General features: G+C 37.3%; 3 protein-coding genes across 8 annotated transcripts; all 3 read left to right on the top strand.

Annotated features, from left to right (window-relative positions):
• Window positions 1–1,417: 1,417 nt before the first annotated feature.
• On the top strand, window positions 1,418–17,356 carry LOC127430979 (repulsive guidance molecule B-like). Of its 2 annotated transcripts, none has more exons than XM_051681137.1 (3): window positions 1,418–1,879; window positions 8,900–9,429; window positions 13,724–17,356. In XM_051681137.1, exons 1-3 carry the CDS (start codon window positions 1,774–1,776, stop codon window positions 14,396–14,398), a joined length of 1,311 nt encoding a protein of 436 aa, XP_051537097.1. In that variant the 5' UTR covers window positions 1,418–1,773; the 3' UTR covers window positions 14,399–17,356. The 2 variants fall into 2 exon arrangements, with proteins under 2 accessions (XP_051537097.1, XP_051537106.1); XM_051681146.1 differs by lacking the exon at window positions 1,418–1,879 and adding an exon at window positions 5,371–5,454.
• Window positions 17,357–24,641: 7,285 nt separating this feature from the next.
• On the top strand, window positions 24,642–33,705 carry LOC127430934 (endoplasmic reticulum aminopeptidase 2-like). 2 transcript variants are annotated; one of them, XM_051681070.1, is made up of 19 exons: window positions 24,642–24,762; window positions 25,220–25,814; window positions 26,111–26,249; window positions 26,360–26,494; window positions 26,648–26,768; window positions 26,876–27,030; window positions 27,471–27,584; window positions 28,970–29,101; window positions 29,215–29,346; window positions 29,440–29,508; window positions 29,688–29,863; window positions 30,000–30,079; window positions 30,764–30,947; window positions 31,129–31,285; window positions 31,497–31,681; window positions 32,559–32,720; window positions 32,831–32,971; window positions 33,122–33,203; window positions 33,291–33,705. In XM_051681070.1, the coding sequence occupies exons 2-19, from the start codon at window positions 25,321–25,323 to the stop codon at window positions 33,441–33,443; spliced, it is 2,811 nt and encodes a 936-aa protein (XP_051537030.1). In that variant the 5' UTR covers window positions 24,642–24,762; window positions 25,220–25,320; the 3' UTR covers window positions 33,444–33,705. The 2 variants fall into 2 exon arrangements, with proteins under 2 accessions (XP_051537030.1, XP_051537034.1); XM_051681074.1 differs by lacking the exons at window positions 24,642–24,762; window positions 25,220–25,814 and adding an exon at window positions 25,869–26,015.
• Window positions 33,706–36,046: 2,341 nt separating this feature from the next.
• Window positions 36,047–60,042, top strand: LOC127430871 (leucyl-cystinyl aminopeptidase-like). 4 transcript variants are annotated; one of them, XM_051681023.1, is made up of 18 exons: window positions 36,047–36,230; window positions 43,948–44,761; window positions 44,911–45,049; window positions 46,122–46,253; window positions 46,343–46,463; window positions 46,623–46,774; window positions 49,712–49,825; window positions 49,933–50,064; window positions 50,189–50,320; window positions 50,497–50,615; window positions 51,006–51,094; window positions 52,601–52,784; window positions 53,785–53,941; window positions 54,079–54,263; window positions 54,896–55,057; window positions 55,157–55,297; window positions 57,155–57,236; window positions 57,317–60,042. In XM_051681023.1, the coding sequence occupies exons 1-18, from the start codon at window positions 36,212–36,214 to the stop codon at window positions 57,446–57,448; spliced, it is 3,006 nt and encodes a 1,001-aa protein (XP_051536983.1). In that variant the 5' UTR covers window positions 36,047–36,211; the 3' UTR covers window positions 57,449–60,042. The 4 variants fall into 4 exon arrangements, with proteins under 4 accessions (XP_051536983.1, XP_051536982.1, XP_051536976.1 ...); XM_051681022.1 differs by having other exon boundaries at window positions 51,003–51,094; XM_051681016.1 differs by having other exon boundaries at window positions 50,467–50,615.
• Window positions 60,043–72,089: the final 12,047 nt, after the last annotated feature.

Raw genomic sequence — 72,089 nt, 5'->3', positions numbered from 1 at the left:
TTGATATATTTTCTCCCGAAACACTAAACCACCACAGTACTTTCCTTAACATCTCTTTATCACTATACACTGCAAAATATTCCTGATCCATGAGATCACTGCATACAATGTCTAAAGTTTGATTTTGAGGTAATTTGATCTAATATTTTAATGTTGAAAATGTATGTTGCTAATGAGAATTCCTAAAATTATCACATTTATTTTTAGACAAAATGCTTATTTTCATTGTTAGTTTTGTTCAAAGTGATTAAGTCAATAGTTGGTTTTAATAACTGTCAGATAAGTGAAAGGATGGTAGGGTAAAAAGCCCCCCTGTTGCAGGGGCTAAAGGCCATTATAAAACACATTGTTTTTCTTAAGTGAGGCGAATAGATTTGTTATGAAAAATGTTCAAAGTGGGCTCACATTGACTGATCCAATCACAATGGAGATTAATTAGTTTATAAAATACTTGAGATGTTATGAAATGCCAAATGTGATTGAAATGAATAGAAACTGGATAACCCTTTTCTGAAGTGGTTGTTTTGAATAAGTAGTATCTTAATTTGTTACTGAAAAAGCATCTTGCTGTCTCAGTTAGATGTTGTCAAAAATGGAAAAACTTTGCTTTATAACTATTGTACCTATACTTACACAATATCACTTTAACCCCCCTGTGGGCCTGTTATACCATATGTGGGAGCCTTTTACCCTAAGTGTGGGGTAAAAGGCTCCTTTGCCACCTTTAAAAAACAAATAAATCAAAGGAATCTTACGTTATTATTTCTTTCCACACAAATTATTTCTAATAATTATTTCTTCATCAAAATTCAATAAAAATAAATTATTATTTTTTAAATCTTCATACACTTTGAACAGAAAAAAAGCACATTTTCCTTAAGCCCATTGTACCCTACATTTATCATTATTTTAATTATAATATACTAAATTCTTACTTGGGGAGCGTCTCAATTAAAATCGATACATGAGGTTAGTTGCAATTAATTCAAATAATTAATCTGCAAATCATGTAGGCTATTAATACATTTTATTACACATTTTAATCGACTGTGCATTAATTCAAGCTTTATTTGTATTATTTTTTTAAGCAGATATTTGCAAATAAAGAATATAGGCTATTCCTTGAATCGTGACAATTAATACATTACTGATGAATGCATGTACTGGAGTTATAATGATAACAGTTTGTCCCGACAGTCAACTCACGTTATTTTCTCATCTTTAAAAATCATGGAAACATAAATCACTCCAGGACCACTGCATGCATATTTTCTCTCTGAAAGTGAGAATGCAAGAGTCCTTTGCTGTCAATCTGCTGCTGGGATGTATGGTTAGGGGCGGGGCTTATTTGTCAGCGTGGGCGGGGTTTCCGCTAAACTCTGGGTTAGGTTGATTCACTATCGATCATTGGGAAAAGACGGGGCTACTAGATTTCCTTGTGGCGGAGAAATCTGATGTGTAGGCAACATGAATCGGGCGATCGCGGAGCGCAGATTCATTTTAGCGCGTTAACACATTTTTTTCGGACTAATTGTATTTGCCATGTGCAATAGGGAAACAAATTAGATAGTTTTTCTCCCGTGCTACAAGGCAAAAAAAATTTGGATCGGACTTGCCAAAATCGCTACTTTGTTTCTCTTTTGCGTTATAGGTGCGGGCGGTGTGTGTTACCTAAAAGTAGTCACGTCTTTAGAAAAGATCGACAGTGAAGTCGGGAGAAGCGAGGCCCGATCTCTTAACCCGTGGAGTACTCTTGAGTCTCTGGATGGATGGATGGGTATGGGGAGAGCAGGATCTTACTACCCCGGGGCTGAGCGCCTCATCTCTCCGGCACTGTATCTACTAGTGCTGTGTACAATCTCCTCTCTCACTCACACAGGTAATCATGTTTTTACCACTTATTTGACTTTTGTATGTTTTTTTGTACTTAAACGGAGAGAAGAACACTTTTAAGAGTATCTTTTTGCCTTCAGATGTCGTTTAATTCTTTCCTGTATAAATAATAAACAAGATTCACGTATGTTATTATGTTAGTATAGGTAAATATTCGTTTATGTCCTTTCGTAAAAGTGTTTTTGTCATAGTATCGCCGAGGCAGTGTCATTCATCCCGTGTCTTATCCTTGCACACTAGTAGTAGCCTATATTTCCAATAAACGTAGGCTATAGTTAATTTTTAAAGCTTAACGTGTTAGTTGGTTAAAAATAAGGCTCAGAGTGATGTATCCATTATACATCTCGGCCAGCAGGAACCAATCTTTCTTTCAAATCTTCAAAATATGTACTCCCTCTTTACTGATGATGTTGTTGCTTCAGTGTTATTTGTTCTTTGCGTCTGTTTTTGTCATAATGGGGGGGGGATCATGATGATAATTGGTTGAACCATCATTTAGATCTTTTGCACTTGGTCTGTGTTATTAAAATTGCCGGATTAATTTATTCTCTAGTATTGATAAAGTTCTTTTAAAATAATCCACATATTGCTCAATTAGAGCAAACAAAATACCAGATAATTGCCAAATAAAAGACTTGCTTTCCAAGAGAAATTTCAGTGTGGTTGGTGCTTTGACCACTGTAGACAGGTCTATGGTTTCGTTGAATTCGGGCTGGCTTCTGAGTAGGAGACTGGTGCCCTGTTTTTACTTGGCACCTTGTCAAGCGCTCCACTTTGGGTGTCCTGGCCATAGACTGTGTTAATGCCATTGTGAATTAAGAGGACAAGGAATGCTGCTGGGTGTCCATTGAGCACTCACACCTTCATAATTAATTGAACATGGACCCTGAGCAGTCAGGCGTTACACACTTTTCTTATTATTAAACAATTCTTCAATGAGGCAAAACATTTAAACGACTCGAACAATGTAAAAAAAAAAAAGTGTTGAACACTGTTTTTGGAGGAATTTGGAATAAACAAAAGGACAAAGCTACACACAATTTTATTTTAAAGTATAAAATGGCCTCACTGTGACCAATCCAAGTGTCGCTTTCCCTTTCAAGCTTTTAAATGTATAAGGTTAGTGCTCGTTTTTTCTATTAGCTGCAATATACAGCCCGTAATATGTTGTGCAGAGCCTTTATTAAGTAATCTTTCATTTATTAATGGAATAATGTTGAAGTAGCGAGGTCAAGATGTCTTTGTATCATGAAAACACACATAAAACTATGTAATTGTTTTTTTAATCAATATCACATCATGGTATTATGGTGGCTGTCCTTTGATTTCAGCATTTGGCTGTATCTTCGCTCAATTGGTTTAGTCTCAAATATACAAAATCTACCCCTTGTTTATTTATTTATTTAGTATAATTATTATTTCCTTTCTGTCTATTGTCATGTCTAGTGCTTTATTGTTTCGTATTGGAAGCTTTTACAGGCTAACCTGTAAAAGGTGCCTTTTTAGACTTGTTTACACAGTTACACGCGGTTACTGTGATAAATCTTACTATAATACTTAACTTTCAGAAATAACCACACAATGTTAGGTATTTGTAAATAAACAGTTAAATGCTGATGAACTGTCTAACATACCGATCATATTAAACGAGATTCCAAAGTTCAGTGCACTACAGTATAGGGTCAGAATTTAGGGCTGGAGATGTCATTTAGACACTGAGTCTTGTAAACCCCCCCCTGTTTTCTCCAGATGTTAATGTTGACTTCTGGTGAAGGTGTGGGCCTGTTGACCTCTCTGCCCTGACCAAATTCCAAATCTTAAAATTTCACTCCGCACACACTCTTTGGGCCCCTCTACAGCTGAGAATGGCTACTCAAACGGCCGGCCACCCTGAGAAAGTATTTCCAGTGACTTAATAGCAACAAGGGTGTGCACTGTGCTCCAAACGAGTCGCTTCACCCCAACAGTAGGAACATAGAAATTAACTGAGCCTGTGAAGCAAACATTGTGTTTTTTTCCTCTGTTTTACTGTGAGTTCAGTTTTATGATCTCAACAGCAATAGTATGCATGCCAAAAGCTGTTATTTTTTTATTATATATATATATATATATATATATATATATATATATATATATATATATATATATATATATACTATGAATAAAAATATAAGTTTTTGGATTTTGAAGCTTTTTAGGGTTTGTTTTGCTGCCTCAAACCCCTTTAAAAGGATCCACATTCTTTAAATTCAAAAGATCATGAATGCAGACTTCTGCTGTTTGTATAGTCAGGCACATCAGTTTGTCCTCAAAACCAATAAATGAGACATTTCAGGGTTTAGCAATGTTATTTGTCAGGGTACTGGGACATTCTAACAGAAAGTGTGATAGTTTGCCAGTAGCTTCTGCCTCTGCCAGTAGCTTAGGATCTGCTGCCCCCAACTGGGGGTCCCCTAAGACATTCCTTGCAAGTGTTTTGCACAAAGACTGCAGTCAGAAGGGTATATGGAAAAGCAATCATCTCTTTCTTCTTTATCGGCTCTTGAGGGTTTCTGCTGTTGATATCAGAGTTACGACTGTGAATTCAATTGCACTGGGTCACTCACAGCAGGTTTTAAAGAGGATTGTCAGGTGATGAGCAAATTGTGTTTCAGCAAGCAACCAGCAAAAACAACATGTGTCCAAGATTGCTGTGAATGGATTATGGTAGTGTGGCAAATTTGTCCCTTTTGTATATACACTGAAAGTTCATGGATGTGCAGTGCATTTTTCTGCCAATTTACAGTCAGATTACACCCAACCCCTCATTGCAACAACCATGTCAATAGCAAATAAAAAACAGACAACCTTGTCCAACACATCATGCCAGGCTGGTGAGAAAAACAATGGAGGTGCATGAATTTTATAGATGGTGAGGTTCCATATGGTCAGTGTGCCTTCATGAAAAGCCTCTATGTTTCTTTGTGATATGTGGGACATACCTACTTAATATGTTTACATTTGCAGAATGCCCTTTGTCATTTTATACCCTTGCCCATTTATCCTATGCAGGTCAATATTGTTCTGAGGAGTTGTTTTCAAAGTCTTTTGAAAATTGTTAACTAATGGTTAACAAAATGCATATAATATAAATGCAATAAAATGCTTTTTAGGTCAGATCCATTTTAAACTGTGCATTAGAAAGAAAAAGAGCATATAGTTATAAGAATATAAGAATTAAATTAGAATACTAAGAATGAGAAAATAGTAAGAAAGAACATTATGGACTGGGCCAGATGTTAATCCGTTTATTTAATTCAAAAGGTTCGATTTTTTTTAATATGGGGAATAAGTGTAAAATATAGGTGTAATGGGCTTTATGATCTTAATAATTACGCCATGTTATGCCAATTACAGACATGAAAATACACCGATCAGCAACAACATTAAAACCACCTGCCTAATATCGTGTAGGACCCCCTCGTGCCGCCAAAACAGCTCTGACCCATCGAGGCATGGACTCCACAGGACCTCTGAAGGTGTCCTGTGGTATCTGGCACCAAGACGTTAGCAGCAGATCCTGTAAGTCCTCTAAGTTGTGAGGTGGTCCCTTCATGGACCGGACTTGTTGGTCCAGCACATCCCATAGGTCAGGGGTGTCAAACTCAGTTCCTGGAGGGCCACAGCCCTGCAGAGTTTAGTTCCAGCCCGGCTCCAAAATGCCTCCTTTAATCTTCAAGCACTCCTGAAGACCTTGATTAGCTGCTTCAGGTGTGTTTAATTAGGGTTGGAGCTAAATTCTGCTGGACTGTGGCTCTCCAGGAACCGAAATTTGACACCCCTGCCATAGATGCTCAATCGGATTGAGATCTGGGGAATTTGGAGGCCAAGTCAACACCTTGAACGCTTTGTCATGTTTCTCAAACTATTCCTGAACAATTTTTGCAGTGTGGCAGGGCACATTATCCTGCTGAAAGAGGCCACTCCCATCAGGCAATACCATTGTCATGAAGGGGTGTACGTGATCTGCAACAATCTTTAGGTAGGTGGTACGTGTCAAAGTAACATCCACATGAATGCCAGGACCCAAAGACAGACGGACAGATAGATAGATAGATAGATAGATAGATATTTGGTATATAATGCAAGTGAGCATTCAACCTTCAATATTACTTAATTCATTAAGCATCTACTCAGACTATAAATGGGAATGTGCTGGAGAGAAGGCTTTGTCTTACATGCCTTGCCAAGTATTTGAGTTTTTTTGTTCTGGTACAGATGTCACTGGAGCTTTGCCTGATAAAACACAGCGGGAGGTGAATAGGAGTGGGGGACTGCCTCTTTCCTCTCCTCTCTAGCCAATGTCTTTATATTACAACATCAACATGGCTTCAGTCAGGCTACCATATTGTCTTACAGCATGTTACTGAAACACAATCTAGCCCGTGCTTGGTCATGCCTCCTCCTCCTCTTCCAGTGGCCACTGCAGTGCAACGGTGATGGGCCGATCCACTACAGCACTCTGTGCAGCAGCGTGTCATCTGATAATAAAATCAGATGCATTTGAATCCGCTGCGGTCAGAGTTATTAGCGTGGCAGGCAGAAATGGGTGGCCCTGACTGTGTAAGATAGAGTCATCACAAGCGTGTTAATGGAGAGGCTACAGCTGATATCAGATTAGGAGGGCCTCTCTCTGAGCTAATGCAATTGGACCACACTCAAAAGTGAGGCATTAAGACTCTAAGTGATGCAGTGTGGATGCTGTTGTCCTTTTATGAGACATTTGTTTTGGTTTGTGCTATGTCATTGGTGGATAATTGAAGGCGGTGCATGGCATGTGAGTATCATGTAAAGACTTTGGCATACAGTGGGGTCCATAAATCTGAGTCCACATTGAAAATCTGGGAAATAACGTTTTTTAAAATTTTGTAAAATTTCAAAACAAGAAACGCCATGATGCGAAATGAATACGAAATATGTTAGATTCTGTTTCTAGGTCACTAATGAAATAAGCAAACTTGTGACATGTGAACAAATGAACTCCTTTGTACACAAGGTCAGATTACCTTGCTTCCATTGAAACACACAAGATCTTTTGCACCATTCTCATAAGGTTTGGCACAAATTTTTGGAGTCCATGCAAGCTCGAGTGCATGCTGTCATTAAAGCCAAAGGGGGACACTCCAAATACTGAGAAATCAACTTTTCACTCAAATTGTTACAATGAAAACATTTTTTGTAAAGAAAAAAATGTGTTAAATTAGAGAAATACTAAATAGAAGCATTTTCACTTGTAGTTTCAGACTTTTGGTTCCTACTGTTTTTTCTAGCAACCAAGAAAACAAGTGTGTATAAAACCATAAATGTATAATAGATAGAATCCAAGTGATTCAAGGAAAACTCTTTAAAATGTTAACCTTTGACTACACCTTAATGACGCCTTGGTACTTTTAGAATGTTATGCACCTTGCATGCCACGACCTCTTTATACTTACAAACACATGTTCTAGTTTTGTACGGATTGCACTGGTGCCAGAAAAGCCTCCTGTGTTTTTCTCATTTGAAGTGCCATTTTATTTGATTTTATTGTGGCCATAAGCATTCTCCTTTGTAGATAACTGGAGGTTTTATGCGCTTGTTGAGCCGACTGTTAATGTTTCTAGACCATAATGCAAAACACACATGGAGTCTCACCTTGAGCAAAACTACAGTTACTAACCTTATTAGGGTTTAGGAGTTAAAATTGGATGATAGTGACATTAATATATGCTAGAAGCATGTATTTGCAAACAGGTTTTCTTAACACTCCTCCCATCTTCCATTGGTCAAGAAAACTGATAGTCCCGCCCTAAACTCATGGCATTGGCTGAGCCAATGTTGCTGTGTTTGGCTGGTTGGGATGCTCAAACAAACAGAGCAATGTTTTGAAAGTGCCACAGAGTCACAGTGTTTACACTTTTTGGGGAAATCAACCTACGAATGGCTTACTTGTTGTTTCTGCGTATAAAGCTGCAATAGGAGAAAGTATTTTAACATCTTAAAAACTACTGTACACACATCATGATCTTTAAGGAGGGATTGGTACATTTAACTAATTAAGTAAATATTCTCTTGGTTTACTGTAAAAAATATGCTTGGTTTTAGTTATCATCTACAATTTACAAAATAAGCCACCACAAAAATCAAATATGGTACAATTTGAGTTTATTCATGCTTAAAGGGATAGTTCACCCAGAAATGAAAATTCTCATCATTTACTCACCCTTATGCCATTCCAGATGTGTGACTTTCTTTCTTCTGCTGAACACAAATAAAGATTTTTAGAAGACTCTGTAGGTCCATACAATGCAAGTGAATGGGTGCGAAAATTTTGAAGCTACAAAAAGCACATAAAGGCAGCATAAAAGTAATTCATAACTAAGGAACTCCATTGGTTTAATCTATATCTTCAGAAGTGATGTGGCTGAGAAAGTAATCAATATTTATGTCCTTTTTTATGATCAATACCCACTTTGACTTTCACTTTCATATTCGTCTTCTTGTGTTTTTGGCAATTCACATTCTTTTTGTATATCGCCATCTACTGGGCTGGGATGAGAATTTTGTAGTAAAAAAGGTCTTAAATATTTATCTGTTTCTCACCCACACCTATCATTTTTAGCTTTTGAAGATATGGATTTAACCACTGGAGTTGAATGGATTACTTTTATGCTGCCTTAGTGTGATTTTTGGAGGTTCAAAATTTTGGTCACCATTCACTTGCATTGTGAGGACTTACAGAGCTGAAATATTTTTCTAAAAATCTTCGTTTGTGTTTAGCTGAAGAAAGAAAGTCATACACATCTGGGATGGCATAAGGTTGAATAAAATATGAGGTAATTAAATTTTTGGGTGAATTATCCCTTTTACTCTGCCTTTTTTTCTTTTATATAACTTTTATGAAGATGCACTGAACTCTGTGAGACATTAAATGAAATAGTTTTATGAAATGAAGATCGTTAAAAACTTCCTCTGTGTTTTTCCTTAGGTGAGAGCCAGGTGCAAACTCCACAGTGCCGGATCCAGAAATGCACCAGTGACTTCGTCTCACTCACTTCTCATCTTAACCCCTCACTGGATGGCTTTGATACTGAATTCTGCAAGGCGCTGCGAGCCTACTCCGCCTGCACCCAGCGTACCTCCAAGAGCTGCAGGGGCAATCTGGTCTTCCACTCTGCTATGCTGGGCATCAGTGATCTCATGAGCCAGAGGAACTGCTCTAAGGATGGGCCCACCTCATCCACCTATCCCGTCATCCCCATTGAACCGTGCAACTACCACAACCGCCACCACCACCAAGCAGCGCGGCCTGGGATGGGGACTGGGGTTCCAGAACACCCACGACCAACCTACTTGTTCTGTGGTCTGTTCGGAGACCCCCATCTAAGGACTTTCAAGGACCATTTTCAGACCTGTAAGGTTGAAGGGGCGTGGCCTCTCATTGATAACAATTACCTGTCAGTACAGGTCACAAATATTCCAGTGGTGCATGGATCCAGCGCCACAGCCACTAATAAGGTGAGTGATTATTTGTTTTGTTTTTATCATTTTGCTTTGAAATGAGTACTGGGTCCCGCTTTATATTAGGTGTCTTTACTGCTATGTAATTTAAAATTAAAATGTATTACATCGTAAGTATTGTGTACATATGTGGTGTTACACTGTACATTTAACGTATGGACATGTAATCTGTAATTACATCTGTATTACATGTGTAATTACATTGTTGTACTACTATTGAAAATATTCTCTTGTAAGTACACATATTAATTTTCAGTGAAAATAGTAACATACGATTATAATAGTATGTAAAATAATAGCATGTATTTTATATAGTATATTATATATGCTATAATAAATATAACATTTTAATAGTGTAATAGTAACAATATTATATTAAGAACACTATAATACATTATAGTGCACAGTAAAGTGTGATTTAGAGGGTAATTTGGTTCTAGACATAGTCCATAAAGGTGTCTTTTAATATTAAAAGTTAAGTGTGTAAATTCTGTGCCACTAACGTCACCAAACGGAATTGCAAAAATAAACATTGTTTGATCTGCCATTGGTTGATCAAACAGATAGTCACGCCCCAAACTCATACTATTGGTTGAGCCAATTTTACTGTGTCTGGCTGGTTGGGATGTTCACACAAATAGAGCATGTTTTTATAATGCCATAGTGTTTACACTTTTTGGGGAAATCTTAAATACAACTTATAGGTGTCTCTGCATAATAAGCTGGGATAGGAGAAATAATTTTAACGTTGAAAAATTATTTGAATAACCACAATTTACATTTCAGTTGCACATTTAAAGTTTTGCCTTTTTAATTTACAGCAGTCCACAATTAGTTTTATCTAAGTGCTCTTAGTGGCCAATGTGATATGACTATATTCATGACTGTATTTGAGTCATTATCAGAATGAGGTGCCGACAGCAGATAAGACCAATAAAGACCAATAACTTTCAACTTTGATCAAGTATTCACAGGTGCAAGTGAAACAAAGCAAACCGCTTCGGTCTTATGACTAACACTTGTGACCAACATGTCTGTGAAATTCTAATATCATTAATGACTGGATATAGCCTGCGCTGTGGCGTGATCCATAATAAGGTGGCTTTGAAAGAAGCCTCTGTCCTCATTTTTCCAAGTGTGGGGCTGCAAGACCTCACTCATAGTCAAATACACACACACACACATACTCACTCACTTTCTTACACAGAGCCATTTCCAACATGCTGGTGCAGAAATCTGACTGCCAGCAGCATGTTTACAAATCTTTTTTATGTGAAATAGCTAAGCTCAAATAGATCAGTGGAAGGTTTTAGATTTTACAGCCATAGAAGTACACACATCAGATAGATCTTTTTGTTTTTGTCAACATTTTAGCTCATCATAAGACAGACGTGGGATCTAATCCTATATTTGGTCGCTGATACTAATTAGCTCTCATTTGACCCCCTGACCTTGAAGGTGGGACCCATTATTAAACATTTGCAAGTAATTATTAGCCTACACTGCTGAACTGAGGCCTTTTCAGCTGCCTCACCTTATGACCAGCTGGTCATCATTTTTCATCCTTGTCCTGTGTACAAAGCTGCTATTCATCCGCCGCTAATGTAACGCCACACTTCTTTTTAGCCCATGCTTCTGCTTCCCACAAGTCTTAGAGTTTCACAGCATAGAGACTGTATGCTTGGTGCATTTTATGGTTAACCCTAGCAAAAAGGGTTTGTGGATCTGTAGATATGTGTAATACTTCTTGTTTACTGTAATTCTGACTTTCAGTTTCTTCTGGCTTTGACTAGAGGCATAAAACCACTTCTGTTCTTTAAAGGTGATGTGTGTAATACTTTTTTCGATGTTAAGATACTTTCTCATATCCATGCTAAATATGCAGAGACAACTATATGTAAGCCATGTAGTGTAATTTCATTAAAAAATGTGTAAACACTGTGGCTCTGTGGTGCTTTCAAAACATTGCTCTGTTTGTTTGAGCATCCCGACCAGCCTAACATAGCAAAGTTGGCTCAATCAGGGGCATGAGTTTGGGGCAAGACTCTCTGTTTGTCCAACTAATGCAGATGGGGGAAGTGTTCAGGAAACAGTTTTCATTTTTTTAATACCATTTTTTGATGCTAGTGGTGCAGAAATGACACTTTGCATTTAATGCTATTTTAGTATGACCCAAGTAAATGTGTTTCATTTTGAACATGGAATGTAGTTCTACTTAACATGAAAATCTTTGAGGTAGCATTAAACTAAATGTGAATTACTTTGACATGAATTAAGGACTGTTTGTAGTCGAGTACTCTAACCCACAAAATGAGAACTCAGTTACTCGTAAATTAATGCACGTTAATCTTATATTTTATTTTATTCATAAACGTTACCAAGAATGATTTCAAAATAAGATAACTTTAACAAACTATGCTTTTCTTTTGGGAAAAAATTAAATGAACAATATGCATTAAAAAAAAAAATAGGAGGGGGCCTGGTTAGCTCAGTGAGTATTGACAAGTCTACCACCCCTGGAGTCGCAAGTTCGAATCCAGGGTGTGCTAAGTGACTCCAGCCAGGTCTCCTAAGCAACCAAATTGGCCCGGTTGCTTTGGGAGGGTAGAGTCACATGGGGTAACCTCCTCGTGGTCACAATTAGTGGTTCTCGTTCTCAATGGGGCGCGTGGTAAGTTGTGCATAGATCGTGGAGAGTAGCATGAGCTTCCACATGCACAACGAGCCACGTGATAAGATGCGCGGATTGACGGTCTCAGAAGCGGAGGCAACTGGGACTTGTCCTCCACCACCCGGATTGAGGTGAGTAACCGTGCCACCACGAGGACCTACTAAGTAGTGGGAATTGGGCATTCCAAATTGGGAGAAAAGGGGATAAAAAAAAATTAAAATAAAATAGGAAAGCAAAAAACATTTAAAAATAACCATTAAAAAAACAATTGCACTCACCCAGAGCTTACATTGAAACCAACACTGACAGCATTAGGGTAATGCACATATATAAACTCTGAGTCTACATAAAGGCTATCACATTTTTATCATTTCACATGTTATTATTCAGAAAAAAACAAGTGGTGAAAGTTTGCTTTTATTAAATGCACTCTGGCGGTCAGGGCTGTTTCTGAGCATATGGGGGCCCTAAGTAAAATTCTACTTTCGAGGCCCCCATCCCCTGAATCCAGGCCCAGCCATGTACTGTATTGTCTGTCTGAGCTTCTCCTCCTCTTCCTCTTCCTCTTCCTTTTTCCCACTCCTGACTTGTTGGTGCACTTCAAGATGATGAAAACCCCTTTGAGCGTGCGCGTGCCTGTCACATCTAGCTACAACTCTCGCCTTGCCATTACATTTTCCCTTCCCTCTCGGTTCCACAAGGGGGCTCCCTGTAACTGTTTAATTGAGCCATCATAGCTGCCTGAGCCTTACTCGCAGCTTTTAGTATATTTTAAAAGAAAAAAGGGGGCCCTAAGGGGCCACTTACAGTGCATTCAGAAAGTATTCTTTCTTTTTAAGTATTTTTTCACATTTTATGTTGCAGCCTTATGCTAAAATGTTTAAAAGTATTGTATTCTTTTCATATCAATTTACACTCCATACCCCATAATGACAAAGCAAAAAAAGTATGGAATTTGTTTTGTATGTTAACTTAGTAGGCATAAACATTTGGCAAAAAAAAGTTAACCTGGAATGTGTTATATTCCCAGTGCACATTATGCAATGTAGAGATCAGGCAATTATGTAAATATTAAAAAATGACATTTTACCTGAAATATTCCTAAATGTAACGATATTGAATCGAACCAAATTTGGAATAGAATTGAATTTAATAAAATTTGGAAATCCGTGCCAATATCCAACCCTACAAATATTAATTGATGTTTTAATTTAATTGGTAACAGGCTACAATATCTAATTTTTCAAACTGAATTAATTGATTAAATTGAAGTATTTGATATAAAAGGATGACACAGAGTCATTTTATAAGGTAAAAGCAAATTGCTGGTATAAAGTTGAAAAATGTCTCTGAAAATCAAGTCCAGTGTGCAAATATTGCCCCTTATTAAAAAAGTTAATTTCTGACACTGGTAGTAACCCATAAATAACTTTATTTTGTGTATAGAGTTGCAGCTGTTACGCATCAGAAATTGTCAGTTTTAAGGTACAACGCTGCTTACGCACTAGTTGTACGTGTGGTGTAAAACAGGCTTTAGAAATATTGAGATTGAATGCTTCAAAGGATTCCCTTAAATTGTCAGTATCGAAGTGTAACTCTTCTCTCTGTGCTTCTGTTAAGATCACAATCATCTTCAAACCATACCAAGAATGCACAGACCAGAAGGTCTACCAGGCCGTTACAGATGACCTGCCAGCTGCCTTCGTGGACGGCACCATCAGCGGGGGCGATAGCGAGACCCGTAGCATCTGGATCCTGGAGAAGTTACCTGACCGGCACATAGAGATCCACGCCGCGTACATCGGAGTCACCATCATCGTACGTCAGCAGGGTCGTTACCTGACGCTAGCTGTGCGCATGCCAGAGGAGCTTGCCATGGCCTTTGACGAGACGCAGGACCTGCAGTTGTGCATGAATGGTTGCCCCACGTCAGAGCGCATTGACCAAGATGGACACCTTCAGCTGCCCGTGCTGGGCCTCCAGCAGGCCGACTTTCAGCCGCAGGCCAGGGTCGAAGCCCAGAGAGTGGTCTTCACCCTTGAAAGCGCCTCCAGGAAGTGCAGGGAACAGCTGGAGGTTAAAGACATCTATTTCCATTCATGTGTGTTTGACCTGCTCACCACAGGAGATGCAAACTTCACCACTGCCGCCTACAATGCCCTCAAAGATATGGAGACTCTGCACCCCAAGAGGGAGCGCTGGCATATTTTTCCTAACTCAGCTGCTGGGCTGAGGCCATTTCCATTGCTCCTACATGCACTGCTAATGGGCTTTCTCATCACTGTGCTTTTATAATGCGTGCAGTGTTTTGGTGACTGTGTTAAAAAAAACAAAAAACAAAAAAAAAAACTTAAGGGGCTAAAGATGAGACTGTACAAAATTGTAAGGGTACCCCCTGTATATACTGTCTGTTAGAATACAAACCTTCATTAGACTGTACATTTTGTGTCAATTAATGTTTTCAAGAGAGCTGAAGATTGTACATTTTTTTGAGTGGATTTTGTCATGTTTTTATCCTCAGGAGAGGAAGTCTTAATGGAAGCACTTTATTTTTATTATTATGTTTTTTTGCAACTAGAAAACTTGTGTTCCATGGAACCAGTGCTCAATGATCTTTGTTAGTGAACTTTCTTGGTACACTCTGCGCTTTTTCTTAATACATTTCAGTAGGTCTCTGTACAAATGGTACTTACCTCACCAATTGACTCTGTAGAACTGTGTTGATCGTTTTTTATGATGTGGCTGGCGTAGTGATTGTGTGATAAATGTTTAAAGAAGGATCCTGTATATTAGACATTCACTTTTATCTATTTGTGCATTCTTATTTTTAGTTCTAGTACTCTGTGCTGTTGAGTAACGAATTCAGGCAAACACAACAGATGTAGGTTTAAATGCACTTTTTGAATTTTACTGTCATTAACCTTTGGAATTGTTCTGTTGGAACATGCCATTGCCAAGTCCAGCCCTACATTTTATAAATGACAATCAGAATTTCTTTTGTTTGGTACAAAATCTACCTAATGAATCATCAATCCTTTTTAGAGACACCAAAATATTTATGATTTATATTAAAAGTTTCTTCCTTTTCCGATTAATTTCATAGTAAGTGGCTCTAACCGAATGAACTGGAAAATGGATATTGCTTAAGTGCTAAAGTGGGCATGTTTCATTTTCCTAGTGACTCCTGAATCCTTTAGAATGTCTCCTTGCAAGATTACATGTATTAGCTTTGTCCCTTTGCCAAACAAAATGACTATCTGTTAAAAGTGTTAAATCTGATGTATGTAATTTCTGCGACACTAGCGGCACCAAACGTTGTTGGGGTGGGTCTAAGTGGGTCGCTCAAAACAAACACAGGAATTTTTATAGTGCCACAGAGACACAGTAGTTACATTTTCAAGAAAATTAACTTATGAATGGCTTACTTGGAGTTGTCTCTGCATATTTAGATGGGATAGAAGTATTTTAACACTGAAAAAGTTACATACTTCAGCTTTAAGTTCCCTCGCGTCCTTATTTTATCCTTGACCAAAGACATGATAGAGCATAGCTGGCTGAAACGCAACACACATATCAAATATCTCTTTCGCCAGATGTAGGTTTCCCCTATAGAATTTGTTTTGCCAAAAAAGATTGTCATGAGTTACTCTTATTGTGAACACACAACTATCAAACACTGAATGGCATTGTCATAGGTTTAGCAAGCCAGTGCCATAATTCAGCTCACCTGACTGGTTTTAGCCTATTTGTGATGAACAAAGCAGAAATGATAAATGTTAAAGGAATATTCCAGGTTAATTACAAGTTAAGCTCAATGAACAGCATTTGTGGCATAATATTGATTACCACAAAAAATAATTTTGACTTGCCCCTCCTTTTCTTTAAAAAAAGCAAAAATATGGGTTACAGTGAGGCACTTAGAGGGGCCAATCTGTAAATGTTAAATACTATTTCAAAAGTATAGACACAAGACATAAACATTATGTGTGTTAACATGATTTTAGTGTGAGAAAATCGCTTACTAACCTTTTCTGTGTAACATTATAACTAAATTAACAACTTTGTTGCCATGACAAATGTAATGTCAGCAAACCCTGAAATGACTGTAAAAACGTTGATTTAAACAACTTTACAGCTCAAATAATACAAGAGTTTAACAGAAGTAATAAAATTATAAGCTTCACATTTCTGCCTTTAAACCCTCAAAAAATTTGCCCCATTCACTTCCATTGTAAGTGCCTCACTTCAACCTCGATTTTTGCTTTTTAAAGAAAGGGACAGACGAGTCGAAATTATTTTTTGTGGTGATCAACATTCTGCCACAAATGCTGTCGATTGAGCTTAACTTGTATTGAACCTGGGAATATTCTTTAAAATAAATATTTCTCTCAGTATTTGTTATTTGGCCCTTCAAAGAACATTCTTTATGTTATTTTGTCACACAGAAGTGCAACTTGAGCCACAGTTCCTATGCTGAAATGATGCTGAATACACATCACCTGTGATGAAGGAACTGCAGAAACTCCTTATGTCTCCATTTGCTTTGAGCGTGGCATTTGGTCTGATGTACATTAATAACCTTGACATCATTAATTTGGTGAAATAGAATAATATTCTTTTTGGGCCATTACAATAACTGCCTTACAGTCCAACTACTTTGGAAACTCATGCCAACACTCCTAATACACATTTTCGATACCAAGACATGCTACTGTAGAGCCGTCATTGTTTATTTGTTTATTTGCAACTACTGCCAGTGCTGAAGAGCTGCTACAATACTGTGACAAGTGTAATAGATTGTATTTGGAACACTGGGAGTTTCACAGGCAGTGATTGGCCAGATCCTTGACAGGATTATTTGATTGGCCGAATGGCCTGAATCCATGTGGGATTTTTATTGTAGATTCCAGAACAAGGCATCAGAGTGCAATTAACTGCAAAGGAAAGCCTTCATCCTGTGTTTTTGCTTTTCACATTTGATCTTGTGATCTCTTAATTTTGTTGTGAACATTGTTTTTTGTGAAGAGTGTCTGCTCAATGTTTATACTTAAATTATTTATGAAATATAGTGTCTTGTTAGAGAAGTTAAGCTCCATACTCATGCTGTTGAAAAAAGTTTGAGATGTGATATTATTGCCACCTAGTGGGTCACCATTGTTATATCAGTGTTTTAGTATTGTATGGATGCTGTTTAAATAAAAAAAAAACAACGAAGAAAAAAAAAATGATTTGTTATTTAAAACAATAAATCAAAAATACACAAATGCCTATGGCTTTAATTTGTTTTTACAGCTTTCCATTGTGCTGTAATCATTAATTGCCATGTCATAATAGCATTGTTTGTGATGTGATTACAAACAATTTAGAATAATTTATGCTCCAGAATGATTGTACCTCTCCGGAACCACCGTACCCAAAGTCACGGGGACCGCCTCTCTCCACGTTTTCAGGTAGTTGAGGTGGTAAATCTGACGTGCTCCTCTAACCGTTCGTTTCACCTCATAACCGATTTCCCCAACTCGCTGTGTGACATGAAAGGGTCCTTGCTTTATCTTTATCTCCCGGTGTAAATTCCCGTAGTCGAGTACCCCTATTATTCAGCCAGGTTTGACGTTCTTGAGCCTGGAGCATATTCTCCTGTGTTAAATGCCCCAGTGTGTGGAGTTTTACTCTCAGGTCAAGAACGTATTGAATTGAGTTTTTGCTGTTTGAAGGTCCCTCCTCACATTTTTCATATAGGACGTCGAGCACGCCGCATTGGCGATGCCCGTACAATAATTAGAATGGGGAGTACCCCATGGAGGCTTGCGGGACCTCCAGTACTGCATATAATAGGGGCTCGAGCCACTTGTCCAAATTTCGTGTGTCTTTGTGCACGAATTTACAAATCATATTCTTTAGGGTCTGATTAAATCGTTCGACCAAGCCGTCCGTTTGGGGGTGGTAAACGCTGGTCCAAATCGATTTAATCCCCAATAACTCGTACAGGTCGCATAGTGTACATGACATAAACATAGTTCCCTGATCAGTGAGGATTTCTTTCGGAATACCCACTCGGGAGATAATTCTAAAGAGTGCCTCCACAACATTTCGTGCTACAAAGTTGCACAGAGGCACTGCTTCCGGATATCGTGTTGCATATTTCACCAGAACCAACACAAAGCGATGCCCATGTGGTGTCCGTTCTAATGGCCTGACGAGGTCCATACCAATTCTTTCGGAACTCGATCAATGGTAGGGGGCGCAATGGCGCTACTGGGGTGGCCGGCGGACATTCACGGCATGTCGCACACCATCTGCAAACATCCCCAGGAATGCCCGGCCAATAGAAATGGGCCATTAGACTGTTCAGTGTCATTTCCTGTACTAAATGACCCACCATCGGATCATAATGAGCCGTCTGGAATAACATTTCCCAACGGCTCCGCAGTATTAACAGTTGGGTTGTATCCTCTGTCTGAGTGTCCTGTATCACTCGATACAACCGATCCTTGATAATTGAAAAATACGGATATACGAGTGCAATGCCTGGCTGGAGGTGTTGACCATTAATCACTTTCATTGGTCAATGGCGTGCCTAAGGGTCTCGTCTCGTGTCTGCTCCAGAGGGAAATCTCCTGCAGGGAATCCTCTAAGTCCTTAAGTCTGGACATGGAGCTGACGTAGATGGCCCTGGCACTGTCACTGCGAATCACACAACACACACCGATATACTTTGATGTAGGACCCATCCACACATATTCCCCTAAATAAAGTTGTAAATTCTGGCCAATTCGTACCCAAAATTAGTGGATGGGAATGGCGGGGACTAACCGCAGCCTCAACACTATACTTTTGTCCCTGAAATTGAATAAAGACCATCACTATAGGGTAATTTTGAATATCCCCATGCACACACCTTACCTTCACCAGCCGGCCTGTATCCAAAGCCTCAGATTGAACCAAGCTTTGGTTGTAATTTTTGGTTACAACCTGAATCCACCAAGGCTTGGTATGTACCCCCCTTAATACTCGTTGAAAGGTCCATGGGACCGGGGAATGGGTTTTGGGGTCAGAATTCCCAGTTTCCGGGGAATAGGAACAGGACGGGGGAAAGGAGAGGGGGAGGGAGGAGAGAGAGAGGGAGAGAGAGATGAAGAAGAGGGCTCGCTGGCCCCCGAATATGCTGTCATATGGTCCTCAGCCAGCCGGACCAACCCATCCAGTGACGCTGGTCATGGCACTGGACCCACTCCGCTGTCCCTTTTGGTAGCCGGGAGATGAACTGTTCCAGTAGCAACAGATCGAGTATCTCCTCGGTGACGCAATCTTCAGCCAGCGGCCACCTTGGGCAGGTGTCACGGAGCTGTCAAGCGAATGCGAACGGGCGGCCGAGCATCAGCGAACGGAAGTGTTAGCGTTGTTGCTCTGGGCTTCGGCCGACCCGTTGCAGGATGGCTTTCTTCAGATCTTTGTACACCATGAGGTTGGACGCAGATAGTTGGTGGGACGCAAGTTGGGCTTACCCGGACAACAGCGGCACAAGGCGAGCCACCCACTGAGTGCTGGGCCAGTTTCATGCTCCCACCATCCACTCAAAGAGCTCAAGGAATGCCCCCAGGTCATCTTGAGGTCCCATCTTTGTCAGCTTGATGTGCGTTAAGGCTGTAGGTGGGTCCAGAGTTGTGGCTGAAGACCCCCCCTGGTGTACCAAACTCCGTAGCACCTGCTGGTCCTCTGCTTAAGCCTGGAAGAGCACCTGGAAATGCTGCTCCTGTTCCATATGCAGCTCAAGCAGAGACTGATGTTGGGCTTGTTGGATGCTGGCGAGGGTCTTGAATACTTCAGCCAGCAGCAAGGACTCCATGAAGGTGTTTTCTTCCTCCTAATTCCTGGGTTTCGGCACCACAGTGACAGATCTCTTGCTCTCTTGTGAAGGAGGAAGCGGGAGCCCGATAAACAATCCATGCAGTCTTTTATTTAACAATACTTTTCAGTACAAACACATAAGGTTTGCTTTTCAGCGTAATATTAACGCACACACTGGAACACAGCTGCATGCATCTCTCTCTCTCTCTCTCCTCCAGTCTGGATTGCCCCTTTTATCCCTCTCCAGCTCTCATTGCAACACAGAACAGCTGTTAGAGATAATTTCCCACAGGTGTCAATCCTTACCGTTCTTCCTCTCCTGGCCTCACTGTCTACAGACATCACTCAGCCACACCCCCATCACCACAGTGCGTTATGCACAATGTTCTCATTTGCATGCAACACAGCAAGTTTAATCAGATGTTGCTCACATTCAGACAGATGTTGCTCCACCATTACATTAGAGAAAGGTGACTTTACAAAAGCCATTTAAAAGCTTTTTTTAAACTGGCATACAAAAGCACACTGTAGTGTAGTTAATTTGTTGTTTTCTGTATATGATGTGGTTTTAAGCAGATATCACATTGATCTTCCCACATATTGTAGCACCTTTGTCTTATCCAGCTCTGAAGAGCGCTCATCGAGATGCTAACATGCCAGGTTCTCATTTATCTTAACTGGTTTGGAGACACCCTGTATAGTGTCTGGCTGTCTTGTTTTTCTCAACTCAAGTCCATTGTTCATTTTTGACACTAAAATTTAGTAGAAGAGAAGTGGGTGTCAATTTAGTAGTGACTGTTTACAATAATATATTGATCACATAATATAAATAATTTCATAACTGTTTAGGCCTTCCATATGCAAAATGTATTGTCATCAAAACATTAAAAATTTTGATTTTCAGAAGGAGAATTCTGAGAGCTTGGACAAAAAGGAGTTTTTGGTTTGCACTGACTTCTGTAACAGTACAAGAATGTAAGTACAAAACAAGCACATAATGGAATTTCTTTCAGATAAAAGGTTGCCTATTACCTTCCAATAAAGTGCTTTGATGGTCCAAACACATCAAAAGGTTCTTCGTCATCAAATATTTCTAGGTCGTACATTTCTGAGATGAACACAGGAAGTAACAAAATGACTAATGCATATTACAAATAAAGATTGAAATGTCCCAATATAGCAATGACTGAAAGGATCCAGCATTGTGTCTGTGCATGAGTTGATCAGAACCTCTGTGACTCATAAAACAAGTGTAGGATGTCCATTTACTTGAGGCCACAGATATAACTGACAATGCACTCTGAATGCCATTGTCTCCATGGATTAAGTTATAACTGCTGGACTAAACCCTCTGGTGCCACTCAAAATCCAGGCAACTTCCATCTCTCCTTGATGAATGTCATGAACCAAACACACCAGGATTGTCAAAACACAGTGGTCAGTGTTTAAATGAAATGGATGAGATAAAGTGGCATAAGGGGCAGCATCTGTTCCCATTTCTGAGATGAGAATAAGCATCTGCATAGTGGTTAAAAAAGTACATTTATTGCTATCTGCATAAATACAATAGATACAGTACTTTAATTATAAAATGTTACAAAGTTGCTGTACTTGAGCTGTGTGAATGCAAACAATTTTAGGGAATAATCGTGCTAGTTTCCCTATAAACTTCACAACTTACTTGTTAAAAGCAGGGAGGTGAGGAGGGTGGGAAGCATGTTGATGTGCTGTTTAGCTCTGTGAATTCAGCAAGCAGTGAAAAGGATTATCAATTTTCAGTCATGTGATTTCACACCTGCAAAGGAATCTTTCCATCCTTGTGTTACTCTCAAGGGAGCTGTGCCAAAATATGGCTGTGTTTTTAAACATGAACAGAAAGACACGTGCTGCTGCTATACACACTTACATACTTATTTTGAAAATTAATTGAGGGAAAAATAACCCACTTGCAATTTGAAATTTAAAAAGGGTTTGCTAATTCAGCTGTCTCTTCCTTTGTTCCACTATTATTTAAATGTATTTAAATAAATCTTATATATATATATACTATATATATATATATATATATATATATATATATATATATATATATAATTGTGCTCAAAAGTTTGCATACCCTGGCAGAAATTGTGAAATTTTGGCATTGATTTTGAAAATATGACTGATCATGGTCTTTTATTTAAGGATAGTGATCATATGAAGCCATTTATTATCACATAGTTGTCTGGCTCCTTTTTAAATCATAATGATAACAGAAATCACCCAAATGGCCCTGATCAAAAGTTTACATACCCTTGAATGTTTGGCCTTGTTACAGACACACAAGGTGACACACACAGGTTTAAATGGCAATTAAAGTTTAATTTCCCACACCTGTGACTTTTTAAATTGCAATTAGTGTCTGTGTATAAATAGTCAATGAGTTTGTTAGCTCTCACGTGGATGCACTGAGCAGGCTAGATACTGAGCCATGGGGAGCAGAAAAGAACTGTCAAAAGACCTGCATATCAAGGTAATGGAACTTTATAAAGATGGAAAAGGATATAAAAAGATATCCAAAGCATTGAAAATGCCAGTCAGTACTGTTCAATCACTTATTAAGAAGTGGAAAATTCGGGGATCTCTTGATACCAAGCCAAGGTCAGGTAGACCAAGAAAGATTTCAGCCACAACTGCCAGAAGAATTGTTCGGGATACAAAAAAACCCCCACAGGTAACCTCAGGAGAAATACAGGCCACTCTGGAAAAAGACGGTGTGGTTGTTTCAAGGAGCACAATATGATGATACTTGAACAAAAATGAGCTGCATGGTCGAGTTGCCAGAAAGAAGCCTTTACTGCACCAATGCCACAAAAAAGCCCGGTTACAATATGCCAGACAACACCTTGACACACCTCACAGCTTCTGGCACACTGTAATTTGGAGTGACGAGCTTTATGGTCACAACCATAAGCGCTATGTTTGGAGAGGGGTCAATAAGGCCTATATTGAAAAGAATACCATCCCCAATGTGAAGCATGGTGGTGGCTCACTGATGTTTTGGGGGTTTGTGAGCTCTAAAGGCATTGGGAATCATGTGAAAATTAATGGCAAGATGAATGCAGCATGTTATCAGAAAATACTGGCAGACAGTTTGCATTCTTCTGCACGAAAGCTGCGCATGGGACGCTCTTGGACTTTCCAGCACGACAATGAGCACAAGGCCAAGTTGACCCTCCAGTGGTTACAGCAGAAAAAGGTGAAGGTTCTGGAGTGGCCATCACAGTCTCCTGACCTTAATATCATCGAGCCACTCTGGGGAGATCTCAAACGTGCGGTTCATGCAAGACGACCAAAGATTTTGCATGACCTGGAGGAATTTTACCAAGACGAATGGGCAGCTATACCACCTGCAAGAATTTGGGGCCTCATAGACAACTATTACAAAAGACTGCACGCTGTCATTGATGCTAAAGGGGGCAATACACAGTATTAAGAACAAAGGGTAGGCAGACTTTTGAACAGGGGTCATTTCATTTTTTTATTTGTTGCCATGTTTTTTTTTATTTTATGATTGTGCCATTCTGTTATAACCTACAGTTGAATATGAATCCCATAATAAATAAAAGAAATGTGTTTTGCCTGCTCACTCATGTTTCTTTAAAATTGTACATATATTACCAATTCTCCAAGGGTATGCAAACTGTTGAGCACAACTGTATGTATATATATATATATATATATAATAGGCACAGGATGCGCATAAATGAAATAAGATACACATACAAAATGTTTTTGTTTTTTTGTTTTTTGGTGTTATATGTTGTAAATAACACCAACACCAACAATAATATTCTTCTGTGTTGCTGAAAATTCCAGCACTACAGCTTTGTGAGTCTGCCATCAGGCACGCACGCCGGTATAAGCACACGCAGCAGTGACTCTTTAATTACACCCTCCACATTAGACACCACCAGAGCAAGCATTTAAGCATGCTTATGAGGTTTACTTGTAAGAATATGATGTCTCATTGTAAAGTATGTTTCAAAAGTTTCACACTTCAATTTTGCAATATATGTAGGAAATCATGACCACTTACATTCAAATGAAGACTAAAATGAAGTCACATCAGTAACCTTATAACAGCTGTTTTATTCTACATGGAGAGGGTCCGCACATGGGGGCTGCCATGTTAGAATCACATGACCAGCTGAATACTACTCACTTAATCTCAGTAATCGCCCTGTTATTTGACACTTTCACTCATTGATTAAAGAAATCATGGCTGACTGTGAATATTAAATTTCTACAATGGCATCTGAAATTGAAAACTTGATTTTAAATGATGCTGCATCCAAGCCGCTAGATGTCAGTGTTAGTCCAAGATGACACAAAGACAAAAGTTACTGAGTGCATCTTTAATGAGAAAGCATGTACCAAAAAACTCAAAATAATCCACAGATTTAGAGCAACATTTAATTTTTCTGCCAAGATTATTTCCCACAAGTCACTTTTATTCATGTCCCATCATATAACAGAACCACAGTTCAGAATCAGATGTCAGAATCACAAAAAAATTCAGCATCTTGTTTTTTCACAGCACTTGGGCTTGTCATGTTTACTACCCTGACATGACCTGGCTGTACTTGCTTTTGAATGTAGGACATTCCTTTGTTGTGTAACTTGAGCTCCACTCACTGCGCTGTCATTTGAATACTGATATACAGCCAGGTAGCACATGCCCAGAACTTGCTGCAAACCAGGAAATTGTGGGCAGGACAAATGAAAGAGAAAATGAAAGCAGCAGCTACAATTATACAGCTGAAATACAGGTAAATACACATTTTCTGTAACAGTTAAATTGAGTGTGTTCTGAATGCATGTTTTTGATTATTTGGCTTGATGCTTGTCCTACTGTACAAAGACCACATTACAGTGCCACAGATGCATGCAAGAATAAGGGTAGTGAGCTCGTACTGTGTCAGTAGATCTCCATGTATTATCGTGAATAGGGTGCTTTATCACACTACAGAATGTGAAAGTGAAGTATGATGTGCACTGCTATTTTTCCATGTTATTTTAAGCACACTTGTTTGTGTGTGCATTTGAGTGCTTTGTCAGTAACATAAGCTCAGTGTGCAATGGAAAGTAATTGTTCCAGTTGATTAATGCAAGCAATGTATATCACCTATGCTAATTTATTAGCATTATGTGCTGTAAAAACACAAAGAACTCCACTTGTTTACACAGGCACCTCATGTGAGCCTAAACTTTCCTTTCTGTCCACAGGGTACAGTGAATGCTTTTATGTCAAATCATTTCACAATGCAAAAGTACCACCATCAAAATCGACAACACCAGACACGATAGCTGCAAGTTATTTTTTCAATATGCATCTTTTGGTTTTCATCTCGCTCTCTCTGAAGTTACTGTTTTGTATTCAGTTTTCTGAAAGCAGTAATTCTGCTAACGATAACCTGGCAACAAATGGTCTTCCTTTTCCATGGAGTAAAGTCCGCTTGCCAAACTACATAGTGCCTGTCCATTACCATTTACTTATTCATCCCAATCTTACCACCTTGAGGTTCAATGCTTCTGTTAAGATTGAGATCGATGTAAAAAACAACACAAATTGGGTGGTCCTGCACAGCAAGAACCTTAAGATCTTCACAGCCACTGTTTTGAATGAAGAGGAGGCTCATCTGTCAGATAAGGTGCTCCCTGTGCTGGAATACCCTCCACATGAACAGATCGCCATCTTCTCCCCGAAGATTCTGACCTCTGGCGAGAAATACTTCCTTTATTTGGAATTTGGTGCACCATTAAGTGATGGGTTCTATGGATTTTATAAGAGTACCTATAGGACAAAAGAAGGAGAGATGAGGTATAACTAAATTTCTGAAATCTATTAAAGAGAGAGTTAACCCAAAAATAAAAATTCTGGCATCATTTACACAACCTCAAGTTGTTCCACACTTGTATGACTTTCTTCCGTGGAACACAAAAGAAGATGTAACCCTCAGTCACCAAACACTTTCATTGACTGATGAGATTGAAAGTCACATGGGTTTGGAACAAAATGAGGGTGAGTAAATGAGGACTGATTTTAACACTTTAACATATTGCAGATCATTGCTAAATAATAAAACTTAGTTCTATACATCATGTTCTTCCTTAAAGGGTCCTGGCATCCACCCACTTTGAGCCTACATCTGCCCGAATGGCATTCCCATGTTTTGATGAGCCCATTTTCAAAGCCAATTACACGGTCAAAATAAGGAGAGGACCGTCACACATTGCTTTGTCAAACATGCCATTGGTAAGCACATCACACATGCATTTATTTCATCAATGCACAGACCCATTTTAGAAAAGAAAAGCTACTACAATTTGAAAACTCCAAAGAATTATCTTTATTTATTTTTACAGGAACAAACAGTGAAAATTGATAATGGTCTGTTTGAAGATCATTTTGAAGTTAGTGTGCGAATGAGTTCATACCTGCTGGCCTTCGTTGTCTGTGACTTCAAATCTGTTAGTGGAATAACTGCAACCGGAATCAATGTAAGGAACTTAGAGATGATTAGATGTAAGAGTTTAAAGACGTTTAAACAAAGTGTTGCAGAAATTGTTTTCTTCTATTTTCTATAAAGTTTTCATCCTAGATTCTCAGATGAGATATACATCCTGAATTAATTGTTTTGTTTTCTCCCAAAGGTTTCTATTTATGCAGTCCCTCAGAAATGGCATCAGATGTACTATGCTCTTGAGGCTGCTTTGAAGCTTTTGGAGTTTTATGAAAAATATTTCAATGTACTTTATCCACTTCCAAAACTGGGTGAGTTCATTTGGCCTTCTTATCTTTTAATGTGATAAGGAATCATTTATTGGAACTTTTCTTTAGTGGATTATTTACATTGTTGTTTATTTCATTATCTGTGCCAGATCTGATAGCTATTCCAGATTTCCAGTCAGGTGCTATGGAGAATTGGGGTTTGACTACTTACAGGGAGACCTCTCTACTGTACGACCCTTACATCTCATCAGCCTCTGATAAGCTCTGGGTTACCATGGTGATAGGACACGAGCTAGCCCATCAGGTTAGTAAGCTTGGAGGCTGAATTCAGGAACATTACATAGTGAAAAATCTTAAACTGGTTGCTGTTTTGGAACATGGTTTCTTGTTTCTAACTGGTCCAAGCTGGTCATTCACAGATTGACCAGCCACTGTGTTCCAAACACCAGCTTGACCACAAACTGGTAGCTGGTTTGTTGCTGCTCCAAGATTGTCTACCAGCTAATGACCAGATTGGACAGCTATAAACCAGGTGTCATGTTCGAAAACACAGCTGCCAGCTTAACCTTGATTTTCCAGCAGTGTTGTTCAAAAATACAGTATTAGGTTATATCTACAAATAAAAACTCATAAAATAAATACATCATTAGCCTCATCTGTTATGTTCTTTATTTATTACTCTGAACCAAAATTAAATATGCAATGAAAGTGTCTTTGCTATTGTTTTATTTTAATTTTTTTCAGTGGTTTGGAAACCTGGTGACCATGGAGTGGTGGAATGACATATGGCTGAATGAAGGCTTTGCACGATACATGGAATTTGTCTCAGTTCAGGCAGTATACCCTGAGCTTAAAGTTGTATGTCCAAGCTTTAGACATCTCTACTTCCACAGTTACAAACACAATGTAAGGGGCCGTTCAGACTGAACATGTTTTTGTATTTAAAAAAATAATAATACGCAGCGCAACAAATGGAACATAATGTGTCTCGAGACACATTTTTAACCACTGAGACTCGGCATCCACATGCGTGGACATTACATTTTGGCTTCGCTATTTATAATTTCATTTAAACCGACTGATCTCAGTTCAGGAGACTCAAGGCTGTCATTAGGGAGTCAACAACATGGCGCCAATCTCTGAGTTTGGCGCCAATCTCTGAGTTTGTCTTTGGGAGAAACGGCAACAAAACTACATCTGGTAAGAAACCTCATTAATTTTTTACATTAAAGCCTGTTTGAGTCAAAAGAGAAGAGTTTCTGGTTTCATTCGTTATGCCATTTTTTACATTTAATTGATTTATTGTGAAGTGGCACACTGTTAAACACAATGACCACGTATGTGGACTAAAGTCTCATTTTCCTTAAAATATCCTATATTTACAGTGCATTATCACATTGAGAATCAATGGATGCATCCAAAAGTCGGAAAACTTTGCTTTTAGAGGCTGTATATGGAGTTAGGATGAAAATAAGGTGCATTTCAAACTGTTCTGAGACCAGTGCAGATAGACAGCACACTGGAAGTCATTCCCTAATTAGGGAGCAAGGGACCATCCTATAGCTTTCCTATGCAGCCAAGTGCATTCACTTCTAACATCCAGTCAAAAGTTCAGTTTCAGGCTGCAGATGATGTTTGGACCTCTCAACAACATGGAACAATGGTTATCAGTACATAGATTCAGAATTTTTCACACAAAATTCTATTTGAACATGGTTGACAGTGATTTGATGATGCTGGCCATTACTTTGAATCAGAATTATTTATGCTAATTTCTGATGCAATGAATAACTAAAACTCCTGGAAACAATACATTTTGTGAAGAAGAAAAAAATCTGACTTTCTAAAACTTGATATTATTTAGAATTTTACAACTTAGTCCCACTTTGCACAAATGTGGACATTCATTTTTAGGAAAAGTATTTGGTCTAAAAAAGGTTTTTTTCATGTTTATTAGGGGCTACTAGTTACAAATAAAAAAGGAGAATGGAAAATGCACACAGTAGTCACGATTGGGTGTCAGAGAAAATATAGCTGGATGAGGCGCAATGGTCAAAGACATCCGTCTAGAGAAGAATAACTGAAAACAGCATAGACGGATGCACAACTTAACCCTAACCCATGCACAGATGTGTTCGATGTGAACGGCCCCTTACTGATACATTCTACAGAATTCAAACCTATGTTTCTGTAGATAAAACTTGTTTTCAATAGGGACTCACACACTTTTTAATGCATGATAGGAGGATAAATTCCTGGACACCTGCTTTGTAGCTATTGGACGGGATTCTCTAAATTCTTCCAGGCCAATTTCCAGTTTAGCCGAGAATCCCACCCAGATTAAAGAAATGTTTGATTCTGTGTCCTATGACAAGGTGAGAAAACACTCTTCAATAGGATGGAAAAGTGATAATTATTGGCACTTTCAGTATAATACCAGCTCTGGATTATTTTATTTGTTCATCTACTTTGTTACTGAATGTTGTAGGGAGCATGTATTCTCCACATGCTGAGGCATTTCCTGACAGACGAAGGCTTTCAGAGTGGCATAATTCGGTACCTCAGGCGGTTCAGATACAGCAATGCCAAAAATGAAGATCTGTGGGACAGTCTTATAAAAGTACATCACTACTTCATCCACTGCCTTTCTCTGTCATACATTCATAATTCAGCATCATGGCAAAAACTCATGCTCTCTTTACTCTCTGTACAGACATGTTCTGAGGAGGATTTTACAGCAGGGGAACATTGTTACAGCAGTGCCCAAGCCACCAAAAATGCGGTAAATATGTCACTTACATCATAAATCAAATGCATGATCAGAGCTATTTAAAAATTTCAGCACTCCACAAATACAGAATGCAGAAAATGAATGCCATTCTTCACAATGTCTTGTTCCGAGCTGTGACTCTGAGACTGAGTTCACATTTTGAATCATTTTTGGCATTCTTTTATGTCTAGTACCGTTTTGCTGGGGAACATATAGACCTGAAGAAAATGATGTACACATGGACACTACAAAAGGGCATACCACTGGTCATAGTAAAGCGGCAAGGAAGAAAACTTTATATTGGACAAGAACGCTTCTTAAAAATAGTCCAGCCAGATGATCCCTCATGGCATTCACTGCAGGATGGGTAAAAACAACTCTAAAGCATCCAATTAATTTCTTGATGTCTTTTGGTTTTGTCATGGAAAGACCATCACATTTAAGAGCAATAAAACATCCTCTCATACATCTCTTCATAACATTGTAAAAATTATTCTCAATAGCTACCTGTGGCACATCCCTTTGACATATAAAACAAGTCACTCAAATCATGAGATGAAGCACATCTTGGATAAAAAAGCAGGTATGATTGGAGCAAAACCCTTCACATGTGTACAATGGCCCCAAAAAGTGTTTGGACACTTAATCCACACTTAAAAATGGCATTGCATTAGAAAGAAAAATGTCAAAGAAAGTGTCATCTGCAAGCAAATGATCCTAGAACTTTTCTCTGAACTAACTTTTTCAAATGAATTTAAACCAAGGTCATTTTTGTGGATGTAAGAAGTCACTTCCCTTTAAGGTGACAAAGGTGTAGTATCAGGGCCAGTACTAGGATGTAATCTTTGGTGGGGATCTACTTTGATCTTTTCACCGTTAGTCATGGCGGGGGCATTAGATGTTTCTGGAGGGGCATGAGGCAAACCTCCCCCCAGACCTGGCCATGTGTAGTAGAATAAAAACAGGTAGAGATCATTGCATTAACAAAATACACTTACCTTTGAGAACCCGAAAGAGTGAAAATTTATTTTGTCTTCATTTTGAACAGCACATCAATTGTTTCATAATTTCAAACCTAATAAACTTCTCTTTGTTAAATGCTGTGTTAGAAAATGTTCTTGTGGTATCTTTCTTTAAAATAAATGTTGTTATCTAATGTTATGACATTTTTAACTGTGGCTTAAGTGTCCAAATACTTTTTGGAGCCACTTCTTATATTGTACGCTTGTACATACATTTTATAAATACACCGACCTCTACAACCCAGATGTGTTGACCCTGGATGAAGATGTAGACTGGGTGAAACTCAACACTGACATGAATGGATACTACCTTGTCCATTATGATGAGGATGGCTGGAACGCCCTGACGGAGCTCCTGAGAGTAAACCACACTGCTCTGTGCTTTAAGGACAGGGCCAGTCTCATTCACAACGCCTTTCAGCTAGTCACGTAAGTTACTGTGCACTGTGCGGTCCACTGGTCTCATCAAACCGACTGAGATTATAAAGCACTCAGCACTCTCACTGTACAAAACAGGAAATTCTATAATTAATTGCAAAAGGAGCATAATTGCATTATCTTATGACCTCATTTTGTAATGTTATTTTCTTTATTTTGTATTTATCTCCAGTGCAGGGCGACTGTCACTAGACAGAGCTCTAGATCTGATCAGTTACCTGAAGTCAGAGAACCACAATGTACCTTTGCTGCAAGGGCTTGGCTATCTACAGTCGTTTTACAAGCTGATAGAGAAGAGGAACATAGCTGATATTACTCAAAATCTCAAGGTATGAAAAGAACATGATGCTGGATTATAATCTAATTTACTTTCCCTCATTTCTCCACACCACCGTCAAAGAGTCATTCATTTCAGTAAGGGAGCTTGCAGATCCACTTGGAGATATTTCCTGAGATATCAAATCCTCCAAGATTTCTAGGTTTACTTTGTCATGTATGTGTGTATAGCCACAATACAGGATGTCTGGTCTTGTCCTACAGACGTACATCTTGCAGTATTTCAGAGATGTGATTGACAAGCAGTCATGGAACGATGATGGAACAGTCTCAGACCGGAGACTGCGTGAAGACGTTCTTTCCCTCGCATGTGATTTTGGTTATCCACCCTGCTTGAAAAAAGCTAAACAACTCTATGATATCTGGGTGGAATCAAATGGTACAATCAGGTGACTTGACATTCTGCAATTATACATCCATCAACATTCAATTTTTCATACATGACTATTAAAAGAGGAATACATGGCAAATTCGTCACTAGAGATGGTCAAGAAATGGGTCTATGTTTGTACCTGAGGCACAAATCAATGTGAATAATTTGAGAGCTTCTTAATAACAAGTCTCAAGAATTGCCCTGTGGATCATGGCTTTAGATCAGTTACAAGACTAATAAATCAAAATATCAACAGGGTGCATGAAAATTGTTGTATAGGACAAATCAAATTATTATAATTTAAAAAGATTATGACATAGTTTCTTAACCGCTTCAACTCTACGCACCTGCCAGCGGGTCCAAAAGGGGGCACTATGTCGTGAAAAAAGTTTACACTTAAAATGTTCAAGTCTCTGAATGCACAAGTCAGGCATTTGGGGTGTTGTTTGAAAGCTTAGAATCTTAGCTTTTCAAAGATAGCCCTCACTTCTGCATTTATGTTACATAAAATAACAAAATAAGGCCTGAAGTCATTTGTCGCAAATCAGCAACCACCTAGAGGTCCTTTGGTAGAAATTTTAATATGAATATAAAAGTCTTTCAAATAGCCCGTAAATAGACAAATTATATTTCAAATGAAATTCTCATGAATGCAACTGTACAGTTTATTTTGTTGCCCTAATACCACAGTGATTTCTGTAAGACATCAAATACAAACGTCTCTTATGCGTCAATCACTGCTGCTGTAAGCCCCAAACAGCTAGTTCTGAAAAATGTTTACCAATTTTGCCAATTAGTCCACAGTATGTGTAAATGCTGAGCTTTTACATTTGAGTGTGAAAAATTGTCCTACAGTTCAACAGGTTAATACCTGATGGTTTTAAATTATACAGCTTACCCACTGATGTGTCGGAGACAGTCTACATGATTGGAGCTCAGGGTGACAGTGGTTGGACCTACCTCCTGGAAAAGTATGGTGTCTCCATGTGTGAGACTGAGAAAAGCAAATTTCTCTCAGCTTTAGCAAACAGCAAGGATTCTGAAAAACTATTAAGGTACTTCATTATCATCTCATTAAAATTCATTGTACAATACATGCAGAAATATAAATTAGGTTTAAAATCATGCAATGCTTTGTACTTGCATATCTTCATCTTTTCTGTAGATTACTGAAGCTTGGATTGAATGGAACTGTGATTAAAACTCAGAACTTACCCTCACTTATATACATGGTGGCCAGAAATCCAGTGGGTCATTTTCTAGCATGGGACTTTGTAAAGAAACACTGGGATGAACTAGTGGAGAAGTAGGTGCAATCCACTGGTTTTTATTGGAATATAATTTTGTTATGAGGTTAATTAGGTCAAATACAAAGAGAAATATAGTTGTGATTTGTTCGTTGTCATGCATATAAGATGCTTGCATCTTCAGGGTTTTTGTTTTCTCATTATCAAAGGTTTCCACTGGGATCTTTTGGAATCAGAAACATAATTGTTGGCACTGTAACTCAGTTCTCATCCGCAGAGGAGCTGAGTGAGGTGGGTTGGAAATTTGTTGTTCAGAGACCATTGTCGTCCACATTTTAATAGTTCACTTACAGTGCTACTATTCATTCTTTTGTTAAGGTCAAGGCTTTCTTTAAGTCCATCACAGAGCAGGTATCTCAGCTGCGTGTCACACAGATAGCTACAGAAAATGTGGAGAAGAACATTCTGTGGCTCACAAGAAATTTAGAGACCATGAGGAGTTGGTTGCAGAAAAGACTCAACTCAAACTAGAACTACAGACCAACATTTTGGCCAAGTATTGTAGTCCTGATTTTCATTTAGTGGGATAATCACAGAAATGTATGCTGGGAAAATGTTGTACAGTTTCATAAGCAAATCAAGCTCCACATGGCTTATCACATGTTTTCTATTGTTTTTATTTGTTGCTTTTACCAATTCAGTTATGTTTTGATGGTATTATTGGGAAATCGCTTGTATAACGCATGATTTGTTTGCCTTTTTGGTTTTCTTAATTAAAGGGATTTAGAAACAGCTATGCTTTTCTTCTGTGTTTTATACCTCTAAATGTTTTTGTTTTCTGTTCTTTGTCTATGATTAGTCTCTTGACAGGTATGTCTATAGAGTCTTGCCCACCAACAACACTGTTTTCCTATTAAACAGAATGATAGGTTTCCTTCATCTGAAAAATAATATTTTCTAGTTTTTATTTTCTGTGTTATGTACATTGATAACATTTTATGAAAGAATCCAAACCATGTAAAAAAAAAAAAAAAAAAAATGAAAAAAACTTTCATAACATATTGGCAGTTATGTATCAGCAAGTATACACAAAATGTTGTTCAGCAGTCGCAGTTTGGGCTATCTTTGTTAGTATTGATTGTTTTTTTGTTTTTTTCTACCAACATTGCTTTATGCTGGTTTATCATGACTAGCTTGGCTATCACAGTTATTTGGAAATACTGAATTGATTCAATTCACTTTAATTACATGATCACAAAGTACCAGCAGAACATAATGCAAACAGATAGCTATAAACTTAATTGGGTTTGCTTTAGATTAGATTTATTTGCTTCATTAGCTGCAATGCTGAAAACATTGTATTTAGATTGATTAAACGTCACAGGTTCTATAAAACCTGTGACATTAATACAATATATTATTTTAAAAATATAGTACTTTATATATAATTTTAATTGCCAACGAGGTAAGAAAATTAAACATTTTGTCTTTGAATCAGTTTTTTGTTGTTACAAGCATGAACTTAACTAAATGTTGTTAGGTTTCTCTGAAGACAACGTATTTTGTCATTTTGCTTTTCAAGTAAATTTATCTTGCTGTAAGAATATTTTTTTCTTGAAAACAAGACAAAAATACTCAGTAAGACAATGATTTTTATTTTATTTTATTATTGATTTTTTTTTTTTTTTTTTTTTTTTTTTGCAGTGTAGACATTTCCATCCTCTTTCACTTCTATGTGTGAATATATCTGATGTTGTCTTTATAGATGAAATTTTTATAGCACTTTAAAAAACACACCCACACGCATTTGTTCTTGTGCATTTTTCTTTCATAGACATTTTCCATTTTCCTTCACTTCTAAGTGTGAATAGCTACACTCAGTGAACACTTAGGAACATTATGGTCCTAATAAAGTTCCTGACGTGGTCTTCTGCTGTTGTAGCTCAACCGCCTCAAGGTTCGACATGTTGTGCATTCTGAGATGCTATTCTGCTCACTACAATTGTACAGAGTGGTTATCTGAGTTACTGTAGCCTTTCTGTCAGCTCGAACCAGTCTGACCATTCTCTGTTGATCCTCTGTCGATCAACAAGGCATTTCCGTCTGCAGAACTGCAACTCACTGGATGTTTTTTGTTTTTGGCATCATTCTGAGTAAACTCTAGAGACTGTTGTGCATGAAAATCCCAGAAGATCAGCAGTTAAAGAAATACTCAAACCAGCCCGTCTGGCACCAACAATCATGCCACAGTCAAAATCACTGAGATCACGTTTTCCCCCCCATTCTGATGGTTGATGTGAACATTAACTGAAGCTCCTGACCCGTATCTGCATGATTTTATGCACTGCACTGCTGCCACACGATTAACTGATTAGATAATCAGCATGAATAAGTAGGTGTACAGGTGTTCCTAATAAAGTGCTTATTGAGTCTAAAGTTGTCTTTATAGACGATCAATAGGCCAATGAGTTCAGTGTATACAGTGTGTATTTTCTAGTGCAGCAGAACAGGGAAGTAAAGCTCAGGTGGCTTATCAGACAGCAGTGATTGTCACTTTCATCTTGTGTCCTCTGTTATACCGATACTGTGTGTGCAGTGTGCTGCAATGGCTCAATAAACCCCTCCTGCAAATTGCAGTGAGGATCGATGATTTTAATGGGGTGAAGTGAGAGAGATGTAGATCATGCTAACAATGCTAAGCTAGCACCAGCTTAACTGACGCGTCCCTGCGTTTATCCAAAGGCTTTCTAGCAAGTCAGTCCACTATCGGCCATGTTTAGAACGCTCTCGGGAGGCTATTTCCAGTCATGAAAGTGCAGCTCCTATCTACTTGAATGGAGAAAGACCAACATCTCAAAAACGGTTGGTCGAGATTACGATCAAAAAAATATATTTCAAATCACCAATAAAATATGATAGTACTGGTATCATAAATTGTGCTTCTTTACCTCACATTACGCTAATAAACGCACATTTCCCGGCTTGTATAGCTAATGCGCATGCGCATTGTAGAGTTGATTGACAGATGATGACTGTATCTAAAAGATGATTGGCTCTTTTAACTGTAAGGCGGGACTTCCTTTCAGAGCTTCCACAGCTTCTCCCATTCATTTTAATAGAAGTGGCCCATCTCTGCTAAATAGTCTCTGGTTTAGTGTAGTCAATGTGTGGCTATTCACGTTTCTCAGGACGAAACCTGCAACAAGAGGAATCTTTTTTGTTTTTGTTTTTGTTTTTGTTTTTGTTGTTGTTGTTTATTTTTTCGTTTTTACTTCAGACTGAATTATTGACATCTAGGCATGGAGTCGTTTGATAGCGGTAAGAATGTCTCGCATGTGTTCTCTTTATTTGCACGCGAAGGTCTGTGCACTGCCACTGTCAAAAGTTATCAGCTAACAGGCTACTAGCCACATCGCTTTATAACAACAATGCATTCCAGTCTTATAAAGTACTGCTCTCTCGTAGTGTTATAACGTCTTTAAGTGTGGTCTTGATTCAGTAACGATGAATACAGAGTCAGTTATATTGCTGATTTGGTTGAATACCCAAAGACAACATGCATGCAAACTCCCAGCTAGCACACAGACTGTAAACTGTCACAGTGCATCTGCACTGAAAGTTCATAATAGTGTACAACAGCAGAAATGTAAGGTCATGACATCATCTCTGCTGTTTAAAAGAATAATAGTAGATATAATAATGTATCATTGTTTATGAAGTGGAGGGAATTGGAGGAAATAGAATAATTAGTGTTGTTTTTGGTGACTGACATTGACGTGACATCTCGCCCTGCTCTTCTGTCAGCATCTATATTTTAATTGATATTCGCTTTAAGACTGAATTTCTGTCTACATGCATCAGTTCAAATCTCCCAAGGATCAAAGTGGCCATGTTTTGCCCTAAATCTTGTCATAATTTTGGCAAGGTGACATTTGCTGCTTGTTTTGCACTTTATGGTCTTGTGCAGGTGTTACACTGGATAGCTGGTTGTCACTTAGCTGCTGTCTTTATTTATTTCATGTTTGGTTCAAGTTTGAGCTGTCTAACAGCCAGTGAAGGCAAAAGAACAACTGCTTGTTCTTGTTGACTTCCTGAATGAAAGTTAGGCTGATAAGAGGACGCACCTCACAAAACCTGTCAAAAACATGTTCAGGTCTTATATTGCCCAAACACAAGAAGTTATGTTTTTATAAACCAAATAAAGGCTATTTTCAGAAACATTCATATTTTCATTGTGACAATTTCATGACAATGAATTAAGCACCATCCCCCATTCTTATTAATTGTAGATTATAAACATGGTATTATTTGTTGTACTGTCTTTAATGTATATTGATTAAAAACATACAGTAATGAGAATCGAGGGTTTCACAGTTGAATAATGAAATTATAGAAATTCCAATAATAATTTATTTTGTTAAAACTCTGTGACTTCAAATGCACAATCCAGAAATAATAATAGCCACAAAATGTAGAAGGGTTGGCACTCCCAACAACATGTCATATTTATTTTTATTCTCACTTTAATGAGGACAAATTGCCATAAACAGATGTAACAGTTGTTAAAGCGGCAATTACCTACAGGCTACATGATAAGGGAAACCATCCAAAACGCTTTGAGACCAGCAGACTTATGAGACATCGGTATGATATCCATTTATGCTGCGCGATTGATTGAAATACGATTGAAATTGCAATATGGCGTTGCACGATTACTAAACCTTAAAAGGCTGTGTTTTAATATATAGTCTGCATTCAGCACTCCAGTCAGCGCTGTGTGAGCAAGCGGTGCCCTCTAGTGGTCTGGACCGCATTATTTATTATCCATTATACTACTATAATTCAGAACTAAGGATGCACCGATACCAATTTTTCTCTTCCGATTCCGATATCTGAAATCTCAGTATCAGCCGATAACGATCCGATACCAATGTTGTTGTTTTGCATAATCAGTTTAGAATATCTTTACATTATTGTGTGGAACTAATTGGGGGTACTCCGTACTCCATGTAATATGTAAAGAAACACAAACCTCTAACTACACATTGTTTCAATATAAATGTATGCAGTAGCCTATTAAGAAAAACTTTATTGTTAACTAGTTGTTGCAGCAAAATTAACAGGAATTCCAGTCTAAGTCTTCAGTAGAAAAGAAGCCAGTTTTCTTTGCAAACATTTTTCAACTTGTATCTGGACTTTAAATGATTCAGATCTCTTTTTTGTTCAATTAGGTTGTAAGATATCGGCTCACTTTTCATTCGCATAGTTATTTTTTGGAACCCATTCAACTTAAATATTGTTATAATTAGTAAACAAATAATAATGATTATAACAATAAATTATTATTAATATTATTATTATTATTATTATTATTATTAGAGCCTGACTGATATGGGATTTCTGAGACCGATACCGATTTTAGAGAGGGAAAATTCACCGATTACCGATATGGTGGCCGATATAGTTAATTTTTGAGCTGGAATGAAAACAGACCTTTTCTATGTGGATTGTGCACCGATTCTGCACCGATATGACTATGCAAAGGTACTCCGAAGGCTGCTTTCTTAAATATTTTTTATCAAAGAATATTTAATATTATTATTATACATTGTCAACAAATTCTAGAAATGAACACAGAAAATAAAGAATAAATAAAAATACAATAAATAGCTTAAAAAACATCAGTACTGTTTTTTTTTTTTAGGATCAGTCAAATGCTGACAATTAAAATAAAAAATAAATACAAATAAAATAAATAGCTAAATAAACATCAGTATTACTGTTTAGTATCAGTCAATGACTGACCATTAAAATAAAGAATAAATAAAAATAAAATAAATAGCTAAATAAATATCAGTACTGTTTAGTATCAGTCAAATGCTGACCCTTAAATAAAGAATAAATAAAAATACAATAAATAGCTAAATAAACATCAGTACTGTTTAGTATCAGTCAAGTGCTGACCCTTAAATAAAGAATAAATAAAAATGCAATAAATAGCTAAATAAACATCAGTACTGTATGTTTAGTATCAGTCAATGACTGACCATTAAAATAAAGAATAAATAAAAATAAAATAAATAGCTAAATAAATATCAGTACTGTTTAGTATCAGTCAAATGCTGACCCTTAAATAAAGAATAAATAAAAATACAATAAATAGCTAAATAAACATCAGTACTGTTTAGTATCAGTCAAATGCTGACCCTTAAATAAAGAATAAATAAAAATGCAATAAATAGCTAAATAAACATCAGTACTGTTTAGTATCAGTCAATGACTGACCATTAAAATAAAGAATAAATACAAATAAAATAAATAGCTAAATAAACATCAGTACTGTTTAGTATCAGTCAAATGCTGACCATTAAAATAAAGAATAAATTAAAATAAATAGCTAAATAAACATCAGTACTGTTTATTATCAGTCAAATCTGACCGTTTAAATAAAGAATAAATAAAAATAACATAAATAGCTAAATAAACATCAGTACTGTTTAGTATCAGTCAAATGCTGACCATTAAAATAAAGAATAAATAAAAATAAAACATAGCTAAATAAACATCAGTACTGTTTAGTATCAGTCAAATGCTGACCATTAAAATAAAGAATAAATAAAAAATAAATAGCTAAATAAATATCAGTACTGTATGTTTAGTATGTCAATTGCTGACCATTAAAATAAAGAATAAATAAAAATAAAATAAATAGCTAAATAAACATCAGTACTGTATGTTTAGTATCAGTCAAATGCTGACCATTAAAATAAAGAATAAATAAAAATAAAATAAATAACGAAATAAACATCAGTACTGTTTAGTATCAGTCAAATGCTGACCATTAAAATAAAGAATAAATAAAAATAAAATAAATAGCTAAATAAACATCAGTACTGTTTAGTATGTCAATTGCTGACCATTAAAATAAAGAATAAATAAAAATAAAATAAATAATGAAATAAACATCAGTACTGTTTAGTATGTCAATTGCTGACCATTTAAATAAAGAATAAATAAAAATAAAATAAATAGCTAAATAAACATCAGTACTGTTTAGTATCAGTCAAATGCTGACCATTAAAATAAAGAATAAATAAAAATAAAATAAATAGCTAAATAAACATCAGTACTGTTTAGTATGTCAAATGCTGACCATTAAAATAAAGAATAAATAAAAATAAAATAAATAGCTAAATAAACATCAGTACTGTTTAGTATGTCAATTGCTGACCATTTAAATAAAGAATAAATAAAAATAAAATAAATAGCTAAATAAACATCAGTACTGTTTAGTATCAGTCAAATGCTGACCATTAAAATAAAGAATAAATAAAAATAAAATAAATAACGAAATAAACATCAGTACTGTTTAGTATCAGTCAAATGCTGACCATTAAAATAAAGAATAAATTAAAATAAATAGCTAAATAAACATCAGTACTGTTTAGTATGTCAATTGCTGACCATTTAAATAAAGAATAAATAAAAATAAAATAAATAGCTAAATAAACATCAGTACTGTATGTTTAGTATGTCAATTGCTGACCATTAAAATAAAGAATAAATAAAAATAAAATAAATAGCTAAATAAACATCAGTACTGTTTAGTATCAGTCAAATGCTGACCATTAAAATAAAGAATAAATAAAAATAAAATAAATAGCTAAATAAACATCAGTATTACTGTTTAGTATCAGTCAAATGCTGACTATATTAATACTGCCGAGTCAAGAGATAAACAGCGGCAGCGGTGTTACACTGTATTCTGCTATACTAGTTCAGGGGAAACTTTCAACGGTGGAAAACCAGACTTCTAAATATTAAATTTTATAAGTGACATGACTGGAATTGTTCGGTTGAAGGGGGTACCAAACTGTGAATCCTGAACAAAACAGTTTGGTAAATACATGTTTACTCATTAGCTTCCACTCAGCTGACAACAATGAAAGTAGCTACGTGATTAGCTAGTTAACTATAAGCTCGTTGTTACGGAGAGTAAAAGACGGACATTGTTTATTTTACTTTCCAGCATTGTGTCTCACCAACTACATAACAGCATAGCGTGAAATCAACACTCAACAGACACAATCCACCACCGCACCATTGTCTGCTGAGCTGCAAAAAGATGCTCTGATGTTTACCTTTAAATCTGCTACATTACTGACTGCACTGACAAAATATAGCTGGCTAACAGCAAACAGACATGAGTGACATGGTTGTCAGGGACAAGGTTAATGTTATATTAGTTATATTGAAAAGGGAAAATGATGGGGATATTGTTCATTAACTTTCCAGTATGTATTTCACAAACTAGTCAGCAACTTACCGTGAAGACACCGCTCAACTCCGCCCTGTCTGCAGAGCAACCGTCAGTTCAGCTCTGTAAACAATGGAGACGGAGGGCGCTCTGCTGGACAAACTACGCTATGACACCAATTCTAAAGCATTGTTTTCTGCAATATATGTTCTGAAAAAAAGTTTTCATATCTGCGCATATCGGTAAACATATACGCCGATACCGATATATCGGTCGGGCACTAATTATTATTATCATTATCACTGACTTAAATTTTTTAAATACAACAGTAATATATTCAATCAAGCACCTTTAACTTTAAAACCTTCGGGCTTTTATTTTGACATTCTGAACTCTCCAGAAAGTCCTGTAAGTGGTATGTAGGTGAGTTCACAGTAGTTTAATTTGCTTATTCAAATTCTGGTAAAATGTTTGGTTCTAAATGCATATTATAAGTGAATCGAAATATGAGCATCTACATCTGAGATGCTGTTCTTGAGTAGCGCTCAAATATTGCACACCGCTGTAAAGGCTAAAAATAGCCGTGAGTGCATCACCAGCCTGTGTGTGAGTTTGTGTCAACAGAGCAGCACCATTCACTAATACGCTGGCACTGCGCATATTATATATTTACTTATTAAACACAGCCTTTTGTGATTCACCGAGCTATTGCACATCTTCAAGTGGCTTTGAATAAAATGCACGAGTCATATGAACTGCTTTAATGGTGTTTTTATGGTTCTTTTATATCATTTTTGGAGCTTGACAGTAACAAACATGACTAACACACAGTATCGGATTTGGATTGGGCTTATCGGACCGATACCTGATCCGTCTAAAAGCTTCAGTATCGGAGTGGTATCAGATCGATTCATTCCTATTCAGAACTTAAAGTAATGTTCTGGGTTCAATACAAGTTAAGCTCAGTTGACAGCATTTGTGGCATAATGATTACCACAAAAAATTATTTTGACTTTTTGACTATTTAAGCAAAAATATGGGTTACAATGAGGCACTTAGAGGGGCCAATCTGTAAATGTTAAATACTCACTATTTCAAAAGTATAGACACAAGACATAAATAATATGTGTTAACGTGATTTTAGTTTGTGAAAATCGCTTACTAACCTTTTCTGTGTAAAGTTATAACCAAATTAACAACTTTGTTGCCATGACAATGTAATGTCAACAGACCCTAAAATGACTGTAAAAACGTTGATTTAAACAACTTTACAGCTCAAATAATACATGAGTTTAACAGAAGAATTAATGTAAGTGCTTTTATGAAATTATTAGCTTCACATTTCTGCCTTTAAACTCTCCAGAAATTGTGAAATTTTGGTAATCAACATTGTGTTACAAATGCTGTCGATTCTGCTTAACTTGCATTGAACCCAAAATATTCCTTTTAAAAGGGGGTTTTGTTCCTTTGGTTAAACCTTTTTATATTTCCGTGGAATTGCCCAACATGCGCCTAGTATGAATTTGTAATGTTCTACCATATACAGTACATACATATAAAATGGGAGTTCTGTTGTTTTGAACTGCAAAAAAAAAATCATATTTAGCTATTTCTTTATCTTTTTTTTATTTTATTTTTTTTATCTTCTATTTATCTTTAATTGTGGCTGTCTTTAAAATTTTGCCCTGTCATGTGTTCAACAGATCCAATCCATGTTCAATGGAAATTATTTATTTTTACAACATTAAAAAATCTTTTGTACGTCTTTGTACATTTTAAAATCATAATTCCTAAGACAGACAAAATAAGGTAAGTGACATAATATCGGTATCGGCCTATAGGTTTTTGTTGAAATCCGTATTGGCCAAAAATTTTCATATCATTGCATCCCTAATAATAGTAATGGTTTAAGAATGATATCATACAGAGCTGTTTTAATGTAATTCATGTTTATTTGTTCACTTTTCATGTTTTAAAATTAAAAGATAAAATTCAGTATTATTTAATCAACATGAAAATAATGTCACAATGCAAAAAATCATAATGGTCTAAAAACAGGTTACTTTTTATTTATGTGTGATGCGTTTATGGCTGAAAAATGTTCAGGCTGAGCACTGTGCTAAATGAAAGGGTTGCACTGATAGGAAATCATATATATGAATTGCTAATGCACAATACAAAATAATTTGTGCAACAAACTTGAGATTCTAGGTCTGTAGGTGGGACATTTGTGGTTTCAAGTTCTGTGTTAAGCAGGGTAATTTTATGCCATGATTTGTCTTTTGTATTCAGTTAGTCTAATTCTCTCTTGAAGGAGGAAGTCAAAAGAGGAAGAATGCGGTCATTTTATTTTCGAGCAGGTTATTGACAAATCTTATGCAGATGAAAGTTTAACAAACATTGTACTTAAGACAAAGTATAGTTTAACAAATATTGTACTGAGGAAAAAGCATGTTATGTTGTGAAGTGTGCATTGGTCACAGCCTGTGGTTAAAGTTGAAGAATTGAAGCATTTATAGGAACCTTCTCAAAATCTCCAATACTTCAAGGTGCATGAAAAGTTGCTTGTCTTTCATCTTAAGTTTCACTTTCATATGTTGGCTTTACACTGACATAGAAGGCTTGTTTAAGCAGACTACAAAATCACACAACTTTTCAGAAATGTTCACAGTTACCCTACACAATATCAGTTGCACTGCTTGTCAACAGGAAGCCACATCCAACTACAGTGCTTTTTGATTTCTCTTATGTTTTATCTGTTGCCACTGTAACCTACAGAAAGCGCTCCATTGCCCAGGAACATGATTGAGAACAGCATGTTTGAGGAAGAGCCAGATGTGGTGGATTTGGCAAAGGAGTTCCCATCCTATCCCATAGATTCAGATGATGTGGTCTACGAACCACGGAGCTCACGACTGCTAGTCAGAGGACTGGGAGAAAATGACTTGGACGAAGACGAGGAAGACTACGAATCATCTGCTCGGCTTCTTGGAATGTCCTTCATGAACCGCAATTCCAGCCAGCGTAGTGCTGCCTCATCCTACATCCGCCAACAACCTTCTGGATGGTGCTCGATGCCTTCTGCTTGGACAATGGTGGTAGGAGTTCTCATCTTGGTACTGGTTGCCTCCATGATCATGGTCATCTACTTCCTGCCAGGTTGCACTTTCACCCGAGATGGTTGTAAGAAGACCATGGACACTGTCTATCCAGTTTCCACAAGTGGAGAACTTTTCCCCTGGACAGAGTTGAGGTTACCAGTCAGTGTACACCCTGTGCATTACAATATTTCACTTCATCCCAACCTGACCTCCATGACCTTCCAAGGAAGCGTGTCGATTATAGTGCAGGTCTTGCAGGTAACAAAGAAGATAGTTCTGCACAGCTCTGATATGAAAATAATCAGTGCCACTTTTGAAGGTAAAGAGGTCAAGATCTTGGAGTACAAACCATGGCAGCAGATTGCCATAAAATTTCCAGACGATCTTAAGAAGGGACAGTATGTACTGAATATTAACTACACAGCAAACTTCTCCAGCAGCTATGATGGCTTCTACAACAGCTCCTATGTCGATACAACTGGTGCGAAAAGGTACTTGGAGCACAAATAACCTTTGTGTAACCTTCTAGATATGTGGGACAGTTTTGAATTAAGTCTTCTGTTTTGATTGACAGTTACTTCTGTCTTCAGTTGTTATTCCTGTCACGCCCTTCCTGTAATTTGCTCCATCTTTCTTCCAGAGTTTTAGCTGCTACTCAGTTTGAACCCCTGGCAGCCCGCAAGGCTTTCCCTTGTTTTGACGAGCCAGGTTTTAAATCTACTTTTCTAATTAAGATAACAAGAGAACCCAAGTACATCAGCCTTTCAAACATGCCCAAGGTAGTGATTCAAATGTATTTATTTATTTTTCTTTGTCCTTTAATTTAAGAGGTTAATACAAATCGTTATTGCAATTTGGTTAAAGGTGCACTCTATAATTTTTTCCTCATTAAAAACATTTTACTCCTGAAAAAAACGAATAGTAATATGGAAACGGATGAATAAAATCATTAGCACTCACATGAAATGAAGACTCCAGTCACATCAGTAACCTTATAAAAGCTGTTTTATTCTACAAGAAAAGGTCCCCTCATGGTGTCTACCATGTTAGCATCTCATGACCAGCCGAATATGACTCGCTTAATCTCAGTAACTGCCCTGTTTTTGAAGTTTTCCCTCATGGGTTAAAATTAATCATGGCTGACTGCAGGGGCATGGGTAGCTGAGTGAGTTATGACGCTGACTACCACCCCGGGAGTCACGAGTTCAAATCCAGGGCATGCTGAGTGACTCCAGCCAGGTTTTCTAAGCAACCAAATTGGCCCGGTTGCTAGGGAGGGTAGAGTAACATGGGGTAACCTCCTCGTGGTCGCTATAACGTGGTTCTTGCTCTCGGTGGGGTGTGTGGTGAGTTGTGCGTGGATGCTGCGGAGAATAGCGTGAAGCCTCCACACTTCGTCGTTGCGGTAACACGCTCAAGAAGCCACATGATAAGATGCGCAGATTGACGGTCTCAGACACGGAGGCAACTGAGATTCGTCCTCCACCCCCTGGATTGAGGCGAGTCACTATGCAACCACAAGGACTTAGAGTGCATTGGGAATTGGGCATTCCAAATTGGGGAGAGAATGGGAGGGGAAAAAAAATCATGGCTGACTGTGATTAGTGATTTTATATAATGACTTAAGTAACTGTTGTGTTCAAATGATGCTGTGTCCATGTTTCTATGTGTCAGTTTAAGTCCAAAATGACTACCATATTAACCAGCACAAGATAAACAAGAAATTATTTAGTGCACCTTTAAAGTTGTAAGTATTACACTAATATGCAAGTATGTCTCAAACTACTGTATAACATGTAGGCCTATGTTATATAATCTTATAATAGATAAACTGTTGTAATTATTTTTTAGGCCAAAACCTCTAATTTAAGCAATGGGCTTCAAGAAGATGAGTTTGAGAAAAGTGTTAATATGAGCACTTACCTGGTTGCGTTTATAGTGGCTGAATTCAGCAGTGTCAGTAAGAATGTCTCTAAAACTATGGTATGTATTCTTCTCAAAATCAGTATTTTTGTATTGAAAACTGTAGTGCATGCTGATATAGTTATTTTTTCTTTCCAAATGTTGTGCAGGTGTCTGTGTATGCAGTTCCAGACAAAAAAGACCAAGTCCATTATGCTCTGGAAACAGCTGGCAAATTGTTGGATTTCTACAACACATTCTTTGAAATTGACTACCCATTAAGCAAGCTGGGTGAGAACTCAAACTTCAAACAGGGAATATTAGATTACTGGAATAGTGAAGAATACTTGTTCATGTCATTTTATAAATAACAAACTTTATGTTAAACGTGTTTATTTCTGGCAGTTGTCATGACCTTTTGTGACCCAAGTGTCCTTGACTAATCAATAGATTTAGTGGCCATTCCTGACTTCCTTGCTGGAGCCATGGAGAACTGGGGACTAATTACATTCCGTGAGACAACTCTGCTAGTTGGGAATCATTCCTCCCATATAGACAAGCAACTGGTGACCTGTGTCATTGCTCATGAACTTGCCCACCAGGTAATTAAATTTCTAAACAAAGAAATATTCTCATGACAGGGTAATTAAATTCACGTTCATCCAGTTTACTACACACTTGATGTGAAACAGAGATTCTGTCCATGCATAGCTGTATTTCACAGTGTTAAGTTATCTTTTAACCCAGCTGGGTGAATTTACGGCAAATCCGAGTTCGATTCCTCCCTGCTCCCCTCTCTTTTCTCATTGTATTATTTGGTTATGTACCCCGGTATGTTTGTGTAATATGCGTGAGTTCCACCACTTTTTACCACTGGAGCTAAAGACTCGGGAGGAGAAGGTGCCAGTTCCACTGTATGTTTGTGTTAAAGCTGAAGTGTGTAACTTTTTCGGTGTTAAAATAAATTTTTCTGTCCCAGCTTAATTTGCGAAGACAAATATAAGTAAGCCATTCATAGGCTAATTTTCTTGAAAACTGTAAACACTGTCTGTGGCGCTATAAGAATTCCTGTTTGTTTTGAGCGACCTGCTTAGACCCACCCCAACAACGTTAATCAAACAATGGCGTGAGTTGGGGGTGGGCGGGACTGTCTGACTGTATTCAGAAAGCAGTTTTGAAAACATTGTTTATTTTTGCAATTCCGTTCGGTGGCGCTAGTGTTGCAGGAATCACATACTTCAGCTTTAAAGGAATATTCTGTCTTCAGTACAAGTGCAGTACTCAGTTGACAGCATTTTTGGCATAATATTGATTTCCATAAAAAATATGGAAGGGGTGTCCATGAATTCACAGTTCACCACTTCACCACTACCCACCAGACCACATACACACACAAATACATGTATGTACTAAAAGTGATGTCACCATATAGCAGTCCAACACTGTATAGCAGTCGGCAGTTCTTGAGTGCTCGTACACAATAGATAACTTAGATAATTTCTTTGGCAAAGGCAGTAGAAATATAACAGAAGTACCAGAATTGAGTTGAAACTAAATGTACCTTTCCTAATGTCCATAACGAAGTTATGGTTTCAAGCCAAGCTAAATGGCTACTAGTTAGTTGCGCTGCTTATTCCATACAATGCCGTAATGCCTGCACATTTCACAATAATTACTTGGGTTGGATGTGTAATTAAATGGATGGCATGACTGTGAAATGGAATAACAGACGTTTGTAGGTAATATCACCGAACCTTCATGAAGTTGGCACCTCAAGTGGTCAGGATATTAATAAAACTATTTCAATTTGTTTGTGCACATGAAATAAGGAACTGTGCTTGAGCCATTTTTGTGAAGTCAGATATAAAAAAATGTAAGCATAAGGCCTTACGTCAGTACCCCATAAATGCCCAAATGACTCCAAAATGGTCTTGTTTGTTTATAAATCGTTTGTGCTCATTTGGAGATTAATGGGGTGCTGAGGCCTATGCTTAAAAATGTAAGGTTCAATTTCAAAAATAACAATGCACAAACAAACCACAATGTTATAGTGGTATTGTGTAATAATAGTTGTGCTGATAGTTGTTATATGTGTATGTTCTGTTAAATAGGTTTATATTATCTACTTGTATTTATGTTTAAATGTGTTGAGGCATTTTATTATTTGACAGTTATTAATAAAGCTATCTGGGCTTCCAGAGCCCTTCAAGTGTCATAAGCTCCCAGCAAATAAACACACATGACAAGGTGAACATGAATATCCCATCTATAATGATTTTAAGGGCGTTTTAAAACATCCATTAGTATTTCATTAGCACCGCTGCTGAAAAAAATCCTTGAGGAAACACTGCACGATTTTTAAATAAACAAGCAACGAGTTGAAAATATTGTTTGTGGTAATCAATATTATGCCACAAATGCTGTTGATTCATACGGAAGCCCATTTTGTCATTGGTTTATAACTTTTCACGACTTAATTTTCTCTTCATCTCGACATAACAAAACTGCAAAAGTTGTTTTCTCATGATAACGACAAATTTTCTCATGATCTCGACATGACAAATGTTTTCTCGTGATCACGATTTTCTCTTGTGTTCTCTTGATTTCAACTTGCAGTTCTCGCGAGAAAACACCTCATCATGCCTGCAGCAACTCAATGTCACAGGCATTCCGTTTATGGCAACAGTAGGCTTCTTTAGGTCAAAGAGATGGTTTTTATCTCAGTTTTATCTAGTGAAGCGCAAACCTGCACACCTGCATCTCTCAGTCGTCATCGGCTATCCATGAAATTAAGCTTTCTGGAGCAATGGGGCTTTAATTACAAATGTACACGATTCAATTGAATGCCATCTCGTGGTCAAAAAAATTAAGCGCAACTAGTAAGCCGCTGTGGCTGACAGTTTTGTAGCAATAAAATGTATTATTAATGCTATTATGTCTTTTGTTAACTAAAGTAAGTGTTTATAAATAAATAATAACCAAGTGAAGGCTCAAAGGCTTCACATATGAGTTAAGAATCCACTGTGTGCTGTTAAGAAATAAAAACAATGTCTGAGAGTAAATTAATAACAGATTATTAACACTTAATAACTGATTATTAACATTAAGATGCGATCTCGAGAAAACAACTTTTGTTTTGAGATCATGAGAAGTTATAAACCATGAGCAACACAGGCTTCCATAGATTAAGCTTAACTTCACTAAATATTTGTCTTTTTGGATTAACTACCAAAACTTTAAACACACAGAAAATGGCATATGCGTCTCTCTCTTTGCAAGAAATGCAAAGAATACAAGCTGCTTATCAAGCGTATTTTATTCGAAGACAAGCACATTATTATACTACATCATCAATAGCTGTTCACTCACACAAGTTAGGATGGATTGCTTTGTTTCATTCCAATTGTGAACTGTATCAGAGTTCACATGAACCGCACTTCAGTGATAGTGTTGCAAGACATCATTGAACAGGTCTACAAACCAGGTGATTTATGAGACTCAAAATCCAGTTCTGTTCAGTTGTTACTTTTTCCTTTCAGTGGTTTGGAAATTTGGTCACTATGAGATGGTGGAATGATCTTTGGCTAAATGAAGGATTTGCAACCTACATGCAGTATACATCAATTGAAACCGTGTTCCCTGAACTTGACATAGTAAGTTTTAGTCTACATTAAAAAATATACCCTTTGTTTAATTTCAAACTTTTTGGTTTAAATGTTTTATTAATCTTGTGAAAATCTTTTGCCTCTTTCATTTCCAGGACACTGAATTCTTAAGCATTCGTTTCAGAGCCCTGGCCAAAGATGCATTGAACTCATCCCACCCAGTGTCTACTGTAGTGAGCACCCCAGAGCAGGTGGAAGAGATGTTTGACTCTGTGTCTTATGAGAAGGTATAGCATAAATGACCTGTTGCTTGTGTACAGGTTTTACCTAATCCTGCTTTTTTTTATGCCACAAATTAACTATTTCTTAACTTGTGTGCAAATGAGCATGTTTTCTGTCTTCTCATGTAAGGGGGCTTCAATACTTCTTATGCTCAATGGAACACTCACAGGTGAAGAGTTTCGAAAAGGAGTGATTGAGTATTTGCAGAAGTATACATTCAGAAACACAGAAAGTGAAGACTTATGGAACAGTCTATCCCAGGTCAGACTTTTCTAAACCAATTTAAATCACAAAAACTCTTCACTGGCCATACATTGATTGCATTTCAACATTAATGCACAACAAATGCTTGTCCTGTGCATGTAATTGTAACGTTGTGAGCTAACATCTGCACTTGTTTTACATAGGTGAGTAAACAACCCTTCAATGTTGCCCAGATTATGAATACTTGGACTGTACAGAAGGGCTTTCCTCTGGTCTCAGTGAAGAGGAATGGCACTCAAGTGACACTGACCCAAGAACATTTCCATCTGAATTCTGAAAACACCAAAGACAGGTAGAGTACTTTTATGGCCACTTAGAACATTGATATTCAAATTTCCCGTAATGCATCAGGACGAGATTAGATCGGTCTGCAGTTGGTTAGTAATGTTCTTTAGCCTCTTTGTACTAAATGAAGTACTTGAATTTCCTCTTTAAAGGCTAATTCTACTGCAAATCAGTCTAAATTTGTTTCACAAGGTTTGTTGATGTCACCTCCCTCGGGATAGAATAGTCTTTTTGTTTTAAGTTGTAAAGGGTCAGACCTGCTCTGCTTTACTGATCGGAGTCAAAGTCATAGATTGATCTGTAGTAAAAGCAATATTTATGTAAAGTCAGCCTCTAGTAATGTTGAACCAATGTCAATTGATCAAAATTAACCACTGTGTTTGTTTTCCTATAGTAGTTTGTGGCATATTCCCCTGACATATGTGAATGACAGCTGTAGTGCTCTCAGCTCCTGCAAGCAAGTATTCCATCTCAAGGACAAAACAGGTGAATATTGTCCCTTACATCACATGGGAAATCAGCTATGTGAAAACTGGCTTCAGAGTTTGAATTTTGATTATAGTATACAGTTAAGTCAGCGTGCTGTATCAGCACTACTCCACAATCCAGTGCACACAAAAATACCTAGTGCTGGCTGAAATTGCCAGTTCCAAGCTGATTTACTTGCTTTACGCAACACAGCAAAATTGAATATTTCCTTTGTTTTGTCTTATCAGTACGTATAACTTTTGGACAGACAGTCACAGAACTTCTGATCACAAAATCTGTACAAATGGCTCTGTACATAACAATTTGCAAAGAATGCTGTACCATTTTTTTATTTGATATTTTTTTTCCACCTTGCTTTATTAATGTGGTATAATCACAGATATCTCTGCCCCTAAACAGCATGTCAAAAAAAAAAAAAAAAAAAAAAACTGCTTGTCACTTACTGCTGTTTCAGACAGTCTCATCCTGTCTTAAGTGGGTGGTTCTTATCCAGAATAAGCTACAATGAGGACCAGACTTGATGCTGTAGTCAACAGTCTTGCTAAAAGAGACTAGATCATGATGTGTAGGGGTGGGTAAAAATATCGATTTCCTGATGCATCGTGATCTTTATTTGAACGATCTCGATATAGATTCTTAAATCCCAAGCTTGATCTTTTACTCTATGAGCAAACCTACAATGAGAGGAAATCTCTCGCATTTTCACCCAAATTTCACACAATGCGAATGTGTATTCCAAATGTATGTATTTGGCAACTGGCTGGTAAATGTTAAGATTTCATTCACCAGTGAATGAATTGTCTATTATAGTGGAGTATTCAGCAACGAGATTCTTTCACTGCGTGTTGAGAGTAAAAGTTGTTCTGTGTAATGAGTGTCCAAAGATGAGATCCACGCAACTGATTTGTCATTAAATAATGTCTCTTTTATTACCCTTTCTGTTCTCTACAGTCAGTTGTTGATCAAAACAACAAAAAAATAAACACTTAATTTTAATCATGCATGGCACAGATGAGATAAAGCCATTAGAGTTTCTCTCGTTAACATGCACTCCATTTGTTTACAGAAATGCCCGGTTTTCTTAAAGGGACAGTACCGGTTTTTAGCATGTGTTCAACAATTCAATGTAAATTCCTGCAAATAGTACAAATTATGCAATTAAACAATAAAAATTTAACAAAATATAATATATGCAATATAATATAATATTTATTGATTGAATACATTGATTTGTTCATTTTTAAAAAGCTAAAATGTGACAAATTATAAAAAAATAATAAATTATAATTAGTACAATTAATATTTTCATTACGTACTTGGTTAGAAGGTCCCCTGTATAATTAACAGCATTAGCTGGGAGAGAATTTTTTTCATATGTAAGTAAAAGGGACATTGTAACTGAAATATAACCATATGAATTGATATCAAATCGAAATCGAATTGGGAAATCTGTATCACTACCCAGCCCTAATGATGTGTTCATCATTTTGAAATCTTTTACAGCCACGTTAAAGCTACCAGCTCAGGTCAAGTGGTTGAAGTTCAACTACAGGAGCGATGGCTTCTACATAGTGCATTATGACGAGGAAGGGTGGAGGGTGTTGAATGAGGCATTGAGTGTGGACGTGAATATTCTCCCCCGTGAGGACAGAGCAGCACTCATCAATAACATCTTTGCTCTCTCCAGGTAGATCTACTTTTAAAGGCAACTTTAAAGTTAAAAGACAAGCCTTAAAAGAGGTGATTGCACAGGTTTCCAAAAGTTATGGAAAGCCTGGAAACATCAGGTAATTTGTGATTTCCCAGCCTGGAAAAGTGAATTTTTTTTTTTTTTTTATACTCCATTCTAAAATATTGCACCGGCTAAAAATTGGACTTTGTGAGTACAGTCTCTATTAAATATTTTTTGAAAATACTTTACAGTTATCATGGACAACTGGGAAAGTCATTGAAATGTATCTGCCAGAATTGAAAAGATATGGGTACTGTGACTTCAGTACATTTAGAGAAAATCTCACACAGTTATATCCATACTACTTTAATGCACATCAAAAACAACAAGCAGCATACTGCAGTGTAACATCATATGATTTATACTTTTTAAATAAATATAGAGGTAGTTGAAATGACAAAGTTGACATGTCCTGCAGTGTGACATACTATACTTTATCCCAAACTATTTTAAACAGCATTTTGCTAATTCTAATTAAGTTTTTGTGATTACATGTTAATTTAGAGACTGTGTGGAATATTTGTGCTTTAAAAATTAATTTATCATGCTGCAGGACCATTAAAATGAACTAGTGAAGGCACAAATGTGATTAAAACCTTAATAAAAACCTTAAAGGGATAGCTCACAAAAAATTAAAACATTCAGACATAATTTACTCACCCTTATGTTGTTTCAAACATTTTCTTTTTCTGTGGAATACAGAAGGAATTGTTAGGCAGAATAACTAACCTCATTCACTTTCATTGTAAACCTATTGGGTGAACTATCCCTTTTAAAAGTTACAGGTCCTAAAATATACATTTTTCCTTATACAGTCATATTTTAACCTATAATCTTGATATTTATACATGTTATATGTCAACTACCCATGGGCCTCAGTAAATAAGTGGAAATAAAGATTTTTGAATGTTACGATATGCTTTTAAGGATGCTCACAGTTATGCTTAATCTCCAGATTGGGCAAGGTGCCCTTCAGGCAGGTCTTAAATCTAATGGAGTACATCAGAAATGAGACAGAGACTGCTCCTCTCACTGAAGCTCTCTTCCAGCTTGCTCAGATCTACAGATTGCTTGACAAAAGATCAGAGTTGAACTTGGTCTCTAGAATGAAGGTTGGTATTATATTTAGCTACTGTACATTTTGTGTAGCAGTTGTCGTCAAATGCTTTTCTTTATTTTAATTTAATGTATTTAATGTTTTTAATTGTTTGCATGTTTCTTTTTCTTTTATTTATTTATTTTTTTGCAGAGTTACATTTTTGAACATTTTGGCAGTTTAATGGACAGTCAATCATGGGAACAGGAAAACTCTGTGTCTAAGATTACACTTAGGTCCGCTCTGCTGGAGATTGCATGTTCCCTCAACAGACACAACTGCACAACACAGGCCAAACTTATCTTTGATCAGTGGTTGGCTTCCAACAAGACTAATCAGTAAGTTTAAGCTATGATGCTCAGAAAGCGCAGACTCTGTGCTTTTCCTGCAGGTTACTGTAGTTATCTTAAAATGGGTGCGACTGGCTTGACAGTGTATTTTCAAACCATGGCTAGCTTGATCATAGTCAAATGCTGTGTTTTTATAATGGCATGCCAAGTTATAAAATACAATAGAATGAAATGCATATCAAAAATGTGTTCTAGGAGCCATTTATGTCTTAAATGTGTATACTGTTTTTATCTGTATACACCTGATTTGTTTGCCTGTAGATGTGATTTTGTTTTTTACCCTTTTTACATTTGTGTAAAGTTGTTACTAAATCTAGCATTCATAAAAAGCTACAGTATGGAACACATGATCATGAATCATGATCTATTTTTGCTGTCACTTGCAAGTACTTGAGTACTCGTGCCCATCCCTATGACTGCTTTACTTGGTTTACTTGGACTGCTTTTTTACATGGCCTTTTGCAGAATATTTTCAACTGCTTATCATGAACTAATTGGCCCTTGTGTCGTCAGTCTGCAAAGAGAAGGAAATGTCTAAATTCTTTGACTCTTAATACTACTCACTCCTGCAGTGTTGCATTCAGGATCAGACTAATGATGTGCCTGCCGTGTTGTTTCAGGATTCCCAGTGACCTCATGACAACAGTCTTCAAAGTTGCTGCCCAAACGGAAGATGGATGGACCACACTTTTAGATATGTATAAATACTCCAACTATGACACAGAGAAGCGCAAGACACTGGAGGCTTTGGCCAGTACTCAGGATGTAAAAAAAATTATATTGTAAGGCTGGACAATATAGTCGTTACAGGGAAAATTATTTTGCCTAATTATATTGTCAAATATCAACACACATTAACACTTAATTTGATTTCCCTGTAGAATTCTACAAAAAAGTCTTGATGGAAGTGTGATCGAAACACATGAATTTCCCTTTGTGATCAACACAATTTGCAAGAACCTTCCTGGCTACCTCTACACTTGGTATTTTGTAAAAGAGAACTGGGATAAAATCATTCAAAAGTAAGTGGTGAATTCATTTCATATCACAAGAATCAAAGAACCTCTGAAGAGTAAAGGTTCTCAGATCAACATTTTACAGTGATATTTTACAGGGATATCAGTATTTTAGCAACATGTAAAGGATTAGTTCACCCAAAAATTACGATTCTCTAATGATTTACTCACTTCATTTTTTAACCACTCCACAGATTTCATATTAGCAAACTATAATTTTGGCAAGTCATTTTGGAAATCTACTTTGTGCATGACACGAGTAATTAAACAATTGTTTACAGACATATTGTTTCACTTTTAATTGACTATTTCACAATTCCAGTGGGTCAGAAGTTTACATTCACTAAGTTAACTGTGCCTTTAAGCAGCTTGGAAAATTCCAGAAAATGATGTCAAGCTTTTAGACAATTAGCATCTGATATGATAATTGGAGTCTATTGGAGGTGTACCTGTGGATGTATTTTAAGGCCTACCTTCAATCTCAGTGCCTCTTTGCTTGACATCATGGGAAAATCAAAAGAAATCAGACAAGACCTCAGAAAATAAATTGTAGACCTCCACAAGTCTGATTCATCCTTGGGAGCAATTTACAAACGCCTGAAGGTACCATATTCATCTGTTCAAACAATAGTACACAAGTATAAACACCATGAGACCATGCAGCCATCATACTGCTCAGGAAGGAGACGCATTCTGTCTCCTAGAGATTAACGTAGTTTGGTGCGAAAAGTGTAAATCAATCCCAGAACAACAGCAAAGGACCTTGTGAAGATGCTGGAGGAAACAGGTAGACAAGTATCTATATCCACAGTAAAAGGAGTTCTATATTGACATAACCTGAAAGGCTGCTCAGCAAGGAAGAAGCCACTGCTCCAAAACTGCCATAAAAAAGCCAGACTATAGTTTGCAAGTGCACATGGGGACAAAGATCTTACTTTTTGGAGAAATGTCCTCTGGTCTAATGAAACAAAATTGAACTGTTTGGCCATAATGACCATCGTTATGTTTGGAGGAAAAAGGGTGAGGCTTGCAAGCTGAAGAACACCATCCCAACTGTGACGCATGGAGGTGGCAGCGTCATGTTGTGGGGGTGCTTTGCTGCAGGAGGGACTGGTGCACTTCACAAAATAGATGGCGTCATGATGAAGGAAAATTATGTGGATATATTGAAGCAACATCTCAAGACATCAGCCAGGAAGTTAAAGCTCAGTTGCAAATGGATCTTCCAAATGGACAATGACCCCAAGCATACCTCCAAAATTGTGGCAAAATGGCTTAAGGACAACAAAGTCAAGGTATTGGAGTGGCCATCACAAAGCGCTGACCTAAATCCGAAAATTTGTGGGCAGAACTGAAAAAGCATGTGTGAGCAAGGAGGCCTACAAACCTTATTCAGTTACACCAGTTCTCTCTGGAGGAATGGTACAAAATTCCAGCAACTTATTGTGAGAAGCTTGTGGAAGGCTACCCAAAATGTTTGACCCAAGTTAAACAATTTAAAGGCAATGCTACCAAATACTAACCAAGTGTATGTAAACTTCTGACCCACTGGGAATGTGATGAAAGAAATAAAAGCTGAAATAAATCATTCTCTCTACTATTATTGTGACATTTCACATTCTTAAAATAAAGTAGTGATCCTAACTGACCTAAGACAGGGAATGTTTTCTACGATTAAATGTCAGGAATTGTGAAAAACTGAGTTTAAATGTATTTGGCTAAGGTGAATTACAGTCTTCAACTGTACATGTAAACCCTTTAAAAAAAGGTTTTTATGAGCTAATCTGGATAATTATCAGCATTTTGTTGTACATGTAAAAGCACTCAATTGCAAATTCAGCATTTTTTTAATTTTCACTAAAGGTTTCCTGTCGGATCCTATGCCATTCAAAGCATCATCATGTCTACAACCAGTCAGTTTTCCACTAAAACACATCTCGTGGAGGTCTGTTCATCCCAAAGACATACTGATATTTTTGCTATTTTGCTTTTACTTTTTTATTGATTTAAAATGTTCTTATTTAGGCACAGAACTTCTTCAGTTCTCTGGGGGACAGAGGTTCTCAGATGAGGATCGTGCAGGAGGCCATTGAGACCATTAAGCTCAACATGCTTTGGCTGGAGAATAACCTCAACACACTTCAGAACTGGTTGTAGTGTGAAGAGGTGGTTCCTCTCTCGTGCCTCTCACTCCTCAGGTGATGTCTTTGGGCACATGCAGGTGTAAGTCATGTTACTGTGACAAAAGCCAGAGCCATAAATGTACAAGGTTAGGTCAGGGTCAATAGAGAATAGCAGATTTACTTTTGACTTAAAGGGCCATGTTAAAATGTGCCTTTTCAGGGCATATTCTAGGGAATTTTCTGAGTACTTGCAAACTTATTAGATATCTGCCTGAAAATATTTAAAAAGGAAGCCTTTGTTACTATCTTATGTAAATAAACAAGATGTGTGTTGAGTGTCAACTACAGGTATCAAGTCAACATGTGATCTCTTGTGTCATAACTTTAGCTTTAATTGCTGCTTTAGAAGGTTGATGCAGTGTCTTCTCTCTGTTCACTTTGGAGGCCCAAATCTTAATGTGTATGGCTCTGGCCACAAGCAAAGTTTGCACTATTCAAAGTTTCAGCTTGCTCAGGGCCATTCTGGTTGTTTTTGAAATATCATGATTAATTTGATCCCTTTTACTTAATGTTGGTTGCTACTGACCAGAACCTTCCTTGAGTATCTCATAAATATGCCCTTTGTGTATTTGCCTAGTTAAGATTAATTGAAATGTTGAAATTGTTCTACTATGAAATGTCATCAGAGCCCCCTTTCTTCTAGGTATAAAAGCAGAGATCTGTTATACACAGATATATTTGCAAAATGAGCAGACAATCGATTGTCAATGTGTTTGTCTTTTATTTATGTCTTTGGAGGCAATGTTTTTGATTATTTGCATAGTTTGCAATGCCTGTATACAGTACTGTGTAAATATTTTTGCCTTTGAAATTTTCCATATAAATTTCATCCTTTGCACAAGATGTATTTTGGAGAATCAAATTAGAGTTGAGTGTGTATATTATGTATACAATTTTGTGCAGGCTTGTATATAGGTTTTCTTATTGTCAGTGTTTGTTAGCATTTATAAAACGTGAATTTTATTTAGGGTTTTGCTGTGCACATTTTGTGTTATTGTTACATAGGAAGCATGTTACATAGACAAACACATGTAACGGATGATAAATGTAGGGTTTTATGTTACTGATGCATTTTGCTTTCATGCATTGCCACAGGTATGTTCTTGCTTTTAAGAAATTATTTTTGAAGAATGTTTCAAATGCATTTACTTGTTCAAAACCTATGGAGTTCAAACCATATAAAAAGCTGCATGCATTAATTCACAAATGCATGCATCAAAATGCACAAATGTATCCACTGTTTTATAAGCTTACAATACAATAAGTTAAAAAAAAAAACACGTCATTATTGTACAGAAATACAGAGCTGTTTTAATTTGTGTTTTGCCTTTAATATATGATTACAATCTCAATTTATAATGTGTTAATATGATAATTACACTTCCAGGTTTATAGCTCAGTGATCTGACCTCATGAAATGTCAAATATGACTGGTACATTGTTATTATTTTGATTATAGCAGTTGTAATGTGGCTCTTAATCAAAAGCTTTATTAATGTATTTGTGTTAAACATGAGTGATGGTCTTTACTGGACAAACAACATTGCTTACACTGTATGACCATTATTTGAGACTTTTAATGTCAAGTTGGAGCGTTACAGTTATCAATTAATGTTTTCATGTTTGTCACTCTGGATTTGGTCAAACACGAGCATTATGATTGTAATTCCCTTGCTTCTGAATTTTTCTGGATTAGCAATATGGTTAATAGCAAACAGAATGGAGTGTAATAACCACAGTATATTATTCTATTGAATCAGTTTTCTGGAATTATTGAAATCTTAATATTTCAGCTGTCATGTTTTGAGGTTTATTTGCACCTGTAAATTTCCGTCATTTAACTCATTATGTGTTTGTACTGTGTTTGCTGACATTTGCAAAATAAGCTTATTCATGTATGAATTTTTCCCATCTGAAATGTACTGTTTATATATATATATATATATATATATATATATATATATAATTTTTTATTATTATTTTTTTTTTTTTACTATTGGCAAAAGGGCTTTTTTTTTTTTTTTTTTTTTTTAGGTTTGGCAAAACGTCTTAAGCATTGTCAAGCCTCAAATATTTTTTTTTTTTTATTTTTTTTTTTTTATATTTATTTTTGAATAGGTTGTGAGGGATATTGTTTATTATTAGTATTATTTTGTGTTAAACAGCTTTACACTGTATTTGGATTTTAAGTTTGTAAGATTTTGCTTAACAATGGGAAACCAGTGACCCATCTTTATACAAGACCAATAATAAAAACAGTTTGTGAACAAATATCCCTGAAATGCATTAGTCCAAGCTCAGCTTTTGTCCTTCTTGAAATTCAGTAGATGGCGCTGTTTCCATTTGTTTTCCAATGAAAATAATTTAGACTCCGTGACAAAGGAAGACATCATGTGACTTGATTAATAAGGAAATTGACTAAATATGAAAAATATTTGTTTTTTCATAAGGGAGACTGGGCTAGTTGTAACAAGGGCTTGATATAAGTAACTATTAAGATTAAGTTTTCATCAGCAGTAGTTTAGTTTGTTGGTTTCAAACTCAAAAATGACAATAAAAATGAAATAAATTAGATATTGGTGTGTGTATGAATTCTATCTTACAAGCTAAAATTTCAATATCATATTTTTGCTATAGCTGTTGGGTAAACAAGGGAACACAATAAAACCAAACTGGCATACATTCAGACAAGGGTCTTCTATAGTATGAAGGTAGAATATGCACAAAAGGTTGGACTGTGTCATGTCAGGTCGGGACAAGTTGTCACATGATTTAATTGTAATACGTTTATACATTTTACTCATTACAATTTGACCAACACAATTGTTTGATATTTTGCACTTTACCTTATATTTTTTTGCTGTTTCATATACACTCACCGGCCACTTTATTAGGTACATCTACTTATTTATGCGATTATCTAATCAGCCAATCATGTGGCAGGAGTGCAGTGCAGAAAATCATGCAGATACGGGTCAGGAGCTTCAGTTAATGTTCACATCAACCATCAGAATGGGGAAAAAATTTGATCTCAGTGATTTCCACCATGGCATGATTATTGGTGCCAGATGGGCTGATTTGAGAATTTCTGTAACTGCTGATCTTCTGGGATTTTCACACACAACAGTCTCTAGAATTTACACAGAATTATGCCAAAAACAAAAAAAAACAACTTTAAATTATCATTCTTTTTTTCTCGTCAATCTACACTCCATACCCCAAAATGTCAAAGCAAAAAACTGATTTTTGATAACTTTGCAAAGTTATTCATGCTTAAAATGAAAACTGACTGAACTTAAAAAATGAAAGCAGACACTGATAGTATTTTATTCAGCAATATTTACATTTGTTCTGTAAATATTGTAACAAAGAGCTTGCTAACTAATTATTAAAAACGTCCTTTCATTGGACATAGTGGATATGGAACTTCTACCATTACACTGGACATTGTTTTAAATAAAAAAGGAACTTGATTTAGAAGTTTAATCACTTTCCATAAAAAATGTCAATATATGGTTAACCAAAAGTGTTAAGAATTTCACAGTACAATATTTGCTTATATCGCCCACCCCTAAAAGTGACATCAAACTTAATGAGTGCAGTAAGATGTCAGGTCCAAATGAGTAATTGTTGTTTTTGTAAACAAATATGAGCAGCAAAAGGAGACAGCTGGTACCTCATCACACATCAGTGAGAGTTTGAACAGGTGAGTAAATAGTTTAGTAAGTTAGATGAAGTAAATGTCCAAAACAAAAAAAATTGTTTTGTTTTTTTGAACAATTATCTATATTAATATATGATTTTATGTTGCTTAATAATTTATTTCTTTTTTAAAGTGTAAGAAATTTGGCAATACTACTTTGTGGCATGTGATGGCACCCCTGATTTAGAGGATGGTCTATGGGTCTATGGGTAGTGAGCACCGAGCATTTTACCAGTGGGTCGCTGGGTAATTTGGGCCGGCCGGTTGCTGTGCAAGTACCGGCCTGTCTTACAGGCGATATAGGCAGTCGCCCTGGGCTCCAACATGCCTGTGCGGACCTCATAACAAAGTGAAAATTGAATAAACTCTGCAAGACAAGTCAATACAATGTCTTTTGTTTTTTAAATCACTTGCACATTGGAAAATCAATATGTATACATCAACTCCATACCTCTCATGTGGACCTGATTATTTGACATACAATTCACAATAATGGTGACAACCAAAAACATATGAAGTATAAGATGAGCTCTGAATAATTACAAAATGACAAATAACTGCAAGTTACAACAAATACAATAACAACAGTATATATAAAATCTGCAAACAGTAAAGCAGTACATAGACTTTTGAATAATTTATTCATACTGCAAAGCATTTCTGGGAGCTGAAGTGCAACATGCTGAACAATGCTCACCCCTATGCAGAAAACAAGCCATGAAAAATATAACTTTGTGGCTATTTGAGTCTTTGAGGCTTACTTTGACAAGCACTGTTTCTGCTATCCTTTAAACAAAGCATAGAGCTTTTCACTAATAATCTGCTCAAAAATAATCTGGGGAAGGAATTAAAACGCTGCAGATATAAAGATGCAACAAACTCACATGGAGTGAAAATATGAGCAATTAATCTGCAAAATATCTGCAAAGATCTACACTTTAAGAGGTATGTTTATTTACATTTTTACATATATAGCCCTTTTTTACATTTATATATGTATATATTCTGGCCAAATTAGTTTTCACTGATATTTTAAAATAAACATTTACACACAGTTATGTGAGTAATTGACATGATACTTTAAGCATTGTCATCAGTGTCCTGCTGTGGACCACTATTTTAAACCACATTTTATGATCTTGTATAGCTATAAATACATATATAATATATTATTATACTTCTTGATTCCACAACCTCATATTAACTAAGACAACAGTTTTTTTGCACTTCTAGAAAAAAGTTGAAAGGTGATTAAGATCTTTATGCTGACTTGTCAAAGCACCTTAAATACACATTTTCCCTTGTAATTTCATGAACATTTTAACCTAACATCTGTATGTTGGGAAAAAAAATTTCAGACATATTGTTTATCTGAGCTATAAAGTGCTTATTTTAGTGCTTCTTTAAAAAATCCACACATCACATTTACAGTGGTTTTATATGTTTTAAAGTTATGACAGTTTTTGCACTGGTGGGGCCCGTTGTCATGACCAGCAGTTTTTTTTTTATTATTATTATTATTATTATTTATTTATTTATATTATTTGAGCTGGAAAATGAAATCAATGAGCCAGTGTGTTATGGTATGGTGTGTTGCGGGCCGGATTTGGTGGGCTGCTCTTGGCCAGAAAGTCCAGGGCTACTTTTTAGTCCCAGTCCGCCCCAGGGTCTTAGGCTCTCTGCTGCCAATGTTGTCTGTTCATCATAACCCTCATATGCATCAATATCAAATTCAATAGGCAATATTTCGTTTCAGTAGAGCATTTGGCTCTCATAGTTCATGGTAGGCGATCATGCATTCACAGCGTGATGGCAGCGCCATGCAGGTAACTGAGTTAAGGTTCACAATGCATGATTGCATGCCCGAGTGTACCCCTGTTGGGGAATCAAGTCCTATTATTCATGCATGTCATGATGCACAGCACTTATCGTATGGGGACTTATCACTCCATTCAGTTAAAATGATGCCTTGTTTTGTTGGTTGCTCCTATCGCACGCTTCTATTCTTACTTCATACATCTACTTCCACATTCTCCAAGTAAGGAAGCATCATTTGATGTTGCGCCTCTGACTCCTAGGTCTAGGCTCCGCTCATTACATTTGTGTATTTCAACAGCTCATTTCATTACCAGCGCTATGCATTGTGCTGCCTTATATGATCAAGTCAAACAGGGGTATAATTCCTATTCCACAGTTATGTTTATTTTTTTATTACTCATTCAGGCATCATTACAGGCAGAGATTTGTATTATATGGCTCTCGGTAAATCATTTATTCTTTTATCACTGTTCGGAACATGTTTCAATCAATGGGGACTTTCTAAGTATTGGGGCTTTATCAATGTTCTAAATTTCAAAGCTCATTACGAGTTTAACATCTACGTTAGCCGAACTACATTACATTTTAATTTTAAGTATCAATCCATTTCAGTCTTTGCTCGGTTCACTTTTAATCTGCTCGTGGTTGGGGCATTTACATTTAGTAGCAGGTAAGGTTTTGTTTACTCGTTGGATAAAACCTGTGCCAGATTATTTTTTTCACAGTGTTCGAAATTCTAAAGCTCATTATTTAGATTCCTCTACAGTTAATTTTCTGTATCTGCTGGTAAGACATAAGCTCCCTCATAATGCTATCTACATTAGTTCTACAACTATGTTTGTCTAAATGCAATATTTTATTATTATTAAATTTCCAATGCATTTTTCTCTCCAATCCGTTCACTGTAAATATATTTGTGGTCAGGGCAGCTACATTTAGCAGCAGGTAAGTAAGGTTTGTTCACTCTTGGATAAAACCTGTGTTGGATTAGCATTTCTTGTGAAGCAGATAACGAATATTTCAGTCGACTTAAGCTTTAAATGTCATGGACCATGCATTGTGTTGCTAGTTTTACGGGCTTTATCAGGAGCTTCGGCTGCAAACATCACATCTTTCTCATCTACATACTTCAACCACATCCAAGACTGGGCAAGGCGCCCTCCTCACCAAAGCAAACATGAAGACACTTCCAAAAGTCATGCCCATTCACCCCGCTGACTGTCCCATTTCGGCATCATGTGGCAATTTTTACTTCACTATCTGGCTCACAACTGAGTGTAGAAGAAGTCCGCACATTTAATTCTCTGTCGGAAGACTTATGCTGGATCCTTATAATATTTTAAGCTCCTGTCCGTATGCACCTGCTCCAATTCTCTGCTCCTCTATTCCCATGCCACTCACAGCTCCACTCTTCTCACAAGCTGAGCAATCCCTCTCCAGTGGAAAAAACCATAAGCCCTTCTACGTCTCTCAAATTTTCAGGCATTGCGCTCTATTTCCCCCAAGACGCAAGCTTCCCCGAATCTCTATAAATTAGACAAATCATTAGTTCGCACTTCCTTCCTCCCGCCAGTTTCAGTTTTCATATGCAATCTCCTATCCCTTTGGGTCACCTTATTTTGCCATGCGCATCATTCATAAAGGAGCTCCATCTCTCGCCTCCTCACGCTAGCCCATTCCGTCGATAACTCTCTGACAACATATCTATTGACGACGGCTGCCGATTGGACCTCCAGTTTTGGTCCCCGTTGCTAAATCAATGGAACGGAATTTCCCTTTTCCATAACAAAAATTCTGAAACCTCAGACGGCATGTCCTTTTTCACAGACACATGTCCTCCAAAGGTCTTGGAGGCTAGTTTGTAGGAACATGGTTTGCAGGGAAATGGCAAGACTAATTTCTCACTCTCGTGCTCCACTCCCCTTCATCCGCATCTTCGAAATTTACTCCATCGCCGTTGCCAGTGTATTATGGGGTCCCCTCTGGGCACGCAAATGTGTCGTCATTTTTGTGACAACACTGCCATTGCGATCATCTACAAGGCCGGTCCTCCTCCAGGCTCCTAATGTCCTTTCTGAGACGTTTTGACATGGCAGAGCATCAACTGCCCTTCATTCTCTCAGCACATTCCCGGGTTGTTCAGTTAAATCGGCGACATTCTATCTCATTTTCAGGAGTTTCATCGACTATGTTTTTCCGCCAGCATACTTCCCGTCCCCTGCCCGCACCTTTCGGACCTTCTGCCGGATTAAGCCCCTCACTTCTCCCCCTCTTTAAATTCTGCTAAAACTCATGCAGAAAGGACTCACCCAGTCCATGCTCACTTCTCCCTTTTTTCTCAAACACTCCAAAACAGACCACTCAGGGGTACGGTCGTAGCATAACGATATCTATAATCTCCAGCTCCTCCTGCCCCTACCCCTCCATGGTTATATATCTGCAAACTAGTTCACATTTCGCATCTGACCCCTCAAATATTGCGGTGTCCTCCCCTAGTCTATCGGGGCACTCATTCAGAATTAGTGCGGCCACAACGGCTGCTCATCAAGGACTATCAGAGCCCTCAATCAAGATGCTTGTCCGCTGGTTTCCTCATCCTACCAGAAATATATTCAACCCAACCCTCAAATCATCACACATGTTCAACTCTCCATCAGCCGTAAGTTTCATGCCTATCTAATGGTGGCCTGGGTGCCACTCACTGCTTCATCCACACATTCTATTTCACACAATTATCAAATTCAAGCATGTCCATCCTCTGGCAAGGATGTTTTATAATCATATCTGCCCTCCTCACCAGGGCTTCCACAATCCCAAGCATGATTTTCATTTGCATAAGTACTGCACAGCCTAGCTCGCCCTATTGAAGGGCTCATGCACAAATGCTGTGAAGATATCCCAGATACAATGTTCGCCCTCATCGGAGGGCTCATAATCAAAGGCTGTTTATCTTTCAACAAAGGGTATTGCACAACGTCACCCTTATCGTGGGGCTTTATACTACATTGTTCATCTTTTGGCAAAGATATTCCACAAACAACGTCCACCCTTGTCAGAGGGCTCATAATCAAACTGTTTATCTTTCAACAAAAGGTAGTCAAGTCAAAGTTTATTTATAAAGCACATTTAAAAACAACCAAGGTTGAGCAAAGTGCTGTACAATACATATAATGTGTCAATAAAACAGAAATATAAAGTGAACACAGCAAAAACAGGAATAATTCAAAGGTCAGCACATCCAACATGGATTCACAGTGAATTAAAAGCCAGTGAGAAGAAATATGTTTTAAGACTAGTTTTAAAAACAGAGAGATGGAGCAGTTCTGATGTATACAGGCAGGCTGTTCCAGAGCTTTGGGCCAGCTATGGCAAATGCTCGATTGCCTCTTTGCTTCAATCTAGATCTGGGAACAGATAGAAGTCCCTGTTCCCCAGATCTAAGCGATCGAGGTGGAATGTGTGGGTGCAGTAAATCAGAGAGATATACTGGCGCTTTGTTGTTCAATGATTTATAGACAAAAAGAAGAATTTAAAATCAATTCTAAATCAGACCGGCAGCCAGTGTAGTGACATTAAGATTGGAGTAATTTGATTACATTTACACCTGCCCTTCAGGAATCTGGCTGCAGCATTTTGGACCATTTGTAAACAACCAATAGAAGCTTGATTTATACCAAAATAGAGGGAGTTGCAGTATTCCCAGAGATGTTTTATCAGTGATGTGATAAAAGCATGAATTACTGTTTGGAGGTTTTTACTTTAGAGAGAAGTTGCAAGTGGAAGAACCTTGATCTAACCACAGCATTTTTTTGCTTATCAAACTTCAGGCTGCTATCAAACAAGAAGCCTAAATTCTTTGCACAGGATGTGGTAAAAGGAGCAAGACAACCTAATTCGAAATAGGACACATTAATGCTCTTGTTGGGTCCAAACAGAATAACTTCTAAAAAATTTGAGTAACCCATAATTTTAGCTCCTTTAAACAGGCAAATAGTGTCTCTAGGGCATATTTATCATTTCGCTTCAGTGGTAAATAGATTTGTGTCATCAGCATAACAGTGAAAGGAAACTCCATGTTTGATAAAAACGGATCCTATAGGAAGCATGTATAGAAAAAATAGAATGGGGGCAAGAATAGAGCCCTGTGGCACACCACACGAGAGATGTGCAACAGAGGATGTAAACTAACCAAGACTGACAGAGAACCTTCTATTAGATTGGAACCATTAAAAAATTGTGCCCTAAATACCAGCACAGTGCTCCAGCCGGGACATGATAATGTTGTGATCGATCATATTAAAAGCTGAAGTGAGATCTTAGAGAACCAAAGCCATGGAGTCTGTTGTTAATATCAATAGTGACTCTTAGAAGGGCGGACTCAGTACTGTGGAGAGATTTAAAGCCAGACTGGAAAATTTAATGTATGGAATTTGTGCTTAGAAATGACTGAAGTTGGGTAAGCACTACTTTCTCCAAAAGTTTTGCAATAAAAGGCAGATTAGAAATGGGTCTTAAATTGTGTAAGGTAGCGGGATCAAGATTAGGTTTTTTTGAGGTGTGGTGTCACAGTGGCCAGTTTTAGGCAGTCAGGGACAGTCCCAGTACTAAGACACTTGTTGATAATAGACACAAGTCCGACCGTGTCTGCAATTTGTTTGAGAAAGCATGGGGGAACAACATCTTGGGGGCAGAGTGAGGGCTTTAAGTGTTCAATGATTTCTCGGACAAGTCATAATCAGAAGGTAAGATCTGGGATCTCATAACAGTAATCTTATCATCAAAAAACTTCCAAAAACATTCACACAGAGACAGATGTCTCTGAAAACACATTAACAGAAGGATTAAAAACAGTCAATGGTGAAATAAAGCACTTTTGGTCTGTGACAATTTAATGTATTTATTTCAGAGAGATATTTGGACTTAGCGGCCTTAACTGCTTTCTGAAAAGCAGAGAGAGCATCCCTTAGAATTTCACAAGACACCTGCAGTTTGTCTTTTTTCCATTTACATTCTGCTCTTCTGCAGACCCGTCTAAGGGAATGAGTTGTGTCGTTGAACCAGGGCTCTGGTTTGGATTTGGGTCTTTTAGCCTTTAGAAGAGCAGATAAGTTTAAAGCATTTGAACAGATAATATTAAACAGGCTAAGATGTTCATCAGCATCCAAGTTGGGTAAAGAAGTCTCCAGAGCTAGGGGTTAACAAGCCTCTTTGTGTGCTGCAGAGAAGTCTTAACAGGAATGAGAGGAGAAGGAATGGGTCCAACGAGCCATAGACGGTAGTCTATCATTTAGTTCAAGGAGGAACATGGTGAATAAAACTGGTTTATGGTCCGAAAAGTTTGTATCGCAGACCTCAGTATCAGAGACAGGTATCCCATGTGATAAAACCAAGTCTAAAATATAGCAGGGTATCGCATAGCAACGCCACCCTTATCATAGGGCTTTATAAACGTTGTTCATCCTCTGATAAAGATATCGCACAAGCAACAGTCACCCTCGTCAGAGGGCTAATAATCATACTTCATCGATCTTCATCAATAAACTCCCTCGTCTAAGGGCTCATACCAAGATATCACACAATTAACGTTCACCCTCGTCAGAGGGCACATAATCAAACGTCATCCACATCGCTCATACAACCGCCCTTGTCGAAGGGCACATACCATATGTTACTTATCTTCAGCAAAGGGATTGCATAACAATGTCACCCCATCATAGGGCTCAAACAAAACGTTGTCCATCCTCTGACAGATATCACACAATTAACGTTCATACACAAGCATGGCTATCCTCAAACAATGATTTCACACAAACCATGCCCCCTTTCTCATAAGGGTCATCAGCAAATGCAAGCACGGCTTATCCTATCGCTAAGGTATCGCACAACCATGCCAGGTATATCACAATTCATGCACTATTTCATGCACTATTGTCTATTCAAGCAAAAGTAATCACATGAACCATGCCCCCTTTCTCATAAGGGTAATTAGCAAACACAAGCACAGCTTATCCTATCGCTATGGTATCGCACAACTATGCCAGAGATATCACAATTCATGCACTATTGTCTATTCAATCTCTCACATCTCCTTTTCTGTTCTCCAGACTAAAACTAAGGCCATGAAGACCTGGTTCGTAACCCGCCTGGAACTCTTCTCTTTTGGGGGAAGTATCTGGGTTCTCTTTTTGAAGTAGGTGGCAATCTCATTGTACCACCAGACGGGGCTTGCACCAAAAGAGACATTACAATTCTGTGCTTCACTATTTCATCAAATAAATGTCATTTCAACTTGACTTCTATCAGGAAGGCTTACAGACTTAACTTAAGTCTGAGTCTTCCTGATAGAAATGAAAGCGTAGTTCTAGCGGGAGAATCACAGCTCTACATTGTCTAGCTATTATCTAGTTACCTTCTAGCCAATCATACATCAGCCATTGCTTCAAAAGCCCGCTTTCAATCTACCTTTGCTGTTTCAGTGTGCCAACACGGTAACCTCCTCCACCTCCCTACCGCCACCAGTTGAGTCCCGTCCTGCTCCTCACCCCCTGCCTCCTATCTCTGTTGGATCTGACGGTTCGAGTGGCAATCTCATCGGACTGCCAGATGGGGCTTGTGCCAAAAGAGACATTACAATTCTGTGTTCACTTATTTCATCAAATAAATGTCATTTCAACAACTTAAGTCTGTGAGTCTTCCTGATAGTACTAATGGGTGTGGGTCAGATTTGGCCCATGCACTATTGTGAGAAGAAATGACTGTGGCCCAGATTTGGCCCAGAGATTGTTAAATGAATGGTTCTGGCCAAGATGTGATATTTGAAGGACAAACTGGTGTGGACCAGATGTGGCCAATGGAAAGCTTGTAGTATTGACCTTATAGTCCAGATGTGGCCTGAGAATGCCATATAGATGTTAACTGGGGCTGTCATAAAGTTCATAAGTTGTCAATACAGAGAAGTACAGAACAGCTTAAAGGGTTAGTTCACCAAAATGAAAATTCTCTCATCATTTACTCACCCTCATGCCATCCCAGATGTGTATGACTTAATTTCTTCTGCAGAACACAAATAAAGATTTTTAGAAGAATGTCTCAGCCCTGTAGGTCCATACAATGCAAGTGAATGGTGATCAGACCTTTTGTATCTCCAAAAATCACATAAAGGAAGTATAAAATGAATCCACATGACTCCAGTGCTTAAATCCATATCTGAAGCGATATGACAGGTGTGAGTGAGAAACAGATCAATATTTAAGTTATTTTTACTGTAAATCTCCACTTTCACCTTCAGAAACTAAACAGGCACCACATGTGACTTTCAGATGTGAAAGTGGTTTAGTTTAAAATGATCTGTTTCTCCCTCACACCTATCATATCACTTCTAAAGACATGGATTTTACAACTGGATTCTTGTGGATTTATGTTTCCTTTATGTGATTTTTGGAGCAACAAAGTTCTGGCCACCATTTACTTGCATTGTATGGACCTTCAGGGCTGAGATATTCCTCTAAAAATCTTTGTGTTCAGCAGAAGAATGTCATACATATCTGGGATGGCATGAGAGTCAGTAAATAATGAGAGAATTTTCATTTTTGTGTGAACTTTCCCTTTAATGATTTTGAAGTTTATCAGCTGTCAATTCGAAGAATAGTAAAACGCTACAAAATGATGTTGCAACCCATAAAAGCAGCTCTGTGAATATTTACATTAAACACATTCATTTATTTTTAAGAAGGCGTAAATGTACCTATAGCATAAATTAACTTTTAGAACCAAATTAGACAGCTGCAGCCACCGTTTCATTACTGACAAGTGATACTTTCAGACAGCATCTAATGCTTAGTCTATTTATATTTATCCAACATACCATACCTCTTCTGCCATACATTCCCTTGCATCTGTATATAACAGATTTGTATTTGTACATTGTGTGTGTGTGTGAATATATATATATATTTTAGTCTTATGTATTTCTATATATACTTATATTTGCTATTCACTTTTTATTTTTATTAAATTTTTTGTTTTTGTCTTGTTGCTGTATTGTTTGTGCACTGGAAGCTTCTGTCACCAAGACAAATTCCTTGTATGTGTAAGCATACTTGGCAACAAAGCTCATTCTGATTTCTGATTGTGAACGTAAGTAGAAAAATCAAAGACATTAACTTCTGGCAGCAATAGGATACGACGTCTACCTTGACATCGAACATCATTGGAGCCTACACAAAATAATCCACGTACAAGATTCAACTTTCCATTGAAGTATAATTAATGTAATTAATTCATTAATTACAGAATGCTGCTAATTCAAGATAATTTCAGCTAACGTTACCTGTGTGAAGTATAGCCTAAGAACTCCAACATTTGAGACCACAACGAACGAAGCTAGCTAATATAACCCTGCTCATGGAAAGTCAGTTAGTTAGTTATACAGTTCAGTAGTCATTGTTCAAAGTTAAACAGCTAAATAAAATTAACAAATGTAATTTAAGGAATGTTTTTTTCTAAAGATCCTCAACAGTTGGTGTAACAGGCTCCAGGACTGAACGGGTTTTCTAATGTTGGCTATGTTCTTTCTCCTAACAGGCTATTACAGCTAACGTTATATAGATATAGAAAAATATTTTCCCCTTGACAGTTAAAACACCTAACAAGACTGGAAACTGAATAATGACTTACCTTTTTGCAACTGATTTTGATCTTCTCGAAAATTAAGAGTCAGGTTACACCTACATCCACACCAATCGGAGTATCGGAGATTCTTTTAAAGGTGCAATATGTAACATTATTCATGTAATATTCGCCTTTTTTTTTGCCAATGTATGAACGGCTTGTAACGCAACTTAAAAAATGAGTCCTTCCTGGACTTCCTGGGTTGCCTATTAAAGCCTATAGACTGATTTTCACGTGAAAGGAGCGGGTCGCTTTTGCCGGGAAAATCCAAAGGATGTGACTTTTTGCATGCGCCTGAGAGCCTTGCTTCAGTGCTTGCTTATTTAACAGTGTCAACAGACAGTCTGCAACACTAGGTAACGTTATCTTAGAGATGGAATCCAGCAAAAGTCCGGCTCCCAGCACAACTCCGACTTCTACACAA

Source organism: Myxocyprinus asiaticus, chromosome 3 (assembly GCF_019703515.2).
Source record: "Myxocyprinus asiaticus isolate MX2 ecotype Aquarium Trade chromosome 3, UBuf_Myxa_2, whole genome shotgun sequence".
NCBI classification, from domain to species: Eukaryota; Metazoa; Chordata; class Actinopteri; order Cypriniformes; family Catostomidae; genus Myxocyprinus; species Myxocyprinus asiaticus.
The sequence above is the reverse complement of the archived record's forward strand: the minus strand, read 5'-3'. Positions and strand labels throughout refer to the sequence as shown.

Coding starts and splice junctions, on each gene's coding strand:
- LOC127430979 (XM_051681137.1), top strand. CDS start 1,774: ATGGGTATGGGGAGAGCAGGATCTTACTACCCCGGGGCTGAGCGCCTC. Junction 1,880..8,899: donor CTCCTCTCTCACTCACACAG/GTAATCATGTTT, acceptor GTTTTTCCTTAG/GTGAGAGCCAGGTGCAAACT. Junction 9,430..13,723: donor GCGCCACAGCCACTAATAAG/GTGAGTGATTAT, acceptor GCTTCTGTTAAG/ATCACAATCATCTTCAAACC.
- LOC127430934 (XM_051681070.1), top strand. CDS start 25,321: ATGCATCTTTTGGTTTTCATCTCGCTCTCTCTGAAGTTACTGTTTTGT. Junction 26,769..26,875: donor TTATCCACTTCCAAAACTGG/GTGAGTTCATTT, acceptor TATCTGTGCCAG/ATCTGATAGCTATTCCAGAT. Junction 32,721..32,830: donor GATTCTGAAAAACTATTAAG/GTACTTCATTAT, acceptor TCTTTTCTGTAG/ATTACTGAAGCTTGGATTGA.
- LOC127430871 (XM_051681007.1), top strand. Junction 50,065..50,188: donor ACTCTGTGTCTTATGAGAAG/GTATAGCATAAA, acceptor TTCTCATGTAAG/GGGGCTTCAATACTTCTTAT. Junction 50,321..50,466: donor TATGGAACAGTCTATCCCAG/GTCAGACTTTTC, acceptor TGTTTTACATAG/GTGAGTAAACAACCCTTCAA.